The 72,089-nt window shown below is 37.7% G+C and overlaps 3 protein-coding genes across 3 annotated transcripts; all 3 read left to right on the plus strand.

The window, feature by feature from the left end:
* The first annotated feature begins 6,374 nt into the window (after positions 1 to 6,374).
* Positions 6,375 to 9,740, plus strand: LOC135153720 (uncharacterized). The gene has a single exon (XM_064097827.1). It carries the CDS (start codon positions 6,375 to 6,377, stop codon positions 9,738 to 9,740), a length of 3,366 nt encoding a protein of 1,121 aa, XP_063953897.1.
* An 8,361-nt stretch (positions 9,741 to 18,101) lies between these two features.
* On the plus strand, positions 18,102 to 33,647 carry LOC135153716 (uncharacterized). The gene is made up of 7 exons (XM_064097821.1): positions 18,102 to 18,441; positions 26,270 to 26,389; positions 27,269 to 27,492; positions 29,053 to 29,553; positions 30,600 to 30,727; positions 30,967 to 31,459; positions 32,006 to 33,647. Exons 4-6 carry the CDS (start codon positions 29,376 to 29,378, stop codon positions 30,982 to 30,984), a joined length of 324 nt encoding a protein of 107 aa, XP_063953891.1. The 5' UTR covers positions 18,102 to 18,441; positions 26,270 to 26,389; positions 27,269 to 27,492; positions 29,053 to 29,375; the 3' UTR covers positions 30,985 to 31,459; positions 32,006 to 33,647.
* A 36,095-nt stretch (positions 33,648 to 69,742) lies between these two features.
* Positions 69,743 to 71,110, plus strand: LOC135153722 (uncharacterized). The gene has a single exon (XM_064097839.1). The coding sequence runs from the start codon at positions 69,743 to 69,745 to the stop codon at positions 71,108 to 71,110; it is 1,368 nt and encodes a 455-aa protein (XP_063953909.1).
* The last annotated feature ends 979 nt before the right edge of the window (positions 71,111 to 72,089 follow it).

A 72,089-nucleotide genomic window follows, 5' to 3' on the forward strand; every position in this document is an offset into this window, starting at 1 on the left:
TCTTCCTCTCTGTTTGAATCTCTAGCAGGCAAAGGGGGTATAATTTGTTGTTGCTGTGACCTGTCTTTCTTACCATATGCATAGGAACGTTTGGTTATTTCCCCTTTTCTGATAACACAGTCTTCCCCCATATCCTTTCTGTGTTTCAACTCCTTACGCAAATTTTGATAAGCCTCTCTCTCTGCAGGGGTACGGTCTGGGTCAACATATACTGTCATATAGTCTGCATGTCTTCTAAGTTTCCTTGTCTTAGATAGTATTACTGACCTTTGAACATCTAATTCCACAAGCAGCACTCGAGGTTTTGTTTTGTCCTGCTGTTTATATCCAAGTCTTATGGCTCTTTGAACATTCACATTTTCAATCCCGAGTGCCTCAGTGATCACTCGTTGAACAAATTCTCCATCTTCTTTTTGTCGGAGTGCACCGGTTTCCCTTGAGCTTTCTGGGACATTATGTACAATGATGTTGTTTTTTCTCCGTTCTCTGTCCCTGTACTCTTCCAGGATTGCACTGTTATCCATAGTGACTTCTGTAGAGTTGTATCTGTCATCTTGTCTGTGACTTCTTGATCTCTCAGAGGACTGAGAGGGGATTTCGTTATCCATCCCCCTCTGCACAATTTCACTATAACTCACACTTTTTTCACTTGGCCTTATTGGTGTGTATACTGAAGATGATTTATTTGTTATGGAATTTGTAAGTTTCCATTTGATGTCTTCAGTGTCTGCCTTCAATTCTTTCATCTGTTTCTCCAGATCTACTACTAGTGCTGTCAGTCCTTTAATGGTTTTATCAGAGATGTATGAATTTGCTTCACCTCGAGGGTGGGAGCAATTTGGGCATTCTAGAGTATCTTGAAGCTTGGTTTCAATATTACATGATGCACAGAAAAAATGGATAGTACTCCACTTCCCAATGTCCGATACTACCTTTGAGTCAAGGAATGCACATCTCGGACAAAGCCACATGTTACACAGCTCACATTCAATAAGCACATCAGCCTGTCTGTCTTTACACCCATTACAAGTAAGTTTTAATTCCTCATCACCAGAGTGGGTAGAATTTCCATCCATTTTTTTCCTTGTATCATTTCTTTCATCATTATTGTCAGGTATAGTAGATCCTCCATGGTTTTCCTGCTCCCTGTCTTTTCTTAGCCTATCTGATTTACCTGTCTCCTTTGTTTGTTTATTGTCATCCTCATCTTTTTTTGATAGTATTGATGCCTTGGGTTTACTTGGTCTTCCTCTCCTTGCAACTTGACTTCCAGTTGGAGTAGGTTTCTTTCCCGATAATTGAGAGCTACATGTAGTTTGTCCTGGCGTGTGAGCAAGGTTTCCAACTGATTTACGATTTGTTTGATGTTTGGGTTCTTTCTCACATCTTGATCTACATGTTTTCACGCTAGTTGCTAAGGGTTGGTTTGTTCCAGATCGTCTAAGCTTCATGTGAGGAGTGGCAGCAGTAGTAGTGTTTGCCATAGTTTTCTTACACTTCTCTTCTATTCTAGAGCATTCATGAAATGAGTCTCTACCTGAGAGGGTTTCTTTTACAATTCAAAAGTTCAGAGATTCACAACCATCAACACCAGTATGTGGGACCAAACTTAGTAACTGGTACTGAAAGAAAGAACCTTCAGCCTTTACTAGTTTTTGTATCTGAGTAGAGGAGAAGAAGAGGCCTGTACAGAAAGCTAGCATAAGTTGCAATAACAAACTCTCGGACTACTTAGATTTGACTTCAGTTGAGGATGATTCTTTATCCAAAAATGCACCAAACTTTTCATGCAGTCTGGCCTAAAATCTTGCTTGAGGATAGTATGTAGTAGGAAGGGTCATATACTCTATTCTTGGCAAGTATTGATTAAATTATTTGTCAAGAAGCTGAAAGTCTGAGATACTAGCATTCAACATGTACATGTAGGACCAGACTATGGCACAGGCACAGTGACTCAGTCTCATGAGGTCACACCTCACATCCAAAAATTCAAGTTATTTTCAAAAATTGGTTCAGAAATTCATGAAATCTGGCAGTCTGGTGATAAATCTTGCTTGAACAATGTGTATAATTGCTGTTTAATACTTGCTGTATTCTTGGAGAGTTCTCTTCAATGTTGATTATGGCCTGATGTCACATACAAATATTTCAACATATGGGACCAGGTTGACTGCCTCCTGAGATCTGCTGACATCATCCCTCAATTTGAGCAAAGTTTTTACATGGATGAAATTAGGATTACTCCTCAAATTGTAATATGAATGATTTGTACCGATAGTAATCAATTTTATTTACATCACATTCACTGTTAACCTTAAGATGGGCTAGCTTTTGTGGCTACTCCATGGCCAGATGGTTGTATACATGTACCCAACCCTTGCCCCCCCCCCCCAAAAAAAAAAAAAACCTGCAGCTGAACGAGCACAAAATTTCAACAATGGTAATGTGAGATGTATTCTGCAAAGCGATTTTGCTTACTTTTCTAAACTAAGACAAGGCTTAACATAAGCGATTTTGTGTCTCGCCCACTTATGAAAATAACCAGAAATATCATGATTTGCAAGGGCACGCAATTTATATTATTATTATTATAATAATTATTTATAATCATGTATGACATTTTAGTATTTGTTAGATAATAATTTTTATCTATAAAATGTTCTTCAAAATGGCATTTTGTAACATCACTAATCGCAGGTACGTAACGAAGCTCCCTGTTTTCTTCACTTTTCCTCATATTTTCGTTTTCTTTTCACAATTATATGATTTCATTTGTCCATAGCTTTAATTTGCTTTCATTTGGATCCATAAACTTACTCTCTTTGTTGGATACCCACATCACCATTTTCATTCATAAAATTCGCGGGAAGCTCAGTCAGAATCTACACTGTCCCACCTGTGGATATCCATGTCAGCTCTGCTCACATCCTACTGCCGTGCCAGTCCCCAGGCTAGGGCTAGCCTAGGCTAGCAAAGCATCAGCAGTGACACGACATACACTGGGCCTTTTTACAAGCTCAGCTGGAGTGGAGGCAGTATACTACGTCTACGGTCTTCATCCTGAACTGTGATGGTATGGTATATAGACTCTGTGTAATAATTGTGTTATGTTACATCAGTCATCAGTCCTGTGGCAGTGCATGCATGTGTCAGTGAGTCAACTGTATTTTGTACTGGTACTGTCAGTGTCAATGTTCTGACTCTGTAAATTTGTAACTAGTCTAAGTAAGACAGAATTACTGCTGTCCTGTTGCTGAACCCTACCGGCGACCTTGCATGAATTTAGAGCCCGGCTTGATACAGCACAGACTTGACACAGCTGCCCATTTTTCGCTCCAAAATCTGAGGAAAATTTGCATCTTGGAATTTCCTCAATCAACCTATTGATGGGAACCTGCTCTGAGCGAATCTGAGCTGACTCAACCAATGCCGAGTAGTCTACTAACTAGTCAACAGTTGGGCTCTGCACAACTCTTCTCATCCCCTACACTGGGTTATTTTACATCTGCTTATTATTACAACGTAACAGCTCAACAACTCAAGTCCTGGTAATATCTTCGAGTTTTCTATGTGTATTGCATACTGCTACTCACACATACTTGCTCCTGTTATATTTGTGTCTGTAACACTAATAGTATAAAGCTGTACTGCATGCAAAGTGTCACTGTATCGCTGTCTATGCCTATCAGGCTCTCCATCCAGCCTTGCATGTTTCACCCTCCTTCCCTTGCTGCATACCTGTACCTTACATACTTGTTAGCTACATCACCTGCACTGTTCGTATTTATTTATTCCTCCATCTGTATGATTTCTCTCCCTCCATCCTACACGTTCCCTGCATGTTTGTATTATATTCATCCTACATGTACCATGCATGCTTAATCAGTGGCACTGTTTGATTATTATTTCCTCCTCCATCCTACCCTGTGTATGCTACAGTATCTGTGCTTTAAAGCTTGGTAATCTTTGAGCTCTGCCACCTGCAACCCTTGTAAGATATCTCCGTAACCTGTCATTAACTGCTCTATTGCAAACTACTCATCAAACAAGCTTTCAATTTTTGGGCTCAAATTAAATTTGCAAAATACTAACTTGCTGTATGTACGTGTATTATGGCACAACTACACGCCCCATCCTCTGCTCAAAAGATGTCATCAGTAAAAAGCAGTTTTCAGGTCAGTGATATTATAACACTAGGGAATGGAGAAAAGCAAATAGTATCCCGCTTACCGCTAAGGATTTTCCACTCTTTCAAAGATGTTACCATGGTCCTGATTAAATCTCGTAGCTCTCTTCTACTGAAAGAAACCATTCCAACTTGGTCAGTAAAGGGGGATCACTTGGATGTCACCTTCTTTAATAAATTGAAATCAGGGAAAGCAGGTAAGCAGAAACGCCTTGCGATCCACCTGTTCAGCTCTTCCGGCGAAATTCACTACATTGGAAAACACCTCTCACTCCTTGCTACTAATATTCTACCTGCCATCAACTGTATGCTCAGACAGGAACACCCTAACTACTTTCTTTCCAATGAGCTAAGCGACCTCTTTGATGCAGTAATCAGAATTTCAGCTACACGAACAACTGTCCCCAAATCATCTGGAGAATCATGCCTATGTACTCCAGAGGATATGTCTGCTACCTGCCCAATTTGCAACAAACACTCATGCATGGATACTATCCAATGCTCTTTATGCAACGATTGGATTCACTTTGCGTGTACCGCTATCTCCCAACAGGAGCTTGATTGTTATATAGATAATGATAAACAGTTTCTATGTAATCAGTGCACTATCTCCCAGAACTGCCGATTCCCTTACAACTCCATCTACCGAAAGTGAACCCTCCTCAAGTCAGAATATGGACGTGGAACCTGCTGTAACAAACCACCCTCCAGACCGCCATGGCCAGCAATCGCAGCAATCTGGACAACCCAACATCGCACATCCTTCTCAGGAAGATCCCAAATCTGCACAGCCCTTAGCTTGCCCAAAGTGCCCCAAACTTGAAAAGCAGGTTAAGTCGCTGAAAGAAAAACTAGATTTGAAAACCAGGACATGTGAAGTGTCACTTGCTGAACATGAAAAAATTGTCTGCAAACTCCAAGAAGCCCAAAGATATATCTCAAGACTCGAAGCACAACGATGCAGCGATAAATCGGCCCTAGATGTGAAACAAAAGAAGATTGCAGAAATGAAGGCAGATGACATCATAAAAGAGCAAGAAATAACAAACTTGTTATCATCTAACGACCGCCTTATAGCTATCTGCCTGAACAATGGGATAACCATAGATAATCCGCACCCAACGCCAGTCCTAAACATCATCAACAGAGTCTCTGACAAATCCTACTCTCCAAAAGCATCTCACGCTGCAAATAGAGGTCAGCCGAGAAAGGGAAATTACCAACTCCCCCAGATGGCGAATCGATTTGAAGTACTCCAGGACCAAGCAGCATCCCCTCGCATGCACTCAGCATATCATGGCAAGACACGCACCCCCAATACTCACAAACCTAATTCTAGACCTAAGAGAGAGAGCCCAAAATCCAGAGATAGCCAGTCTCAATCTACCAGGCCAAAGGATAATAGCTACCTTGCTACGAACTCTGCGGAACCTCATCCAAGAAATGACAAGACTAGCCCTCCAAAAAAGATTAGCGATACTCACCCTCTCCCTTCTAAACAGCCTGGTCTGCAGCAATATTCAGCTGACTCAGCATCGCTCATCTCCTCCCCGACCAGTGCAAAGGACCCAGCCTCTCAGATGTACAGCCAAGGTCCGCCCCCCTATGATAAGCGTTACCCGAGGGAAACCAACCCTGCCCGTATGAGGAATAGCTTGTTCTACTCTCGCCCTACTGATGAACCAATCCCTGGTACTCCCAGAATATCTAGCCACCATAGTAGGACTAAATCAGGCTATCGCCAGTCGATCAGCTCTCCTCCAAGAGTTCAACGACATTTCCAGCCCTCGATGTCTATGGGAGGTTCTGATCCTGCCCTCTCAGGTGTATCTGCGAAGGGGCACTCTCAGCAGCCAACTCCGGTTTTTCGGCCTGGCAGAGCCTCAGCCCTAATGCACAGAACCCTTCTAGAAGCGGCTTACTACTCTCTAGGCACAGCTCTCCACTTTCTTGCTATCCCAAATGCACTCCAAGAACAATCAGTCTCCCAGGCCCTCCTCACCTTCCATCAACAAGCCATCAGTTGCACCCAATCCAGCCTCAAGCTCCTCTCCAACGCGAATCCAGTCTCGCAACCCTCAGAATAGGTACTTTCAACTCAAGGGGGGTACACAGCAACAAAAAGTACATCTCTAATATTCTCAGTAACCTCGATATCCTATGCCTCCAAGAACACTGGCTAACCCCTATGACCTTAGATCATCTTGAACAGTTTAACAGTGACTTCTCAGTAATTTCCAAAGCCCATCAAGATGATACACCATCCCTAATACCAGGGAGAGGTAGAGGTAAGGGTGGTGTTGCTATCTTCTCACGTAACTCTGTTGCCAGTGTTGCCGAGATCAAATGTAACTCCCCGAGACTGCTTACTGCCCACATCCAGCTCAAATCAAGTGAGGAGAATATTACAGTCATAAACTGCTATTTACCCAGCAATACTTCACCAGGTGACATTGCTGAGTATCAGAACTGTCTCTGTACCATATCTGAAATCTTAGCTTCTCATCCCCATCATGTCAACATAGTAGCGGGGGACTTCAATGCTGACATCATTAGCAGATCCACAAAGAAACCAACAGTAGCAGTGCTCAAGGACTTCATTGCAACAGAAAATCTTATATCTCTCAATGTCGAACACTGCACAGCCAGCGACTACACCTTCATGTCAGATGACAGCTCTAAGTGGTCCAATATAGATGGTTTCCTAATCTCCTCTAATACCTCGTGCCGCTTTCATACTCTCTCCATCCATGATGAACACCCAATGAACACATCCGACCATCGACTAGTGACAGCCACCTTTAGTACAAATTCTGTTCATCCTAAAGGCACTAGTGACAGAGATGAGGCCTCAAGTTCCACGCCGCTGGAGCGTCTAAAGATTGATTGGCCACAAGATCATATTGAGGAAGCCTATACTCTCCCCTTGGATACACTATGTGCAGAACTTTTCCAGTCTCTGCCGTCATTAACTTCATTAACTTCGGATACAGCCTGGATTGACAAAACATTTGAAACTCTCAGTGAGTACATGATAACAGTATCACAATCACTACCCCACAAGCTACAGGTGGGTTTACCAACTGGAAAAAAGGAATGGACGGAAGAGGTCGCCCAATCATACAAACAGGCTCATAGGGCATGGATAGCTTGGAAGGCTGCACACAGACCCATGTACCCAAGACCTGAGTGGATAGCATACATCAGATCTAAGAAGCTTTTCCGCAGGAGCCTAAGGCAGTCCAGGGCTATTCTTCGTCATCGGACACACAAAGCAATAGAATTTGCCAACTCCAACAGCAACCCCTCTCTGTTCTTTAGGCTGGTTAAGGAAAACCGTAGGAAAGGGAAGTCTATGCAGAGCACACAATCATTGGACATTGGAGGCATTACATACAATGGCAAAAACATCATTGCAGGTTTTGAGGAGCACTTTAGGAACCTGGGGGCAGTACCTTTGAAGGATTACAACAACAGCTCTCCAAGGACACGGGATACTCCATTAGATAACTCAAGTACCCTTGTCCAATCAAAGGAAGATGTCTGCCCTATCTTCTTCACGTCCCGTGACCTCGATACTGCCATCTGCTCTCTGAAGAAGGGCAAAGCAAGTGGGGTTGATAACATTATGCCAGAACATGTCATCCATTCCGGCCCAATCTGTCGTAGTCTCCTCCTTCTTCTGTTCAACGCGTGCATGGATTTGACACATATACCCGAGCCTATGAAGCAAGCCCTTGTGTTACCAATACATAAAGGCAAGGGTAAGCCAACCAATGACCCATCAAGCTATCGTGGAATCTCCCTCACTCCAACCTTCTCCAAAGTACTTGAACTGCTTCTGAAACCCCATCTGGAAAGCTCCCTTCGAGACTCGAACATCCCTGATGAACTCCAGTTTGGCTTTCAAAAAGGTAGGTCCTGCATCTTGACCTCAGCATGCCTGCAACTGTCCATCGAGATCAACAGTAGCTACAAGAACTCTACCTACGTTGCTTTCCTAGATGCACAAAAGGCATTTGATTGTGTGTGGCATGATGGCCTCTTCAAGAAGATACGTGACACCACTGTTCATCCTTCAATTGTGGCCCTCCTTGCAGAATCTTACAAAGATGCTAATAGCAAGGTTCTTTGGGAAGGAAGAGCATCTAATTCAATTCTACTGGAAAAAGGTGTGAGACAGGGTGCCATACTCTCACCATCCCTATACACACTCTTTATCGACAACCTGATAAAGACCCTCAAAGAGAAAGGTCTAGGATGCAGTTTTCAGGGGAGGTATACAGGTATAATCGTTCTCGCAGATGATGTAGCCCTACTTGCCTCCTCTGCTGTTGAGCTACAAGAGATGCTATCCGTCACCCATGAGTACACCAAGAGGTGGCAATACTCCATCAACCCCTCTAAAAGTGCTGTTGTTGTTTTCAATGAGAAGTACACCTCTCTTGACAAAAGGCAACAATCTTCATGGATGCTGGCTGAGGGTCAGTCCATCAATAAGGTTTTACAACAGCCCCACCTAGGTATCACCAAGTCTTCAATGCGATCTGACCCTACCATAGACATCATTGCAAGAGGACTTAGGACCTTTTACTCCCTCCATGGTGTCGGAGCGTATACATCGGGCCTATCTCCACACCTCTGTGCGAAGCTGTGGACAGTATTCTGTGTCCCCAGGATGTTATATGGCTCCTCTATCGTCTCCTTAACATCCCACCAGGCTAACCGCATAAACATCGCCCAAAACCAGTTATTTAAGAAGATTTTGGGAATCCCTCAGAGTGCAGCGAATGAATCAGTGTTCCTTCTCACGGGCATTACCCCCCTCATGTCACAAGTAGAACTGGATAGCCTCCTCATCATAGGTCAGCTAACATCATTATCTGAAGACCGCTTTGAGAAGAGGGCATTTGTACATGCTTCTATCCGCGGTGTACCCCTCGTGAAATCCTGGAACCTCCTTCTCTTCAAGTACAACCTACCAACCCTTCTCTGCCTAATTGAACACCCGATCCCATATCACAAGTGGAAAGCCATATGTAGGAAGTCCATCTATTCAAAAGTGCTGCAGGACACTACCAATGCCATTGCATCTAAGTCATCGCTGTCCTTTTGGAAAGATATTGACAGTCTCCCACCATCTTCTCTGCTATTTCCAGAAGGATTAGCCCCTCATCTCCGTAAGGCACAGATTATCAGAGCTCAGCTCCTCACCCAAACATACCCCACCCAGAAGCGTCTCTCAAAAATTGGCAAATCCCAAACTGCCTCCTGCCTGCTATGCAAAGATGGTGATGAAGACACCCTTCACCTTATCTCCTCTTGTAGCCATCTACATTCTCAGCGAGTCGCCTTTATGGCAAATGCCAACAAGATGCTGCCTGAGTTGGGGATGAGTGCCAGTCTCCACATAGATGACCCTCTAGAATTTGCCCTGCTAATTCTCCTCCCAAACCAAGACCTCTCTGCAAACACTGTAAAATCTTTTACGACACTTGCCCTCAATTTCTTGCTGAAAATCCATATGTTTAGATCTTCTACACTTGAATCCTAGTCCTCTCTGCTGAATACATCTACCTTCTCTGACTGACCTCTCTTACAATACATACTAAGCTACATATACCATTTTGTGCAGGATCTCCATGCTGATCTCCGAAGCTAACGGAGGAAGAAGAAGAAGAAGAAGATGGGCAAGACCTATTGTATTTGCTTTGTTGACAAACGGATGAGGGATCTACGAGAGATCGGTCTGGTAAGAAACCTTCCATTTTTCGCCTTTTCATTGACCAATTTTGGAAACTTTCATACCCATTAGGTGTATGAAGGTGTAAAAAAATAAAATCAAAATCATTTACGTGATTTTTTTCTTAAAAGATGGATTTCCTAGGGAAATCCATCTTTGTTTACAAGTGTCTCTTTAAATGGCAGGCGGTTCAAGGCTCCATGATGAAGAAGTATGTCAAAATATTAAAAAAATTATCATCATGGAGTCCTCAAGACTATCGACTAGGACCTACCGGTACATTATCTCACTCACTCAGGCACACATTATCATTAAAATTTACAATATCTCACCTCCATCATCTCTTTGTTTCGCCGGACGGAAACGACAGGCCTGTTGTACACTTCCCCAGTCCTCTACGATTGAGCAAGTTGCCCGTTGACTTGTTGTAGAAACAAAGTGTGGACTCCGAGTTCTTGTCCCTTTACTCGTCGCTTTCGCTCGAACTGCTTGGCTGGCTCTGCTGGGACGGCCGCGCCCGGGAGCGAGTGACCACAGACAGTGAACGAATACGGCACGACCACTACCGGTACCAGCTGAAGAAGATGAAACTCTCGTAGTTTTAACTCGTTATTAAAAATGTCAATAATAACGCGTAAGAGAACTTCAGAAGATAGAAACACTTAAACAGTAAAAACGTGATCCAAAACAAAAACAATGTCGAGAAGAGCTATTTTGGCTTAATCAAGGACAAGGTTATCGAGAGCGGTTTGTAATCAACAGGTGTCATGTTCTGAAAAAACAAGTATGCGTTCGAGGTCCGTGGCAGCGGTGCGCTGCATGCATAGCGCATGTGCAGCGATGTGTGCAGCGTGCGTGACACATCCCCTATTGTTAGCGCGAGCAGGGCTATTATTCTATTGGTCTTTAATCTCCATTCGATTCCTTGACTCTGCTTTTGTTTTGCAATTGCAACGCTACTAGCTAGGGTTACAGCTATTCTACGAACCGAGACCCTAAAATAATTATGTCAAATTATTTCTGATATCGCAAAAAAATATATGGGCCTACGGCATATACATATATCGTTATTGCTTTGCTAATAAGTATCCAATGAGCTAGTATATCAAACTAAATCATAATGTGAAAAATGAATTAATATAATATTAACTATATAGTCTACAAGTTTCTTTAAGAGGGGGTAACAGTTATAGGCTATCGGCCTGCTAGCATGGTGCGCCAGAAGAAATTAATATAAGAAATTTCCCTTTAGAAAATCATGATATACTCATCTAGTACAAGACCTGCATATGGCGTGTTCAAAATTTTGGGGAAAATTTTGCTTTTACCGCTAGGCGCGATCGATCACCTTCTAGTTGTTGCATGTACGGTATAGCATCATAAAGATGATACATACATCTATGATCTGTATACATTCTTTTTATTTGAATGTCCAGCTAACTGGTGGTCATTCTGCCTACTTTTCCCAGTAACATTTTGTTCTACGCATCTCATGTTTTGTGGATGATTTGGAATAATCGCTTGTGCTCGAGTATAAATGCGTCTGTGTATACAGACTATCATACTATTGTCAATGTGCCCCGAATGTGTGCATGATGATAGATAGCATATGACCATGAGCATGGAAGATGAAAAACTGGGCATTATTGACCGTCCTTTCAAAAAAATGGCCCTGGTAAAAAAAGGTTGGTTCAAAAGAGTAAATCCATGGTCTTGTGATGATTAAGGATGATATCTATTTCATCTGACATTAATGAAATGAAATGAAATATCTTGGTATTGTTTTCGCAAATAATGGATCACTTAAAGTGGCCGCAAAGGATTTAGCTGATAAAGCGAGAAGAGCATTGTTCAAATTGTACAAATCTTTTGGTTCCTATACTCCTAGCACTAAAACCTTGTTGCATCTTTTCGATGCAACGATACAACCGATATTACTTTATGGATCTGAAATTTGGGGTACTAATGTTATAGACATGGCAAAAATCTACAATTAATGGATGGGAAAACAGGGCTATATTTTAAACACGAATCTGAAAAGGTGCACATTCAATTTTGTAAATATTTTCTTGGGGTAAACCGCAAATGCAGTAATTTAGCAGCGACAGCTGAAATCGGTAGATATCCAAAAGTCATCCAAATTGCCATAAATATACTGAAATATTGGATTCGAATACGTAATATGGACGAAGATAGTTTGGTTTACAAAGCTTTTGTAGAAAATGTAAGTCTATTGAATAACGGAAACAATTGCTGGCTTCAGGATATTTTTAACATACTAAATATTTGTCGGAAAAATGACACCCCCATACTTGATCCAGAAAATATACCAATTTCCCAAAAAGAATTTATTACAATATGCAAAACATCATTGGAAAGAAGATTTGACGAACAATTTGAATTGGATTTATTTAACGACAGGGACACTAGGGAAGGAAATAAACTAAGAACTTTTAGGCAATTCAAATTTAATATAAGACAAGAAAATTATTTATATTCAATACACAATGTCAATTTGAGAAAAAATATAACCAAGCTCCGACTGAGCGCTCATAATCTACCAATAGAAACAGGAAGGTACAAAAGACCGGAAAAGATACCAACTAACCTGAGATTTTGTGAAGATTGTAATTTGAATTTTGTCGGGGATGAGTTCCACATTATAATGAAATGTAACAGATATAAAGATTTGCGTAAAGATTTTTTTGAAAAGATAATTACCTTCAATATTAGGTTTACTGAAATGGAGTGCCAGGAAAAATTTATCTACATCATGAAATTGGAAACTGAAGCCTTGAATAAATTGTTTTGTTCTTTTATCCAAAACATAATTGCTATTAGGGCTGATTTCTAAGTACTAAAAATATCAACCGGTAAACACTTTGAAGTAATATATTCGCAATATTTTTACACAATGAATTTACATGTAATGCCATTCTTCTCATTCTTCCTCTCTTTCCCGCTCTCTCCATTTTCGAACTTCTTCTCTCTTTATTTCCCTTTCCTCTCTCACTTTCTTTATGTTTTCTTTATCTTTTCTTGGATATCAGTCTCTATATTCATTGTCAAAATATCTATCCGAATGATTCCTATGTTTATTGTGTATATTTGTATATAATTTACAAGTTGTTTCTTTTTTCTTTTTTTTTCTTTTTGACGAAATACTATTTTGTTTTTGTTTATTTGCTTATATTCCTTGCATCGTATATTTGTCTTGTATCATTTTGTACTTCTTGTTATGAACAAAATGCTGGCAATGCCAGTGAAGTTCTAATAAATTCAATTCAATTCAATTCAGACTATCATACTATTGTCAATGTGCCCCGAATGTGTGCATGATATGACCATGAGCATGGAAGATGAAAAACTGGGCATTATTGACCGTCCTTAAAAAAAAATTGCCCTGGTAAAAAAGGTTGGTTCAAAAGAGTAAATCCATGGTCTTGTGATGATTAAGGATGATATCTATTTCATTTGACATTAACGTTTTATCAATTTTGATTGTTATTAAAACAAACCTGTGTCACTTTAGTCATGCAAATTACATGACATTGTCTTCCATATTTTTCCTTTATTCCTTACAATCGAATGGATAAAAACCAGGGAGTTGGGAGTAGATGAACTGCTATAAGCTAGCCTATACTTTAAAATTTAAATTGTTAACTCGTCCTTCTACATTCAGATCTTTGCAAGGGTGTCGATCCCGGGGGAGGGGGTATTATACCCCCCCCCCCGGCCACCGGCGTTGTATATTAAAGCGTATATAGTACTTGTAGTCTTATAAGGATTGCAACCTCTACTGGCGTGCGTGATGTTGGGCTATAGGGACCATGGAAGAAAAGGGGTGAATTTGATAAATATAGGCCCTATATTTGTTTATGTCAAAACTTGTTACAAAATTAAATTCCGATTAAAAAGGTGAAAATGTTTGCTCGCTCGCTTCGCTTTCTCATTGTTTTCTAAAATAGATTTTGCCTACAATGTTATGTCTGGAACGCGCAAAATTTACGCATCCCCACCCCCCCCCCCTCAAACTAACAAAAAATCCCTCACAGAGAACAAAAGTTTGGTCTGTCATCCCATTTCCAGAAGCAGTGGGGGGGGGGGTTACTACCTCCCTAAAAAAATGAATAGGGCCTACCGAAAATGTTTTACTTTGGAAATTGTAACAAAATCAATCATAATAATTGTGCACAAAATCCTTCGATTTCATTTAGACAATGCCAAAGCGCCCCATGGCATGGACCTATCCACGGAGGATTATAGATCTATACTCCCCAGCCTCCCCCCCCCCCCGCTTCCGCGGCCCCTGTTGGTAGCTCTTGCATAGCAGGTCTACTTTACGTTATTCAGATGAGACGTGGAGAAATTATATTGCTTGCAAAAAAACGCTCCTCACAGGTTATTTATCGGCCTTAATCATATTCGAGAAAAGTGAAAAAATATTAGCCATCGAAAAAATTGTGAAAGGCCTCAACTCTAATCACCAAAATACGGGAAGAGATATAGGCCTACCCTGTGTGGTAGGACACGAATATGTGACGATTCAAATTAACAATTGCTATCAGCTTACATGTCATGTTCAGCATGTTCAGTCAAAATTAACACCACATATGGGCTGAGTATTCTTACACGAACCTTTTCTCTGAAAATTAATATGGGTTTTTCTGAACCTTTTTCGTATCAATAGACAAATCATTTTTTAGATTGTTCTTTGGGCCTGATAGCGCCATCATAAAATGATGAAAAGTGTCCCTGACTGACACATACACACCCGATCACGAAAAGAAAACAAAAATAAGTTATAAATGAAAATGAAAGTCATGTATTTTATATCAACTGCGTAGACAGGATTTAATTTTGGAAGGGGGGTAAGTACACGCGAAGCGTGCCAACACTTACAGAGCGCGCGAAGCGCACTCTCGAAGGAAAGGGTGTAGGGAAGTTTTTGATATCTCATTAATTTAATATGAAAAGAAGACGTCTCTTGCATCTCTAGTATCCTTATCAACTCGCCCCACTTGCTGTGATTAAAACAAATGTATTTGAAAGAAATTACGATCAGCGTCCCCAAAATGGGAAAAGATTTTTAAAACTGTTGAATGAAATAATACCGCACGAAGCGCGGAAGCTAAAACGTTTTATAAAATTGAGAACAGAAGTGGCATAAAATGCATACCTTGGTCGCATCATATTTGATGATAAAAACTTTAGCCACAGTAGATATCTTTAGATCACAAAACATAGTAGAAGACGGGTATGCAAGGAGGAAATATTCCTTCCCGCGAATGGTTTTGAAGCTCTGAATTGAAATTTTAACCTGCTCTAATTTTGATATTTCTTAGATTATAAATGGATAACGATGAAAAAGGAAGCTCAAAATGTGAAAGGGCCCAGTGATGCAAGCCAGACTATGAGAGGGACTTTTCATTTCCCTTCCACGTGAAATACGGTAACATCTGTGATTTATTTCGGGAGAAAAAAGTGTAATTTCGCTCATTCTTATTAAGCGCTTTATTAATTATGATTCAGAAAGTTCAGTGATATTCAAAATTTCAAATCAATCGCACAAAACAAGACAGGAGATGGGTGTAACAGCGATACAGAATAAAGTTTCATCGTACATATAGCACGGCACGAATTTATAATGCCTCGAGCCCCTTTTGAGCAGATACTTTGCCACAAATTACTCACTGAAAAGTGGGAAGATATCATAATAATTATGGGAACTCTGGGAGTGGCGGGAGTGTTGACCCGCTCCGAACAGAAGAGCCGAAATTTTGTGTCACTGCAATTTAAAAAAGAATCATCATATTTTTTCTTAAATGTATGTATACTCTATAATTTATGGCAAGAATATACAATTCCCATAGATGGGAAGGGGAAAAACCGTATCATATAGTTTGGATAGAGCTCGAAAGCAAATTTTTAATGAATTATAAGAGAGAGAACTGAACGTCTCATTTAGGTTTTAATTCATTTGACAAAAAAAAACCAAAAGAGAAAACATTAGGGCTGTACCCATCTTCCCTCTCTTCGCTTTTCCTTTTCCTTTCTTCTTCCCTTTTCCCCTCTTTTTCTTTTTAGAGCGTTCTTTTTTTTTTTTTTGGGGGGGGGGGGGCGACCGCCCCCATCGCTTCCCCCTGGCTACGCGCCTGTTTTATTATGGTGCTCCTCGTTTGAGGTAAATCTTTAACGGAATTCCTCAAACCTTCACCAATATTTTTTTTCGACTACTTTTTACAATAAACTTTTATTCAGGGAGAACTTTCCCTTCTTTTAAAAAAGTATACACTTTCCAACACACACCCGCTCCCATCTATTACGGACATGCCCATATACATGTACCTTCTTAAGGGATTTAACATATATTTGGATGTGAATATGAATTGTTCAGAACTAGGTGAGATAGTCGATAGTGATAGAGTATTAGAAGAAGAAATAAAAAAACAAAGTTGAAGATATTTTCAATCGCCAGTTCTTATTGGATTTACGCAATGATCGAGCAAATGATGTTGAACAAAATAAATTGAGAACTTAAGTTTTTAAACAGAATATACAAACAGAGAAATATATATTAACTGTTAAAAATCAGAAAATACGGAAAAACATCTGTCGATTTAGAATAAGTTCCCATAATTTACCCATTGAAACTGGAAGACATAGACGTCCAGATAAAATACCCTCACATTTAAAGGGGAATCCAGCCTTGGCCATAAAATGCTGTGTGGGGAAGGAGAAAAATAAATGAAACAGAATGGTGAAACATTGAAAGAAATCGGACAAGCAATAAGAAAGTTATAGCTGCTTTAAAATTGAGATCACTAATAGTATGTAGATTTCAAATTGGCAACTGGGTAAGTAAATTATGACAAGGGGCAAGGACAACTTTCCCATAGGCCATGTACTTTATTATCAGGGATTTGTGGTTTTCTCCTAAGTACCCATTCCCCTGGGGCAGTAATCTAAATATAATCCAGGTAGTATATTGTTTTATGTCCTCATGAAAGAAAAATATAATTTGAAATAAAACTTTTGGGAAAAATGAAATTTTAGCCATAATATGTACTGGAGTACATGGAAGAGTAGTCCTTGCCTTACATCACTATGACATCCCATATGCGGCCAATTTGAAGTCTCCATGGGTATAGTGATTACCAATATTTACAAGTTTTAAAAATTCATAACTTTATTGTTGTTTGTCCAATATTGTTCAAACTTTCACCTATCAACTTGTCTGATTTTTCTTTTCCTTATAAAAACAAGTTTTTATTCGGGTTGGATTCCTCTTTAAGAACGTGCAATAAATGTAATTCAGGAAGGGTTGGGGATGAGTATCACACGATAATAGAATGTAATGTACACACAACTGAAAGGGTGGTGTTTTTTGACAAAATATTGAAATGTATATACAGTTTAAGAACCTTAGCGATGAAGACAAATTTATATTTGATAATGAAAACATAATTGATAATTTTTGCAAAGCGATTATAAATAAGAGGGGTGAGTTTTAACATCAAGTACATTTTTTCTTTTTAAATTTCATTCAAAATATCTAAAATCCAACAAAGCCACCATTACCAAAGATATATCTCTAACGTTATACATTTATTTACTTCCTGATTTGTATTCGATAATTAGATAACTTATGTATATTGCATTATGCTACACCTTCTTTATGTTGAATTTCAATTCGTCATTTCTCTTTGTAATAATTGGAAATCTATGTATTGATGTATTGCTGATTTATACGACATACATGTACAGTTATGAACGTTTTTGTTTATGTTATCATTGTAGGCCAATATATTTTAAAACAAAATATTCATGCCATATGAATGAAGTTTGTTATTAAATTCAAATTCAAAATTCATGTACGGAACCGTACATCATGTATATAGGTCCATGATCATAATAGGTCCATGATCATACCATGGAGGTAGACCACTAACATAACATTACAAAAGTGTCAAACAATACACTGTAAACGCACCCTCACACACACCGTGGACCTATATGTTCAGCACACACACACACACTGGACGACGGCGCCCCTGTCCAGCCTATGGATACCCAATGCCCACGGCCACACGATAGTACGCGTGCAAGAAGCTTGATTTCGCACGTGTGTTTTGTTTACAAAGCTGACGCTGGGCATGGTGTAATTGTATCACACTGAACTCGAAATCTAAACTGTTCACTCGTAAATCTAAGTACTTTTCATTCAGCACACATTTGCAATGTGGACTAAATTTAAACGAAGAAGAATATACGATGGCGACGAAGCGCGACATCTTTTCGAAGCTCTCTATTTTACAGAAGAGGAAAATGCTGCAACAAGTGAAGAGGCCACCAGTTTACGGGCCGGAGTACGGTTTAGGCGGGGACGACTCCCAGGCCAGGCCCAGTCTGATTATTGAGTCGAGTTTTGGCGATTTGACATCAGCTACAGGTTTGAAGATTGCAACAAGCAACGACGTTGTTCGAGCAGATCCCGTTGGCGAAGAGAGAGGTAAGGCGCGCCTATTAAAGGCTAAGCCTTCGCCTAAGCCTACTTAAGTTACTTAACCTAGCCTAAGCCTTAGCTTAGCCTTTGAATTTAATATAGGCTTTATTTTTAGTTTATTTATTTAGTACTACGGCGCTAGTGTAGTTTCGCACCTCCCCGTTTAATGGTTTTCAAACATGTACAATCTCACCCTAAATAATTCACAACCTAAAATACTTGCATCTGATCCTCCAAAGTTCAGTAGAAGTTGAATATTTGCCGTTTTGACACTTTTTTTTACAAAGTTTTACATCTATTTCGGAATCACTCGGTCGCTTGAAGCTCAGCGCTGCACATAAGCAGTCGGTACGCGTACAGTACATACCACCTAGTGAAGTGCAAGAAGAGCGAGTTTTTCTATGGTATCTTCAAAAAGATTTTTTCCCCTCTTTCAGCTTGCACCAAGTATTACGGTAGTGGTTGTGCAGAGTGGTTGATGTTTGTTGTGTGAAGGTGTGTGTGGGGTGTGCGTGTGTGTGCTTGTTTGAATGAAATAAGAAATGTGAAAAATGTGAATACACGTAGATTTAGCGATGTAATAAGAAATAATAATGTAGAGCCTTGTTTTGAACTCTAGGTCAGAGAACTTTCCTTCAGTTTACAATTGTATGCTATGTTGATTTCATGCTAGTAGATTACATTTTTCAATTTTTCACATGCCGTACCATCTCCATCCATACCACCTGGGACATGCAATGTACATTTCATCCTTTTGTTTGCATGCGCATACACTCATGGGCGGAAATCCCAGGGGGAACAGGGGGGACGTGTCTCCCCTACTCAAAAAAGTAGAGGGGACACAATATCAAATGTCCCCCTACTATTTTTGGTCTTTTATGATGGTAAGAAATACATCATTATAAATCGAAATAAAACATGTATTTTGGGACGAGATGACCTTACTTTGGCGATGATAACCTTTTTTTTTGCTTGTCAAATTTTGGTTTTTAAAAAGTGCTCTGTAAAAATGTAAGTTTTATGGTCTGAACTTGCGCTGCGCTCGCAAATTTTGATTTATCAGGTACCTATTATTTTCGTGTATTCCATAAAGTTTTCAAAATATCCCTTTTCAGGTCTGATTGCCAAGACGTATCAGCTAGCGGGCTGCACGCTCGCATTTCGATTGGCGAGTTATATAAATGTTTCAATATAGATTATACAACAAACTACTTAAAATCCCCTTTTCATGACAGTTTATCAAAAATTTTAGCTCGCGATTTGCGCTCGCATTAATGGTTAAAAATATATTAACTGACGCATCCTATTCATAATCACAAAAGTGAAATGTCCAGTTTTTATGCCATTATATCATCAGATTTCGCGCGCTCGCATTTTTTGATCGTTGAAATATGTAACGCCTTCATGGCTAAGTGCAAGCAATCCTTAACAGGTACCTTTTCAACAGGTACCAGTTCAAAACGTATATAAAAATTTTCTGCTCGCGCTTTGCGCTCGCATTATTAATACTCACCCTTTTCAGGATTTACAAAACATGAATTGAGGTCTCTTTCAGTAAATATTATAGGACTAAATCTCGAAATTTCCCGCTCGCGCTTCGCGCTCGCATTAATTGTTTACTTCATATTCTGCTTGAGTTACAAAAAGTGCTTAGAATTTCCTTAATTGTTTACTTATATACATATTCTGCTTGAGTTACAAAAAGTGCTTAGAATTTCCATTCTTTAGGTGAACATGTCCAAAAAAATTCAGATCGCGCTTCGCGCTCGCATTATTAATACTCACCCTTTTCAGGATATACAAAACATGAATAGAGTGTCTCGTTTAGTAAATATTATAGGACTAAATCTCGAAATTTTCCGCTCGCGCTACGCGCTCGCATTAATTGATTACTTATATACCTATTCTGCTTGAGTTACAAAAAGTGCTTAGAATTTCCATTCTTTAGGTGAACAAGTAAAAAAAAAATCAGTTCGCGCTTTGCGCTCGCATTATTTGATTGTTAAATGCTACTTTAACAGGTATCTTTTCCATCAGTTCATTTCTGCTCGCGCTTTGCGTTTGTAGTAATTATTCAGTTGCATACACATCCTTTTAGGAAAACAAACATTGCCCAGAATCAGTTCAAATTTTAGGAAAAAAAATACATAACATTTCCAAAAAAAATTAGCTCGCGGTTCGCGCTCGCATCATATAAATAAGGATTATGATATTATATATTCATTTATAAGAATAAAGCTAAGAAGTGACTAATGAGGACTACCCCTTCAAAGAAACAAACAAAAATCATCTTCGAGCTGCCAATCGGGGAAAATATGGCTGAAACAAATTACCGCCCCCCCCCCCCCTATTGGCGAAGGCTGGATCCGCCCCTGTGTCCCCCCTACCTTTTGGGAGAGATTTCCGCCCCTGAAGGTGGATATGGATCGAACTTAAAAAAAAGAGCTAAAATTTTCATTATTATTACTTTGAGTTTTGACATAGGACCGGGACATCCTTACGACATGTCATGAAAATAATGACTATCTTCCTATTCCTCTTGCTAAGCGCGAGATGAAACAAAAGTGACAATTCAATTATTAAATTAATATCATATTTATTAATGCCTAATGAGAGCGCGAAATCTGATGATATTATGGCATAAAAGCTGAACATTTCACCTTTGTAATCATGAATAGGATGCATCAGTTAATATATTTTAAACCATTAATGCGAGCGCAAATCACGAGCTAAAATTTTTGATAAACTGTCATGAAAAGGGGATTTTAAGTAGTTTGTTGTATAATCTATATTGAAACATTTATATAACTCGCCAATCGAAATGCGAGCGTGCAGCCCGCTAGCTGATACGTCTTGGCAATCAGACCTGAAAAGGGATATTTTGAAAACTTTATGGAATACACGAAAATAATAGGTACCTGATAAATCAAAATTTGCGAGCACGCAGCGCAAGCAGCAAATGTTGATAAAATTATTCAGACCATATAACTGACATTTTTACAGAGCACTTTTTAAAAATAAATTTGTAAATCACACAAAATAATGAAAGTTCGATTTCCGAAGTGAAATATGTTTTGTATATTGACTTCCAAACTTGATATTTGAGCTCCATATTGAACAAGATATGTAAATCACCTAACAGGCAATGCGAGCGCGAAGCGCGAGCGAAAATTTTATATAGTGGCACGAAAGATTCTTTTTATTTTCCAAGTCTTCCCCTCATCTTATTTTATGCATTCGTCGTCCTTCTCTTCCTTTTCTCCTCTCTTTTCCCTCCTTTTTTCCTTTTTTCTTTCCCTTTTTTTTCTTGTTTTGCTCCGCCTATAGGGGGGGGGGGGGGCTCGGCCCCCCTGGATCCGCCTATGGGGACAAGGGGTGGGAAAATTTGACAAGCAAAAAAAAAAGGTTATCATCCCAAAAGTACGGTCATCTCGTCTAAACTCGTCCCAAAATACATGTTTTATTTCGATTTAGAATGATGTATTTCTTACCATCATAAAAGACAAAAAATAGTAGGGGGGACATTTGATATTGTGTCCCCCCCCCCCTGTCCCCCCTGGGATTTCCGCCCATGCATATACTCACTACATGCAGGGAGGTGGTCATATTACGTGTATGTCATTACTCTCAGTCTCGCACACTAACTGCACCTGATATCCATTTAGGTTTACCCTTCGTATAACTTTGATGATTTATGATTGGTTCCTTATACTCATCCATGATTATGCTCATCTATGATTGGTTGATTATATACAAATGAATATTTATGTTTGTGCAGTCGGATGGAAAAACAATAAAAAGTGGCAAAGAGAGCCAAGGCCCTGGGAACAATTTTTTTTCACCGGGGTGCTGAGATTTATATACATGTATATCAAGGGCGGATCCAGGATTTGTGAAGGGGGGGGGGGGGAGGTGGCGGAGACCAGCTTCCCTACCTGTTGAGAAACGTGGGCATGAATCAGTACTTGAGCGTAAAGAGGTCACAAACAGCCGCTCAAGAGCTGATGAGCGGGTGGGGGGGGGGGCGTGGTAAGCATAAAAAAAAAATTTAACCGTCAGTTCGTAATGTTTTCTGCAAAAGTGACCAATTTGAAATTCTGTGGGGGAGGGCAGGGTGGGAAAACAATTTTTTTTAAATTGGTAATGATTTTTTTTTAAGGGGGTCCAGCGGGTTTTTAAGGTCTAAAAAAGGGACTTGGGCGCAGCCGCGGCCGATTCGGCCCCCCTCTAAACAGCCTGAACCCCTCAAATCAGCCTGAAAGGGGGAGGGGGCGAATCGCGGCCGATTCGCCCCCCCCCCCCCGATCCGCCCCTGTATATATATATATATATATATATATATATATATATATATATATATGTAATTACATATATATATATATATTTATATATATATAGGCAGAGTGGCCGACTGACAAGAAAAGTGGATATTTCAAAGATTATTACTTGGAGTTCAGGAATGGGATATAAATCTCTCTAATCAAATAATGGGAGCTCGTAGCGCAAGCTAAACATTTTTTCCATATTCAGTACTTTTGTAATCATGAAAAGAATGCGTAATCGCGTATCTCGCTGAAAGCTACAAAAATCGAATCGTGAGCACAATAATCTGTTTAAATTGACTAGAAATTGGCCATCATGAAATTTCAAAAAAAAAAGAAAAAAAAAAGAAGCTCGCTCCTCATCAGTTTTTTATTTGGTATAAGGTATTCGTCCAGTTCTTTGTAACAAAACATGCATAGAATGTCCACTTTTAAGGTTGGAATATCACACATTTTTGGTTCGCGTTTTGCGCTCGCACTAATTATTGCTCATTAAGGTAGTCATTCTGATCCTGGTGAAATAAAATTCCTAGAATGTCCAGTTTCATGGATAGAATATCACAAATTTTCAGCTCGAGCTTCGCGCTTGCATTAATCGATTGGTGAGATATGTAGGCCTAGCACATATCCCATTCATGAGTCACCAAATGCAAAAGGTTCCTCTCCTGGTCAGTATATGAAAAATGTCAGCTCGCGTTTCGCGCTCGCGTTTGATTCTTTAGTTAAATTCACATCCTTTTTTCATGTTTACGAAATAAAATCGGAACGTTTACTTTTCATGTGGGGCGTTTTGGCCCAGTGGATAAGTCTTCTGACTTTAAGGCAGAGGGTCGTAGGTTCGAATCCAAGTCATGGCATTATTTCCTTCAGCAAGAAATTATTCACACTGTGCTGCACTCAACCCAGGTGAGGTGAATGGGTACCCGGTAGAAATTCGTTAATGCCTTCCTTTGGGCGCCTAGGCAGCCCAGCTAAAGCCGGGATAATAATAATAGCTGGGAGAACAGTTTTCAGAACTGAAGTGGCTTCCCTGGATATCCATATCATTATTATCATTATTATCATTTTAGGCCTACATGAAATTTCCAAAAGTTTGAGCACGTTTTAACAGTAATTGACCTAAAAGGTGAATTTTACATCTTCAGATTTGATTTTTTTCCCCAAACCGCTTGCTCGCTACGCTCGCAGAAATGAAACGTAAATATATAACTTATCAATCAGAGATCACTTAAAAAATTTTGCTCAACTTAATTACTATAAAACACACAACCTCTTTACTCAGATGATAATCTTATGGCGAAAATATCCGTTTGCACCAAAATGCCTCTATTGGCCCCTTTTTTGGCTATGCCCCCCCCCCCCCAAAAGGAAAATACGTTCCGCCGCCACTGGTTTAAAAACACGCATCGTCTTCATGGCTAACTGCAAAAAGTTCTTAAAATGTCCCCTTTAGATCAGGTCAGAGCTTATATTTTAAATTTCTGCGCTTCTTGCTAGCAGTTATTATCTAGTTACATAGGCATCTCGTTTTGAAGATCACAAACATATTGCCCATCATATTAAAAAAAAAATATAGCTCGCGCTCGCATTATTTAAAAAGGGTTTATCATATTATTACATATTTACTTTATTTTATAAGTATAAAGCTAATTATTGACTGTTAGGACTACCCTTTCAAAGAAACAAACAAAAATCAACTTTAAGCTGCCGATCGAGGAAAATATGGCTGAAAAAAAAAATTGCCCCCCCCCCCCATTTGACAAAAGTTGGATCCGCTGGGAGGGAGGCAGGGGGCACTTGCACCCCAAAAATGAAATAAAAAACAGGGAAATGCATATTTTTCCAAAATGGGAAAGTTCCTTTTTCAAAAATAAATATGCTGTTTTTCATGTTTTTCGAAATAAAATACTCTTTTTAAAGTATACAAGTTAAATTTTCAGGCTGGATTATTGCAAATTTTCAGCTTGCGCTTCTCACTCTCAATTATTCGATTGGAGAAATATGTATCCTAAAGAGGTCAATAAATGCTTTCTTTAACAGGATTCTTTTCTGGTCAGTATGTTTAAGCTCGCGTTTTGCGCTCGTGTTAATTCTTTAGTTAGATGCACTTCTTTTTAATGACAGCAGAAATCTGCTCGGATTTTTAAAAACTTATTTTCATTTTTTATTGAAATACCCTTAAGTTTTAGCTTGTGATTTACGCTCGCAACACCTCGTAATAATGGCATTTTAAGAATAATTGACCCCTAAACGAGTTTTACAACTTCACCTTTAAATTCTTTTTTACCAAGCCGCTCGCTCATTATACTCTCTCCCGAAAAATAAAGCCTAAATATACATTTTGCCATAATAAGAAGTCACTTCAAAAAAGTTTTTCTCTACTTAATCACTATCAAACACACAATGACTTCAAACAGATGATAATCTTAAGGTGATTATATCACCAAAGTGCCCATTTTGACCTATGAGTTTCATTTTTTTGCTTTACCCCCCGGCCGCCCTTGCGTTCCCATCCTCATAACAATTGAACAGCAACAGTGTCCCCGCCCCCCCCCCCCCCTTGCCTCTGCCTCTGCAATCCCGGTTATTTTGTTTTCGGATTAACGAACCTTATTTCGTTTTCGGATTAACGAACCTTATTTCGTTTTCGGATTAACGAACCTTCGGAAAAACGAACCTTATTTTGTTTTCGGATTAACGAACCTTATTTCGTTTTCGGATTAACGAACCTTCGGAAAAACGAACCTTATTTCGTTTTCGGATTAACGAACCTTCGAAACAACGAACCTTATTTCGTTTTCGGATTAACGAACCTTCGGAACAACGAACCTTATTTCGTTTTCGGATTATCGAACCTTCGGAACAACGAACCTTATTTCGTTTTCGGATTATCGAACCTTCGGAATAACGAACCGTCGGAATAATGCCACAAATGTTCGGATTAATGAACCCTTTTTCGTTTTCGGATTAACGAACATCGAGGTATAGGCAATTTACGTGTTTCTGAATTACGAACCTTCGGAATAAAGAACCTTCGGAATTACGAAGCTTCAGAATTACGAAGTGTAACCCTTATTTGTATGATTAAGTTACATTTCTCCATTTTATAGCACCTTCCAGAATACCAGGGGTGCTGCCTATGGAGAATAATAAATGAATCACCCCAAGGCAAATCTAGCACCTCTGCTTCCCAGGTCCATGGCATCACCTAATGTTTTGTTGTTCAGTAGAAAAAATGCTCTTTGAGAGGTTTGAAGGCAAGCGGGTTAAGATCAGTGCAAATACAAATGGAAATCTATCCTGAAACTGTTTAAGGCAAGTTTTTAGAATGCTTAGTTAATAGGTTACCAAAACCTTGTTGATATCATGGATTTCTGAATGAATGATTAAGCCCACCAAACCATACAGTAGATCTGAAACTTAGGCAATAATTTTGTTAGACTTCTTGCAACAGTTCTGAGATCTACTGAAGTATTAATAAGTCATTTTAATTTGTATTTTATCTATTCAAGATCAACCCTCCCGAGGAAGAAAACGTCTGATGGTTTATTTTGCTGACAGACAGACAGAGTCTGACTCCTCTCATTGCTCTGAAGCTGTATCACGTACGTGTAGAAGGAACTTCAGCAAAAGTAAGCTATTTTTAAGTTAAAATTTTACATAATGATAATTTTATGTTACATTTTGCACTTTGTTTTACCTGTACAAACCACAATGTAACTTGTAAGATAATGATGATAATAGCAGGGCCCGCTGGGAGATCAGGTTTTGGAACTGCATGAGTGGCTACCCTAGTTATTAAATGAGCTACTATGGGCTAAGGAACGAATGAGAGCATTTGTCGTTTGATAAATCAATTGGAATCTTAATTTGTAACTGTCAATCTAGATCTAACTGATTATACTGACAAGAGTAATCTTGATTTGGTAGTCATTACATTTTCATATGTCTGTTGTCACAACATTTGGGAAATTAATTTGAAACTATTTCCATGTCACAATATCACAATTAAAGGTCATTTCAGGTTAACTCGCATTTAACGGGGGGGAGGCTGGGAGGGGGTCCCCAACAATTTTTTTCACTATGCAGCTGCGCGAATATTTTTTTTTCCGCGCTGCTCCCTGACTTTTACTTTTAAATATTGCACATCTTTTGAAACCAAATTTGTGATGCCTGGGTATGCGGTTGAGAAATAACACAACATTTTTTAAAGCACATGTACATGTACATGTAAGACCTGCAATTGCTCCAAAATGTGATTCTGTATACAATGCAAACTCTGTTTCTCAACCAAAAATCATAAATGTATGCACATTTTATTTGTGTTTATGTGTTGTGCTATTATTGATTGCGAAAGGGTCAGGGTTGGCTGATTTAAATCACGTTGATTTAAATCATGATTTAAATCACTTCCATTGAAACGTGTACAAATGATTGAAATATTTTTTTTGTGGCTAATTTATTTTTAATCAAAATTGAAAGATTTTATCAACTTTATATCATCAAATTAGCGGCAATACTGAGGATGAAATGCTGCAGAAGTTATTGTCTTCATAAGATATCAAGAATAGATGCAAGCAAGGCCCGCAGAAGATTTCAGAACAATACTCTAGCAGATTAGAGGCTATGGATTTTTCGGTACCTTATTGAACATCACAACTTTGTAAACATGGGTGGAGACTCATCCTTGGGATTACTAGGACCCGCTTATGGAAGATGGAGTCAGGATTAGCAGGTAAATGGTTCAAGAGGTATCCTTTAACATGACTAGTACCATTCTCCTTACAATGAAAGGTGCGTTAATATCAATTTTTTTCGACGAATACTGGTCTAAAAAATGGACTTAAAACTAAAAGCATTAAAATTGGACATAAGACCTTGGATATCAAAATTTAGTACACCCAAAATTTCACCAGCAGAAATGTGGTTGTCACCTATCTCTTCACTCAGTCTTTCCATTGCTTGGCTTGGAATTTAGAACGTAGATAATTCACCCAAATAGAATTTCAAAAGGTAAAAAATTACCAAGTACATGTACAAGGGTTACCAAGTTCAAATACTTGGAGGCAGGATATGATTTAAGGATCAAAGGTAATCAAAGGTAATCACTCATAACTAACATGAATTCTATTGCTTTTAATCAGTAAAAATAAAAATCATGATACATTTATGAATTTTAGCTGCATGCAGAATTTGCATTTGATTTGTACATGAAATCACATTTTAAAGCAAATGTTGTTCTTACATGCACTTAATGTTTACGTAACATCGGAATTTGGTCTTAAAAGTTGTATGAGGCTTAACCCTCAATCTCCCGGGGTATTTTGATTCTTGTCATTCCCGGGGGGGGGGGGCCATTGTGGCCCCCCCTTAAGATCTCAGCCGTGGATTGCGCGATCACAACGAAAATTTGCATGATGGTAGAGAATGACGTAATCTACGCAGTTGCATTGGTAAATTTCACTGAATTCATATATTTTTATTTTATATTAATTAATTATGCTAATTTATTCATGAAATCATACTTTTTGCTCTGATTCACTAAATAAAGCTCCTAGAATGCTATTTTTTGGTGAAAATCTTCTTTATAGCATTCCTAACAATTGTGAATAAAAAAGATTCTGGTACCAAGACCGATTTCTTATGTATTTTATTGTTTTTTAAATTTCTTATGTATTTCTTTGTTTTTTTACTTTTTGTTTTTATTGTTTTTTCGATGGAAATCGTTCCAGACTTAATTCTGATCATAAACAAGGCAAACTTAATTAAGTTTAATCATTAAAAGTAGAAATAATGATACATTTATGAATTTTGGCCAAATACACAATTTGCATTGGATTTGTACATGAAATCACGTTTATGAGCAATTTTGGGTCTGACATGCACTTACATAATGTCGTAACCGCGTACCCGGGCGTCACAAATTTGGTCTCAAAATTTGCGCGAGACTTGAAAGTAAAAAGTCAGTGAGCGGCGAGGTCAAAGAATTTCGCGCAGCAGATATATCGCGAAAATTGTCGAGATGGGGCCATAATGCCCCCCCCCCCCCCAAGAGAATTAGGGTTAATAAAGGAAATAAGTCATGAAACATGGCAGCACAATATTTTCTTGTTACAGATTTATCATGAAAGATGTTCAGAGGGCAAAAACAGCCCCCCTGTCTGGTTAGGGTTAAGCTCTGAACAGATATTTAATTTATCATTTCGCAGACCAATGTGTATCCCGGGAAAGTGTTTTAAAATAATCTACCATAATTTAATTTGTTATATTCTTTTTCTTATCATTTTCAATGCAGGTAAAGGTAGGATTTTTAATGAAGGGCCACGCACACGAGGACATTGACCAGCTATTCACCCGGGTTTCAACATTCATAACACGGCAAAACATACCAACACTTTCATCTCTGCTTCATCATATCCCACTCTCTTATCGAAAACCAAATACCACATGGGAAAGACTCAACGCAGTCTACAATGTGAGAGACTGGCTCAAACCTTGCCTGAACAAGATGTCACTGCACAGCTTTCCACATCAATTTAGAATCACAAAACACAATGGAAAAGCTGTGAACATTACACACCAAGAAGTGGAGCAACAGCAGCGAATGGCAGGCTACAAATGGATGGGATAACATCATCACACATCACCCTCCAGGCCAACCATCCATTGTCCCTAAAGTACATGATGCTATTACACTTACCAACCTCCAACGGGACATTGCCAAAGTATGCCCCCTACTTTAGTATTGAAGAAAGTCAGGAATGGGAGAATCTGCTAGCTAGCATGGAGGAAGGTGGTAAGTACAGTAGATCATCTTCATGTCTTTGTATTGGCTTTGTTTGTAAGAGGGAGGGCAAGGTTGCTGAAATGGCCGATAATTTTTTTTAATTTGATGTGGCTTCCATTATGTACTTCAATAGTCCTAGGTATATGAGGAAGTAATTTTCCGCATTAATTTTGTTGACAGGTGTTGCAAAAGCTTTTTAAAAAGTATTGGAAAAATTTACAAAGAAGAAGAATTTCCTGTGGAAATAATAAAAAGTTTGTCACTCAATACTGGCATCTCCTTTATACGTACACCCTTAAAATTAAAAGTATTAAAAGAATGAAAGCATTTATTTATTCACATGTCTAAACAGGTTCATAGGATCAGAGATATAATGACTGTTTTGCATCTTAGTCCTGTTGTATGAAAATAGTAATTATTATATCCTACATAAATTAAATCCTGTATGCTGATTGGTTTAAATAGCATCATGTGACCAAACATATTCTCATTATTTTGCGGTGATGTCGAAAATGAAAGCCTACGGAAGAAAATGTGCTATTCCGTTATCACTGACGTCACTCGCAAGCACTAATACGCGCACTGAGCGCGTAGCGAAGCACTTCAGGAAAAGCAGGTCAGTCACTGAGTCAGCGGGGCTGGTTTGGTTCAGATTTAAAAAAAAAAAGGATGTACAAGAACTAGCTTATCAAGATCTATTGCTCTAACTTATTAAAGTAGGATATAAAACAAATATATCAGGCCATTATTTGGAAAACTATGGAGGGAATTATTCATCCTCGGTTGTACTGGCAAAATCATTATTTTTCCCTCAGCGCTTCGCCCCTCGGGGAAAAATAGTAATGCCAGTCCAACCTCGTATGAATAATTCCCGCTATACTCACTCAAAGCCTGGTATATTTTTATACTATAATAAGGTATAATTAATATCAATAGGGGATAATGGTTGGAACTTCCAATCATTTATGCAAGCACTTATAGTTTGAAATTTGGGTCGGATTTATCTTACCACTTGTGCATATACTTCTTTTCATTCTATCGGGGATTTTTGTCAGGAATAGAAGACTCTGGTAAATGGCCACTGGTGGATATATTGATGGATAAAGAGTCTCAGAATACACCACAAAGACATCTTGATCCAACTTCGGAATTCTCAAATGATGAACAGCAACCTATTCAAGCGGTAAGTAAATGTGTAAAAGTAGCCAAATTAATCCTGCCAGTACCCGCTTTCCTCACTTGGGTTGATTGCAGCACAATGTGGTTCAATTTATTGCTGAAGAAAGTTAACCCATAGCTGGGATTCCAAACACTCAGAATTAATCACTTGTGCCCCATAATATGTTCATGTGCACTATAACACTGTTAACTTGTATTGCCTTTATAATAAATATTTAGATTTTTCTCATTGCAATATTTCAGGTCCATCTAAGGTACTAAGCAGAAAAGGCCTCAACAGCTAGTATTAAAACTGGGAGATATGGTTGCAGTCTACTTAGAAGAGTTCAGTAATGAGTGGCCGCGAGTGAGCAAAGTGTTGGAAATGACTTGAGACAGTGTGAAGCTGCATTGGTACTCAGGATCAGAAACGTCCATGTGGATATCACCTACCACATCAGTTCAAGGACAGAAGGGTCAGCCGTACACAGGAGAAGTCTCTCTTCAAAAAGTCATTTCTTTCCCCTACAGTCTCACTAAAACAAACAAATTACCATAGGATATCCAGTGTCACTTGAAGGAAAAACGTGAAGAATACTTTGCATATTAGGTCTGTATGAACATACACTGTATTCATACCAATTTGGAATGAGTTTGTTTGTCCAGGACTCAAAAGCTGTATGTCTATATGGAAGCCACTTGAATTATGTATTTTTGTGATATTACAATGTACCTATATGTTTCCACATTGGATATGGTGCCCGGGGGGGGGGGGGGCCACTTACATTGACGAGTGGATACCATGCGCGACCAAAAAATATGTAAAAAGGATGTCTTATTCAAGATTGGGCACGTTACGTACGTAACAAGGGTGTCAAAAACACAAAAATAATGGAAAAAGGGTATCTATTTCGCTAGGAAAGTTACGTGTTTAGCGTCAAATTTGCGGGAATGATGAAACAAAATTAAAATGTTTTATAAAGGATGTCCTCTTTGCCCCAACACTACGTGTTTAGAGTCCGATTTGCGCGAGGTGTGGAAGGTGGGGCCGTGCACCAAATGGTGTGTAAAGGTAAAACCGACGACCGACGGACCCGTGACATAACATATCGTTGTACTTGTTTAGGGGTTCATTTCAGGGAATACTTGCCAAGAGTGTTGATTTGTTACCAATACTTGTTAAGGGTAGGGTTTCAGACGCCAATACTTGTTAAGGGGTGCATTTTCAGAATATGGAAAATACTTGTTTAGGGTGCTTTTTGAGACCCCATGGTCGCGCATGGTATCCACTCGTCAATGGAAGTGGCCCCCCCTGGGATATGGTGATAATTTCCAGGGTTTATCTTCACATAATTTTGATCACCTACATTTAGAAGAGATAAATGCACAATGATTGATAGAGAGTTGGTACCTGAAGTAGGTAATGAATTGAGTTCCACTGCCAATGGAAAGTTTACCCTCTCAGTGCTCAAGAGGTAAGCTCCTTACCATGGAACTCATTATGCAACATTTGCATATACTGAACAGGCACAAATAACGATTTTCGTTAATGGCACATGTCAGTTATCTCTCAAACAAAAATTTTAAGTCAGACTATGTGAGAAAGAAATTATACACCAACTGGAACCATCTGAAGACCTTTCATTGATTGCATAGTGCAATATAGTTGAATGAGTTTTATTGTCTTGCCTGCCTAGCTGAGTGAGACAATAGGGGTCACTTTTCCGACAGCGGCAGTGTCGTCAACATTGAAATCTTAACCAAGTGGTAATTCCATACGTCCGACCCCCTATATGTGGGACTTTCATGAAATTTTCTGTCTCTGATTTCTGGTTCTCTTGACAGTCTGTAATGTTCTATAACGTCCATGATTCGGTCAGTTTATGAAGTGAAGTAAGAATTTAGAAAAATGGGGGTCGGATGTACAAAAAGGCTTATCATTTTATGGAATTTCCCCAAGGTTAAGTTTTTGTCTCGCCTGCATAGCAGAGTGAGACTATAGGCGCCGCTTTTTCGATGGCGGCGGCGTCGTCAACATTGAAATCTTAACCAAGGTTAAGTTTTTGAAATGTCATCATAACTTAGAAAGTATATGGGCCTAGTTCATGAAACTTGAACAAGGGTAATCAAGTATGACTAAACATCCTGCTTGAGTTTCAGGTCACATGACCAAGGTCAAAGGTCATTTAGGGTCAATGAACTTATACCATGTTGGGGGAATCAATATCCAAATTTTAACCAAGGTCCAGTTTTTGAAATGTTGTCATAACTTTGAAAGTATATGAGCCTAGTTCATAAAACTTAGACATAAGGGTAATAGTGTATCACTTAAGATCCTGCTTGAGTTTCAGGTCACATGATTAAGGTCAAAGGTCACTTAGGGTCAAACTATGGCCATGTTGGGGTTATTTGAGGAATTATCATCATAACTTTAAAACTTTATGGATCTAGTTCATGAAACTTAGACATAAGAGCAACCATATATCCCTGAATATCATGTGTGAGTTTCAGGTCACATGACTAAGGTCAAAGGTCACTTAGGGTCAACGAACTTTGGCCATATTGGGGGTATAGGAGGAATTGTCATCATCCTAAGGATACTGGGGGGCTGAATTGATTCAGCCCCCCCTCAACATTTTTCGCGATAAATCCGCCTCTCGAAATTTTTTGACCGCGTCGTTCACCGACTTTTTACTTTCAAGTCTCGCGCAACTTTTGGGACCAAAATTGTGACCCCCGGGTACGCAGTTCCGAAATTACGCAACATTTCGTAAGTGCATGCAGACCCAAAATTACTCAAAACGTGAATTTGTGTGCAAATCCAATGCAAATAATGTTTTTAGCCAAAATTCATATATTGTATCATTATTTTTCCTTTTACTGCTTAAAATCAATTAATTTTATCTTGCTGATGGTAAAAAAAAAGTCCCCGACAATTTCCATTGAAAAAACAATAAAAAACAAAAAGTAAAAAAACAAAGAAATACATAAGAAATTTAGAAAACAATAAAATACATAAGAAAATAAATGTGATGTTGAAATTTTTGAATAATAAATTTGATCAGATGCCTATCTTGAGTCTGTGAAACAAAAATTAGAATTTTAAGGGCATTATTTTATTAATTAGAGCAAACTCATGATTTTACGCATAAATTAGCATAATTAATGAGCAATGAGATTTTTCGCAAAATTTGATATTATACTTTTGTAGATAATGCCATGGGTAAGGGGCGTGCCAATTTTCGTCGTGATCGCGCGATCGACGGCCAAGATCATAAGGAGGGGCTGAATCAGCCCCCCCCCCCCCCCGAGTCTTGTTAGGCGTCGAAATAGCCCAGTCTATTTAGGGTTAAAAGTCTATGGATCTAGTTCATGAAACTTTGACATAAGAGCAGCAATGTATCCCTGAATACCCTGTGTGCGTTTTAGGAACATGGCCAAGATCAAAGGTCATTTAAAGGTCAATGAACTCTGGCCATGTTGGGAGTATGTGTTGAATTGGCATCATAACTTAGGAAGTTTATGGATCTAGCTCATGAAACATCGACAGAAGAGTAATCAAATATGAATGATTGTTTTGCACATGTTTTAGGTCACATGACCAGGGTCAAAGGTCATTTAGGGTCAATGAACTTAGACCATGTTGGGGGAATGAATATCGAAATCTTAACCTCGAGTATATATATTTGTTTATTTCTTCTGTTTTTCATTGTTGTTGATGTAGTTGATGTAATGGTGTAGCTTTGAAATTAAGATAAATTTATCCTCGTGTAGCCTTGAAATTAGGATAAATTTATCCTCGTGTAGCTTTGAAATTAGTATAAATTTATCCTCATGTAGTCTTGAAGTTAGGATAAATTTATCCTCATGCAGCCTTGAAATAAAGACAAATTTATCCTCGTGTAGCCTTAAAATTAAGATGAATTTATCCTCGTGTAGCCTTGAAATTAGGATAAATTTATCCTCATGTAGCCTTGAAATTAGGATAAATTTATCCTCGTGTAGCCTTGAAATTAGGATAAATTTATTCTCGTGTAGCTTTGAAATTAAGATAAATTTATCCTCATGTAGCTTTGAAATTAAGATAAATTTATCCTTGCGAAGCCTTGAAATTAGGATAAATTTATCCTCATGTAGCCTTGAAATTAGGATAAATTTATCCTCGTGTAGCCTTGAAATTAGGATAAATTTGTCCTCATGAAGCCTAGAAATTAAGATAAATTTATCCTCGTGTAGCCATGAAATTAGGATAAATTTATCCTCATGTAGCTTTGAAATTAAGATAAATTTATCCTCGTGTAGCCATGAAATTAAGATAGATTTATCCTCATGTAGTCTTGAAATTAAGATAAATTTATCCTCGTGTAGCTTTGAAATTAGGATAAATTTATCCTCGTGTAGCTTTGAAATTAAGATAAATTTATCCTCATGTAGCTTTGAAATTAAGATAAATTTATCCTCAAGTAGCCTTGAAATAAGGATAAATTTATTCTCATGTAGCCTTGAAATTAGGATAAATTTATCCTCATGTAGTCTTGAAATAAGGATGAATTTATCCTCATGTAGCCTTGAAATTAAGATAAATTTATCCTCGTGTAGCCTTGAAATTAGGATAAATTTATCCTCGTGTAGCTTTGAAAATAAGATAAATTTATCATCGTGTAGCCTTGAAATTAAGATAAATTTATCCTTGTGTAGCCATGAAATTAGGATAAATTTATTTTCATGTAGCCTTGAAGTTAGGATAAATTTATCCTTATGTAGTCTTGAAATTAAGATAAATTTATCCTCGTGTAGCTTTGAAATTAGGATAAATTTATCCTTATGTAGTCTTGAAATTAAGATAAATTTATCCTCGTGTAGCCTTGAAATTAGGATAAATTTATCCTCATGAAGCCTTGAAATTAAGATAAATTTATCCTCGTGTAGCCATGAAATTAGGTTAAATTTATCCTCATGTAGCCTTGAAATTAAGATAAATTTATCCTCGTGTAGCCATGAAATTAAGATAAATTTATCCTTATGTAGCTTTGAAACTAGGATAAATTTATCCTCATTTAGCCTTGAAATTGAGATAAATTTATCCTCTTGTAGCCTTGAAATTAGGAAAAATTTATCCTCGTGTAGCTTTGAAATTAAGATAAATTTATCCTCATGTAGCTTTGAAATTAAGATAAATTTATCCTCATGTAGCTTTGAAATTAAGATAAATTTATCCTCATGTAGCCTTGAAATTAGGATAAATTTATCCTCATGTAGCCTTAAAATTTAGATGAATTTATCCTCGTGTAGCCTTGAAATTAGGATAAATTTATCCTCATGTAGCCTTGAAATTAGGATAAATTTATCCTCGTGTAGCCTTGAAATTAGGATAAATTTATCCTCGTGTAGCTTTGAAATTAAGATGAATTTATCCTCATGTAGCTTTGAAATTAAGATAAATTCATCCTTGCGTAGCCTTGAAATTAGGATAAATTTATCCTCATGTAGCCTTGAAATTAGGATATTTATATCCTCGTGTAGCCTTGAAATTAGGATAAATTTATCCTCATGAAGCCTAGAAATTAAGATAAATTTATCCTCGTGTAGCCATGAAATTAAGATAGATTTATCCTCATGTAGCCTTGAAATTAGGATAAATTTATTTTCATGTAGCTTTGAAATTAAGATAAATTTATCCTCGTGTAGCCTTGAAATAAAGATAAATTTATCCTCATGTAGCCTTGAAATTAGGATGAATTTATCCTCATGTAGTCTTGAAATAAGGATAAATTTATCCTTGTGTAGCCTTGAAATTAGGATAAATTTATCCTCATGTAGTCTTGAAATTAAGATAAATTTATCCTTGTGTAGCCTTGAAATTAGGATAAATTTATCCTCGTGTAGCTTTGAAATTAAGATAAATTTATCCTCATGTAGCCATGAAATTAAGATAAATTTATCCTCGTGTAGCCATGAAATTAGGATAAATTTATCTTCGTGTAGCTTTGAAATTAAGATAAATTTATCCTCGTGTAGCCTTGAAATTAAGATAAATTTATCCTCGTGTAGCTTTGAAATTAAGATACATTTATCCTCATGTAGCCTTGAAATTAGGATAAATTTATCCTCTTGTAGCCTTGAAATGAGGATAAATTTATCCTCGTGTAGCTTTGAAATTAAGATAAATTTATCCTCATGCAGCTTTGAAATTAGGATAAATTTATTCTCATGTAGTCTTGAAATTAGGATACATTTATCCTCGTGTAGCCTTGAAATTATGATAAATTTATCCTCGTGCAGCTTTGAAATTGAGATAAATTTATCCTCATGTAGCCTTGAAATTAAGATAAATTTATCCTCGTGTAGCCTTGAAATAAGGATAAATTTATCCTCGTGTAGCTTTGAAAATAAGATAAATTTATCATCGTGTAGCCTTGAAATTAAGATAAATTTATCCTTGTGTAGCTATGAAATTAGGATAAATTTATCCTCATGTACCCTTGAAGTTAGGATAAATTAATCCTCATGTAGTCTTGAAATTAAGATAAATTTATCCTTGTGTAGCTTTGAAATTAGGTAAATTTATCCTCATGTAGCCTTGAAATTAGGATAAATTTATTCTCATGTAGCTTTGAAATTAGGATAAATTTATTCTCATGTAGTCTTGAAATTAGGATACATTTATCCTCGTGTAGCCTTGAAATTAGGATAAATTTATCCTCGTGCAGCTTCGAAATTTAGATAAATTTATCCCCATGTAGCCTTGAAATTAAGATAAATTTATCCTCGTGTAGCCTTGAAATTAGGATAAATTTATCCTCGTGTAGCTTTGAAAATAAAATAAATTTATCCTCGTGTAGCCTTGAAATTAAGATAAATTTATCCTTGTGTAGCCATGAAATTAGGATAAATTTATCATCATGTAGCCTTGAAGTTAGGATAAATTTATCCTCATGTTGTCTTGAAATTAAAGGACAAGTCCACCCCAACAAATAGTTGATTTGAAAAAAAGGAGAAAAATCCAACAAGCAAAACACTGAAAATTTCATCAAAATCGGATGTAAAATAAGAAAGTTATGACATTTTAAAGTTTCGCCTAATTTCACAAAACAGTTATATGCACATCCTGGTTGGTATGCAAATTGGCAGACTGATGACGTCACCCACTCACTATTTCTTTTGTATTTTATTATATGAAATATTAAATATTCTAATTTTCTCCCCCTTGTCAAGTGAAACAAAGTTTTATTTCTCCCTGAACATGTGGAATTACCATTATTTTAACAGTTTATGGTTAAGTTAAGTTGGTCCTTGTTGTCAAATCTGTAAAAAATGAAATATTGTATTATTCAAACAATAAAAAACAAAAGAAATAGTGAGTGATGGACATCATCGACTCTCTCATTTGCATATCACTGAGTTGTGCATTTAACTGTTTTGTGAAAAATAAGCGAAACTTAAAAATGTCATAACTTTCTTATTTTACATCCGATTTCGATGAAATTTGCAGCGTTATGTTTGTTTGATTTTTCTCTATTGATTCAAATCAACAATTTACTGGGGTGGACTTGACCTTTAAGATAAATTTATCCTCGTGTAGCTTTGAAATTAGGATAAATTTATCCTCATGTAGCCTTGAAATTGGGATAAATTTATCCTCGTGTAGCCTTGAAATTAGGATAAATTTATCCTCATGAAGCCTTGAAATTAAGATAAATTTATCCTCGTGTAGCCATGAAACTAGGATAAATTTATCCTCATGTAGCCTTGAAATTAAGATAAATTTATCCTCGTGTAGCCATGAAATTAAGATAAATTTATCCTCATGTAGCTTTGAAATTAAGATAAATTTATCCTCATGTAGCCTTGAAATTAGGATAAATATATCCTCGTGTAGCCTTGAAATAAGGATAAATTTATCCTCATGTAGCCTTGAAATTAGGATAAATTTATCCTCATGTAGTCTTGAAATAAGGATAAATTTATCCTTGTGTAGCCTTGAAATTAGGATAAATTTATCCTCATGTAGTCTTGAAATTAAGATAAATTTATCCTTGTGTAGCCTTGAAATTAGGATAAATTTATCCTCGTGTAGCTTTGAAATTAAGATAAATTTATCCTCATGTAGCCATGAAATTAAGATAAATTTATCCTCGTGTAGCCATGAAATTAGGATAAATTTATCTTCGTGTAGCTTTGAAATTAAGATAAATTTATCCTCGTGTAGCCTTGAAATTAGGATAAATTTATCCTCATGTAGTCTTGAAATAAGGATGAATTTATCCTCATGTAGCCTTGAAATTAAGATAAATTTATCCTCGTGTAGCCTTGAAATTAGGATAAATTTATCCTCGTGTAGCTTTGAAAATAAGATAAATTTATCATCGTGTAGCCTTGAAATTAAGATAAATTTATCCTTGTGTAGCCATGAAATTAGGATAAATTTATTTTCATGTAGCCTTGAAGTTAGGATAAATTTATCCTTATGTAGTCTTGAAATTAAGATAAATTTATCCTCGTGTAGCTTTGAAATTAGGATAAATTTATCCTTATGTAGTCTTGAAATTAAGATAAATTTATCCTCGTGTAGCCTTGAAATTAGGATAAATTTATCCTCATGAAGCCTTGAAATTAAGATAAATTTATCCTCGTGTAGCCATGAAATTAGGTTAAATTTATCCTCATGTAGCCTTGAAATTAAGATAAATTTATCCTCGTGTAGCCATGAAATTAAGATAAATTTATCCTTATGTAGCTTTGAAACTAGGATAAATTTATCCTCATTTAGCCTTGAAATTGAGATAAATTTATCCTCTTGTAGCCTTGAAATTAGGAAAAATTTATCCTCGTGTAGCTTTGAAATTAAGATAAATTTATCCTCATGTAGCTTTGAAATTAAGATAAATTTATCCTCATGTAGCTTTGAAATTAAGATAAATTTATCCTCATGTAGCCTTGAAATTAGGATAAATTTATCCTCATGTAGCCTTAAAATTTAGATGAATTTATCCTCGTGTAGCCTTGAAATTAGGATAAATTTATCCTCATGTAGCCTTGAAATTAGGATAAATTTATCCTCGTGTAGCCTTGAAATTAGGATAAATTTATCCTCGTGTAGCTTTGAAATTAAGATGAATTTATCCTCATGTAGCTTTGAAATTAGGATATTTATATCCTCGTGTAGCCTTGAAATTAGGATAAATTTATCCTCATGAAGCCTAGAAATTAAGATAAATTTATCCTCGTGTAGCCATGAAATTAAGATAGATTTATCCTCATGTAGCCTTGAAATTAGGATAAATTTATTTTCATGTAGCTTTGAAATTAAGATAAATTTATCCTTGTGTAGCCTTGAAATTAGGATAAATTTATCCTCGTGTAGCTTTGAAATTAAGATAAATTTATCCTCATGTAGCCATGAAATTAAGATAAATTTATCCTCGTGTAGCCATGAAATTAGGATAAATTTATCCTCGTGTAGCCTTGAAATAAAGATAAATTTATCCTCATGTAGCCTTGAAATTAGGATGAATTTATCCTCATGTAGTCTTGAAATAAGGATAAATTTATCCTTGTGTAGCCTTGAAATTAGGATAAATTTATCCTCATGTAGTCTTGAAATTAAGATAAATTTATCCTCGTGTAGCCTTGAAATAAGGATAAATTTATCCTCGTGTAGCTTTGAAAATAAGATAAATTTATCATCGTGTAGCCTTGAAATTAAGATAAATTTATCCTTGTGTAGCTATGAAATTAGGATAAATTTATCCTCATGTACCCTTGAAGTTAGGATAAATTAATCCTCATGTAGTCTTGAAATTAAGATAAATTTATCCTCGTGTAGCTTTGAAATTAGGTAAATTTATCCTCATGTAGCCTTGAAATTAGGATAAATTTATCATCATGTAGCCTTGAAGTTAGGATAAATTTATCCTCATGTTGTCTTGAAATTAAAGGACAAGTCCACCCCAACAAATAGTTGATTTGAAAAAAAGGAGAAAAATCCAACAAGCAAAACACTGAAAATTTCATCAAAATCGGATGTAAAATAAGAAAGTTATGACATTTTAAAGTTTCGCCTAATTTCACAAAACAGTTATATGCACATCCTGGTTGGTATGCAAATTGGCAGACTGATGACGTCACCCACTCACTATTTCTTTTGTATTTTATTATATGAAATATTAAATATTCTAATTTTCTCCCCCTTGTCAAGTGAAACAAAGTTTTATTTCTCCCTGAACATGTGGAATTACCATTATTTTAACAGTTTATGGTTAAGTTAAGTTGGTCCTTGTTGTCAAATCTGTAAAAATTGAAATATTGTATTATTCAAACAATAAAAAACAAAAGAAATAGTGAGTGATGGACATCATCGACTCTCTCATTTGCATATCACTGAGTTGTGCATTTAACTGTTTTGTGAAAAATAAGCGAAACTTAAAAATGTCATAACTTTCTTATTTTACATCCGATTTCGATGAAATTTGCAGCGTTATGTTTGTTTGATTTTTCTCTATTGATTCAAATCAACAATTTACTGGGGTGGACTTGACCTTTAAGATAAATTTATCCTCGTGTAGCTTTGAAATTAGGATAAATTTATCCTCATGTAGCCTTGAAATTGGGATAAATTTATCCTCGTGTAGCTTTGAAATTAGGATAAATTTATCCTCGTGTAGCCTTGAAATTAGGATAAATTTATCCTCATGAAGCCTTGAAATTAAGATAAATTTATCCTCGTGTAGCCATGAAACTAGGATAAATTTATCCTCATGTAGCCTTGAAATTAAGATAAATTTATCCTCGTGTAGCCATGAAATTAAGATAAATTTATCCTCATGTAGCTTTGAAATTAAGATAAATTTATCCTCATGTAGCTTTGAAAATAAGATAAAATTATCCTCGTGTAGCCATGAAATTAAGATAGATTTATCCTCATGTAGTCTTGAAATTAAGATAAATTTATCCTCGTGTAGCTTTGAAATTAGGATAAATTTATCCTCGTGTAGCTTTGAAATTAAGATAAATTTATCCTCATGTAGCTTTGAAATTAAGATAAATTTATCCTCATGTAGCCTTGAAATAAGGATAAATTTATCCTCATGTAGCCTTGAAATTAGGATAAATTTACCCTCATGTAGTCTTGAAATTAAGATAAATTTATCCTTGTGTAGCCTTGAAATTCGGATAAATTTATCCTCGTGTAGCTTTGAAATTAAGATAAATTTATCCTCATGTAGCCTTGAAATTAAGATAAATTTATCCTCGTGTAGCCATGAAATTAGGAAAAATTTATCCTCATGTAGCTTTGAAATTAAGATAAATTTATCCTCGTGTAGCCTTGAAATTAAGATAAATTTATCCTCGTGTAGCTTTGAAATTAAGATAAATTTATCCTCATGTAGCCTTGAAATTAGGATAAATTTATCCTCTTGTAGCCTTGAAATGAGGATAAATTTATCCTCATGTAGCCTTGAAATTAGGATAAATTTATCCTCATGTAGCCTTGAAATTAGTTTAAATTTATCCTCATGTAGTCTTGAAATTAAGATAAATTTATCCTTGTGTAGCCTTGAAATTCGGATAAATTTATCCTCGTGTAGCTTTGAAATTAAGATAAATTTATCCTCATGTAGCCTTGAAATTAAGATAAATTTATCCTCGTGTAGCCATGAAATTAGGAAAAATTTATCCTCATGTAGCTTTGAAATTAAGATAAATTTATCCTCGTGTAGCCTTGAAATTAAGATAAATTTATTTTCATGTAGCTTTGAAATTAAGATAAATTTATCCTCGTGTAGCCTTGAAATAAGGATAAATTTATCCTCATGTAGCCTTGAAATTAGGATAAATTTATCCTCATGTAGTCTTGAAATAAGGATAAATTTATCCTTGTGTAGCCTTGAAATTAGGATAAATTTATCCTCATGTAGTCTTGAAATTAAGATAAATTTATCCTTGTGTAGCCTTGAAATTAGGATAAATTTATCCTCGTGTAGCTTTGAAATTAAGATAAATTTATCCTCATGTAGCCATGAAATTAAGATAAATTTATCCTCGTGTAGCCATGAAATTAGGATAAATTTATCTTCGTGTAGCTTTGAAATTAAGATAAATTTATCCTCGTGTAGCCTTGAAATTAAGATAAATTTATCCTCGTGTAGCTTTGAAATTAAGATACATTTATCCTCATGTAGCCTTGAAATTAGGATAAATTTATCCTCTTGTAGCCTTGAAATGAGGATAAATTTATCCTCGTGTAGCTTTGAAATTAAGATAAATTTATCCTCATGCAGCTTTGAAATTAGGATAAATTTATTCTCATGTAGTCTTGAAATTAGGATACATTTATCCTCGTGTAGCCTTGAAATTAGGATAAATTTATCCTCGTGCAGCTTCGAAATTGAGATAAATTTATCCCCATGTAGCCTTGAAATTAAGATAAATTTATCCTCGTGTAGCCTTGAAATTAGGATAAATTTATCCTCGTGTAGCTTTGAAAATAAAATAAATTTATCCTCGTGTAGCCTTGAAATTAAGATAAATTTATCCTTGTGTAGCCATGAAATTAGGATAAATTTATCATCATGTAGCCTTGAAGTTAGGATAAATTTATCCTCATGTTGTCTTGAAATTAAAGGACAAGTCCACCCCAACAAATAGTTGATTTGAAAAAAAGGAGAAAAATCCAACAAGCAAAACACTGAAAATTTCATCAAAATCGGATGTAAAATAAGAAAGTTATGACATTTTAAAGTTTCGCCTAATTTCACAAAACAGTTATATGCACATCATGGTTGGTATGCAAATTGGCAGACTGATGACGTCACCCACTCACTATTTCTTTTGTATTTTATTATATGAAATATTAAATATTCTAATTTTCTCCCCCTTGTCAAGTGAAACAAAGTTTTATTTCTCCCTGAACATGTGGAATTACCATTATTTTAACAGTTTATGGTTAAGTTAAGTTGGTCCTTGTTGTCAAATCTGTAAAAATTGAAATATTGTATTATTCAAACAATAAAAAACAAAAGAAATAGTGAGTGATGGACATCATCGACTCTCTCATTTGCATATCACTGAGTTGTGCATTTAACTGTTTTGTGAAAAATAAGCGAAACTTAAAAATGTCATAACTTTCTTATTTTACATCCGATTTCGATGAAATTTGCAGCGTTATGTTTGTTTGATTTTTCTCTATTGATTCAAATCAACAATTTACTGGGGTGGACTTGACCTTTAAGATAAATTTATCCTCGTGTAGCTTTGAAATTAGGATAAATTTATCCTCATGTAGCCTTGAAATTGGGATAAATTTATCCTCGTGTAGCTTTGAAATTAGGATAAATTTATCCTCGTGTAGCCTTGAAATTAGGATAAATTTATCCTCATGAAGCCTTGAAATTAAGATAAATTTATCCTCGTGTAGCCATGAAACTAGGATAAATTTATCCTCATGTAGCCTTGAAATTAAGATAAATTTATCCTCGTGTAGCCATGAAATTAAGATAAATTTATCCTCATGTAGCTTTGAAATTAAGATAAATTTATCCTCATGTAGCTTTGAAAATAAGATAAAATTATCCTCGTGTAGCCATGAAATTAAGATAGATTTATCCTCATGTAGTCTTGAAATTAAGATAAATTTATCCTCGTGTAGCTTTGAAATTAGGATAAATTTATCCTCGTGTAGCTTTGAAATTAAGATAAATTTATCCTCATGTAGCTTTGAAATTAAGATAAATTTATCCTCATGTAGCCTTGAAATAAGGATAAATTTATCCTCATGTAGCCTTGAAATTAGGATAAATTTATCCTCATGTAGTCTTGAAATTAAGATAAATTTATCCTTGTGTAGCCTTGAAATTCGGATAAATTTATCCTCGTGTAGCTTTGAAATTAAGATAAATTTATCCTCATGTAGCCTTGAAATTAAGATAAATTTATCCTCGTGTAGCCATGAAATTAGGAAAAATTTATCCTCATGTAGCTTTGAAATTAAGATAAATTTATCCTCGTGTAGCCTTGAAATTAAGATAAATTTATCCTCGTGTAGCTTTGAAATTAAGATAAATTTATCCTCATGTAGCCTTGAAATTAGGATAAATTTATCCTCTTGTAGCCTTGAAATGAGGATAAATTTATCCTCATGTAGCCTTGAAATTAGGATAAATTTATCCTCATGTAGCTTTGAAATAAGGATAAATTTATTCTCATGTAGTCTTGAAATTAGGATACATTTATCCTCGTGTAGCCTTGAAATTAGGATAAATTTATCCTCGTGCAGCTTTGAAATTGAGATAAATTTATCCTCATGTAGCCTTGAAATTAAGATAAATTTATCCTCGTGTAGCCTTGAAATTAGGATTAATTTATCCTCGTGTAGCTTTGAAAATAAGATAAATTTATCCTCGTGTAGCCTTGAAATTAAGATAAATTTATCCTTGTGTAGCCATGAAATTAGGATAAATTTATCCTCATGTAGCCTTGAAGTTAGGATAAATTTATCCTCATGTAGTCTTGAAATTAAGATAAATTTATCCTCGTGTAGCTTTGAAATTAGGATAAATTTATCCTCATGTAGCCTTGAAATCAGGATAAATTTATCCTCGTGTAGCTTTGAAATTAGGATAAATTTATCCTCGTGTAGCCTTGAAATTAGGATAAATTTATCCTCATGAAGCCTTGAAATTAAGATAAATTTATCCTCGTGTAGCCATTAAACTAGGATAAATTTATCCTCATGTAGCCTTGAAATTCAGATAAATTTATCCTTGTAGCCATGAAATTAAGATAAATATATCCTCATGTAGCGTTGAAACTAGGATAAATTTATCCTCATGTAGCCTTGAAATTAGGATAAATTTATCCTCTTGTAGCCTTGAAATTAGGAAAAATTTATCCTCATGTAGCTTTGAAATTAAGATAAATTTATCCTCATGTAGCCTTGAAATTAGGATGAATTTATCCTCATGTAGCCCTGAAGTTAGGATAAATTTATCCTCATGTAGTCTTGAAATTAGGATAAATTTATCCTCGTGTAGCTCTGAAATTAAGATAAGTTTATCCTCATGTAGCTTTGAAAATAAGATAAATTTATCCTCGTGTAGCCTTGAAATTAAAATAAATTTATCCTCGTATAGCCTTGAAATTAGGATAAATTTATCCTCATGAAGCCTTGAAACTAAGATAAATTTATCCTCATGTAGCCTTGAAATTAGGATAAATTTATCCTCTTGTAGCCTTGAAATTAGGAAAAATTTATCCTCGTGTAGCTTTGAAATTAAGATAAATTTATCCTCATGTAGCTTTGAAATTAAGATAAATTTATCCTCATGTAGCCTTGAAATTAGGATAAATTTATCCTCATGTAGCCTTGAAATTAGGATAAATTTATCCTCATGTAGTCTTGAAATTAAGATAAATTTATCCTCTTGTAGCCTTGAAATGAGGATAAATTTATCCTCGTGTAGCTTTGAAATTAAGATAAATTTATCCTCATGTAGCTTTGAAATTAAGATAAATTTATCCTCATGTAGCCTTGAAATTAGGATAAATTTATCCTCATGTAGCTTTGAAATTAGGATAAATTTATTCTCATGTAGTCTTGAAATTAGGATACATTTATCCTCGTGTAGCCTTGAAATTAGGATACATTTATCCTCGTGCAGCTTTGAAATTGAGATAAATTTATCCTCATGTAGCTTTGAAATTAAGATAAATTTATCCTCGTGTAGCCTTGAAATTAGGATAAATTTATCCTCGTGTAGCTTTGAAAATAAGATAAATTTATCCTCGTGTAGCCTTGAAATTAAGATAAATTTATCCTTGTGTAGCCATGAAATTAGGATAAATTTATCCTCATGTAGCCTTGAAGTTAGGATAAATTTATCCTCATGTAGCCTTGAAATTAGGATAAATTTATCCTCGTGTAGCTTTGAAATTAGGATAAATTTATCCTCGTGTAGCTTTGAAATTAAGATAAGTTTATCCTCATGTAGCTTTGAAAATAAGATAAATTTATCCTCGTGTAGCCTTGAAATTAAGATAAATTTATCCTCGTGTAGCTTTGAAATTAACCCTTTGCGTGCGACGGGCTTCCACAGAAGCCCAGCGAGTGGTTCACTTAGTGTTGTATTCGTAGACCGCAGTTTGGGCTAGTCTACGATAAGTGTTTATATTTTACAAAAAGAATAGAAAAGGTATCATAAGCATACATCTTCAAAGTTTAACTAAGACTTTATGTGTGAGCAGAGTGCATAAAGAAGTTCTCTATCTGAGAAAATGGGTGCCATCAAGGTAAATGAGTCTTACCTGGATGTTGGGGAGAAAAGGCTTCGAGCAAGTCCACTGGCTGACAGAGTTGTTAAGTCCCGACTTGCTCTAGGCTTACTCGGGGAAAGGATGGATCGACGTGATGGGAGGCACGCCGACGGGACCGGGGTGCGCAAAGTGGAGGCTCCGTAGCGAAGTCCGAGGCAAAACTTGAGGGCTCAGCTCCGTACAGTCGATCCAGGGTGGGAGCGTTGCGGCCAACCGACTGCGCAGTGGCTCAGCTCCGCGGACGTACGTACGCGAAAGTCCCTATATAACATACACGCTACGAAGTACGAGTCTGTCCGGTGATTACGTACGCGTGAAAGTCAATGTCCATGGCTATAACACAGCCATGGACGAGTCATGGGCCCATGTATTATGTAATGCACTACCGCGAAATATGAAAGTGCACGATGAACAGGTATGATGAAAATATGGTTCTTCTGAAGCTCCAAACTCCCCAAAACGTGCCAAAGGTTGACCAGGTGGTGATAACTCAAACACACGCTGCCCAAATATCTATTTAAAACGTCCGGATTACTCAACGGGGTCGAGGATTTACGACGATTCCAGAGGTACGTCTGCTTGATCCGAAGCCATGAGAAAAAACTACTCTTTTCGTTCCACTGCCGTAGCTGGCGCTCTTTCCGATGGCACTATCGTGATCACTTTTTATAGTGATCCATGCATTGTCTGCTACTTGCTCACAATGTAGCTTAGAGTTGCACAGACGTCTCGGTGTCTTTGATTTGCTCTGCTAATGACACTGTGTGACACGCCCATCATTCTGTCTTTAGTCTGTACAATCAACAACTTGCCTACAACAGCAATGCCAAGACACCACCTAAGTGAAACAGATGTAGCCAGAGCCCTAGGGATGCTGGAAGCTGGCCTCAGTCAGCGAAGAGTAGCCAGAATGATGGGCGTGTCACACAGTGTCATTAGCAGAGCAAATCAAAGACACCGAGAGACAGGGCTATACTCCGAGAGACCCCGCAGTGGCCGACCAGTTTCGACAACCCCTAGAGATGATCGCTACTTGACGAATCTCAGCCTCCGCAACCGCTTTCACAGTGCACGCCGCCTCAACAATGACTTCGCTGCAGCAACTGGAGTGATTGTTTCCACTCAAACAATCCTTAACCGACTTCACAGAGCCAATATGCATGCCAGACGGCCAGCTCAGTGTGTCCCACTCACCCCTGCTCACAGAAGAATTCGTCTCAACTGGGCCCGGGAGCATGTCAGATGGACCAGACAGCAATGGCGTAGAGTTCTGTTCACAGATGAGAGCAGATTTTCCCTTGACCACAATGATGGACGTTCGAGAGTCTGGAGGCGACCAGGAGAGAGATTTGCAGACCCCTGTATTGCAGAACATGACCGTTATGGGGGAGGCAGCGTCATGGTGTGGGGAGGCATCACCTACGCCAACCGTACTCGTCTCTACGTGGTCCCAGGGGGAGCAATGACAGGAGTGAGGTACAGGGATGAGGTCCTTGAACCTATAGTGGTGCCATTTGCAGAAAATGTGGGACAAAACATCATTTTCATGGATGACAATGCCCGTGCCCACCGAGCTAGGGTGGTGACCGAGTTCCTTGAGGGCCAGGGGATTGAGCGTATGGAGTGGCCAGCGAGGTCCCCGGACTTAAACCCGATAGAGCACGTCTGGGACATGATGGGGAGGAGTCTCGAGCAGCTCGAAGCCCATCCACTTGGACTGCAGCAGCTGGGTGTGGCTCTGGAGGCTGCATGGGATGCACTGGACGTCAGAGACATCAATCGCCTCATCAGCTCCATGAGACAGCGCTGTGAAGCCGTTATTGCTGCAGGAGGTGGTCACACTCGTTACTGAACTGCCTGAAAGACACTCAGACATTCGTTTTTACCACTTCATGTCGGTAGCTGATACCCCTCGGGGCCCACTTTTCAGGATGTGCAGTGATGCGAGAGACATTGTGCAACAACTGAAACCACCCATGCGTGAAATTGATTACAGCGTGTTTAAGGACATTTAGGACAGTTGTACTGAGGTATTTCCAGAAATAAAACACCTTGTATAAAATCTTTATGTACGTTTTAAAAAGTGGTCCTTAACTTTTTTTGAGTAGTGTAGTATAAACAAACTCTTTAAGAGCTTCCTGGCTGACAGTAATCTTGAAATAATGAACTTGTATTCTATTTGTTTTAGGACATTAGAATATCTAAAAACGATTCTAAATTTAGATGAAGATCGAAATGAAATTTTGAACGATGCAAAATGATCCACAATTGCCGAAATAACAATAAGGAAAAAAAAAAAAACCTCCAATTAACTCCTCTCTCTCTCTCTCTCTCTGCCAGGCCGTATGACAGTCGCTTTTCCTTGGGGGGGGGGGGAGGTGGATTATCTGGGAGAGTGTGTGATTGTTTACTTAACGATTACCATTCCTGCAAAGACTTTGCTGATATCGGGGATGGGGGGGAGGGCGAGTGAAAGTAGCTTGGAATTTGAAATTGGGGTGCCGATGAGATCCATTTTTTAACACAAAGTTTCGTAATGTTGATTTCTCTTAGGGCTGGCTTCTTATTGTAAATTTTAGTGAGTGGAATTGTTTTGCACAAGACAAGTCCGGCTGCGCTGCACACGCGTTTACTGTGTGATGTACCGGTAGATACACGGCCACCCTCGTCTCCTCTCGAGTTTACTGGAGTCCACTAGGCCAGTGTCTAGCCACTTGTACAAGAACAAGTTTTGCATTTGCCTGTTTTTGAAAGAGCCTCTATTTCGAGGCTCGGGTTGTGGAGTAGGGATTTTCGTTTATTTGGTTCTCTGGTTATATCATTGTTATTCTTTTAGGGCCATTAGAAAAAAAAACAACTTTTGAAATGGCTGCCAAGTACAAAAATATATCATTTTGGGGGGAAAGACTTAGATATTATGGAAGCCGATAAAGTCAACCTTAAAATGACACCAAAAAGTTGGAAAACTATTCATGCTTGAGCGAGCACTGTCCACTGAAACAAAGGGTATGAAAATTAGGCTAGGCTGGAATTAGCCTTCCATTTTCTGCCAGTTTTTGAGTGGCAAATCAGTTGGCTTTGGAACTTGGAAAGTCAAGGGCATTGTGATAAATCATTGATCAACCGTGACCAGTTTTGGTTGTTTAAGCAAGTTTCATAAATTATTGAATTGAACTTTAATGCATGAGTGAATTACATAAATTCCACATTTCTTGGACAGCATTTCAACATTATCATGTGGCTCTCAGCAATGTGTTCATGGGAGTCGGGAGGAGAATAGGGGGTGAGAAAGAAGTGGGAGAAGTAGGTTGATGGAATAAGGGTCAACAGAACATTTTAGCCCCTCCCTCTCTCCCCTTCTGTTGAGTATTATTGTCACGTACGCGTGAAGTCCAGAGCAGAATGTTGATCTAATGATAAATTCTGAATTAGGGCATCAACCTTTTCCTATCAACAATTTATCAGTAAATCAACTATTTCAATGTGCAATGTGATCATTCAAACATTCAGTTTTTCAATAAATTATTTCATAAATCATCATCAGTCAATTTCTTGGTAATCATTCAATGAACAAAAAATGACTATCAGCCACCGGTCACTTCAGTGGCAGTTAAGTTTTGAATAGGCTACCATCCAGGAAGTGAGAGAGATGGGGGGTGGGGCTTGGATCATCGAGGTGGAGATACAATTGTGACAAAGAGGAATGCCCTTTTAACCGAGTCTTACCATATCTCGCCCTCTTGCTGTAACAGTACCATCACATTACTCTGACTCTCACAAACACACTCCTGAGGTCCACAAGATGATAGGCTCCACTAAATTTCCTGTTCACTCAACCATCATTCTTACAAGTTTCAAAAATCATATTTGTTGGGGAAAATCCAGCGTAAGTGTTACCTTCCCCTTAAAGGGATGGTACGGGCTGGAAGTATTTATAGCTTAATAAATAGAGTAGAATTCACTGAGCAAAATGCCGAAAATTTCATCCAAATCGGATAACAAATAACAAAGTTATTGAATTTTAAAGTTTAGCAATATTTTGTGAAAACAGTCGTCATGAATATTCATTAGGTGGGCTGATGATGTCACATCCCCACTTGTTCTTTTGTATTTTATTATATGAAATTAGGTTTATTCAATTTTTTTCCCCCAAGAACTAGAAAAATTGGATTGACAACTGATTTGTGCATTAGATATTTAAACCAATTACTGAAGACTGAGAGTTGCAGCTCTGTGATTAGCTTGAAGTAGAAGTTTGCCTTGGTGAGAAACACTCGGTTAAACTGTTCAGTATAGGACCTACCTTTAGTTTTCAAATGGAATTCAATCTCAACAAAACAATACATTCACGCCCCTTCCCCACTGCCATGTCATCACCATCGCCATATAATCATAATCATTGTAATCATCAAAACTAGGATTATTATCATAATTATTCTCAGCACTTTCATCACTCTCATTAAAACCGTTATCATCATAAAACATTCCCGACCTTTCGTTGGAAGAACACGAACGCCTTTTTACGACGTTAGTTGATTTTAGAAGAGTTTTTGGGCCCGTCGTCATGGTCTTAAAACTCTGTCCTGCAATGCAAATTGTGTGACATGAGATTTTTTTTTCGTTTTGCATCTGGAACGGAAACATTCAATTGCGTTTCGTGTGCAAAATTCTGGTTGCTACTATGGTAACAGCGATATATCCGATTTAGGACGACTTTCCAAATCCACATTTGGTTCCTCCCAGAGCTCGAGAGGCCGCCCGGGGGCCCACTTTCATTGAAGAGTGGATACCAGGCGCAACAACGCGTAAAAAGGGAAAGAGTGGGTAAGTACGTTACGTATATGCCTATGTAACGTTATAAAGGTGTCAAAAACGATGATTAAAATACTGAAACATATATTTCCAATACTTGTAGGGTTTCACAAGCTAAATAATTGTTGAAAGATGCATTTTCATAATCTGGAAAAGACTTGCTTCCCTTGTTTAGGGTACTTTTCGAAACCCCATGGTCGTGCCTGGTATCCACTCATCAATGGAAGTGGTCCCCCTGAATTTGAATCTAACCCCCCCCCCCCATTTCTGGGGAAAGTAAAACATAATACCCTTTACATCGTGTGCTAGAGGCGTATCGTTTGTGTAGAAGGAGTGAACAAAAGAAACAAAAGAAACCCGCATGCAAACGTATTGCATACGCTGTGTACATATGCGAAATGGGTTCGGCTAGAGAGTTGATCTGACCTATGGAACCAATTGCCAGTCATCCACCAATAATCCACATAAAATGCAATATCGATCCGATGGACTGTAATGATCTATATCTAAGCCTTAATTTAGTAAGTTTTTCCTCACTCAATATGTACTCGATTTGTTAAAAAAATAACACTTTCTTATCCATGTCATATTCTATTTTAGGTCCTGCATTTCGAATATCTCCAGCCATCAGTCGTAATACATGCATGTATGGCGCGCGGGTGTCGCGGGAAAGAATTCGCATCTGTAGGGCATGTAACCCCCCTGTAACACAAATCTTAGCATTGATTGTAGAGCAGTTTTCTACGTTTGATTCTATTGACTATAATGTACAATCAATCTTAAAAATCAAGTGTATGATTGAGCGTCAACTTTTGTGTTAGGGGACCCTAATATTAGCGTCCGTGATGATTGCGAAAGGTGGCAATTAATTAATCATCACCGCGGGCGGCGGAGCAGAGGATATATCCTTTGTTCATAGGGTGCATCAATAATTGTCCCCCACCGCAAAATATTATCCTCTGATCCGCCGCCCATGATCATCACTATTATTGCTACCATAATCATTAATTTTGTCGTAATAAAATATTCTGTTGATCAATAATCACGATTATTATTACCATTATTATCTCAACATTATAATTATTATCATCACCATCCTTGTCATTGCCATCATCGTTGGGATTAAAATAATTATAATCATCACCATCATTACCTTTATTTTCGATATCATCATCACGATCATGTCTTATTTTTTTATTCACACACCATTATGTTTATAAATTTAAAAAACAATGCTATCGTCATCATCATTACCACCACTTTCATCCTCATTCTCCTTATCTCGCTTCATTATCACACCATCATTATTACCATCACCATTAAAATCATCCTCGATCATCATTCCATTTTCACAAACGCTGACAAATTGTAGTAGTTCCGTGATTGGACAATGTGGTTTGGGAGGATTCATTGGGGTCAAGAAAGCACAATTAGAGATCATCAGAGATCATTGCGTAACTTCAGTTGAAACGGATTCTTCCTATTGTTAGTTGTTAATTGTAATTTTCACACCTTCTTTGTTCGCAAAACGTGCGAGACGGTGTAATTAATCGAACCCATTAAAGTCGCTCCAGGGCGTTCACGTCAAAGCTTCAAAGGGATATTAAGAGTTATCTTTCCAAAAACGAAGTAGCTCAAGTGCATTGGGGTCTTAAAAACAATAAAACAAAGTCTTGACCTATACAAACTAGAACCAGCTCATGTCATCATGGAGGCTGATGTATGCCTCTCCCAAGTAATTAAAGTATCTAAATGGTGTATATCTATCTTGGATACCACTTACATGGCGCAGTCACATTTCCCTTATGGCGACCGTACGGCGAGTCGAAAACAGCCGTTTAAACGTTTTTGTACCAGCTACGCATAGTTTGTTTGAACATAAATGAATAAAACGGCTGTTTTAGACTCTCCGTACGAAGATGAAAGGACAGAAAGCGCAATGTGAGGAAGAACCACCGGAGAAAGATGCAACATTCAAAATTAGGTATGCCATTACTTGCATTGATATTGTCATAGATCTCGCCCATGAGTCCACTCCGCAGAGAACGAATAGCTAAGGAGATTGAGAACTAAACATGACTGGGAATGGATGAGGATTTTAACAAGTTGTATGCATAAATACGAATGCTAGTACCCATGAGCACTGGCGGATCAAGGGGGTGAATTATCGGATAGTCTAATAGTACTTGGTCTACTTATTAGTTCGTCCAACTTCACGTGGTCTAAACCCATTTCGTCTACAACCAGTTCGTCTAATATCCAATTCGTCTAATTCCCACTTGGTCTAATTTTCATTTCGTGCCTATTTAATGCCTATGTAACGTTATAAAGGTGTCAAAAACGATAATTAAAATACTGAAACATATATTTCCAATACTTGTAGGGTTTCACAAACTAAATAATTGTTGAAAGATGCATTTTCATAATCTGGAAAAGACTTGCTTCCCTTGTTTAGGGTACTTTTCGAAACCCCATGGTCGTGCCTGGTATCCACTCATCAATGGAAGTGGTCCCCCTTAATTTGAATCTAACCCCCCCCCCCCATTTCTGGGGAAAGTAAAACATAATACCCTTTACATCGTGTGCTAGAGTCGTATCGTTTGTGTAGAAGGAGTGAACAAAAGAAACAAAAGACAAAAGAAACCCGCATGCAAACGTATTGCATACGCTGTGTACATATGCGAAATGGGTTCGGCTAGAGAGTTGATCTGACCTATGGAACAAATTGCCAGTCATCCATTAATAATCCACATTAAATGCAATATCGTTTCGATGGACTGTAATGATCTATATCTAAGCCTTAATTTAGTAAGTTTTTCCTCACTCAATATGTACTCGATTTGTTTGAAAAACCACTTTCTTATCCATGTCATATTCTATTTTAGGTCCTGCATTTCGAATATCTCCAGCCATCAGTCGTAATACATGCATGTATGGCGCGCGGGTGTCGCGGGAAAGAATTCGCATCTGTAGGGCATGTAACCCCCCTGTAACACAAATCTTAGCATTGATTGTAGAGCAGTTTTCTACGTTTGATTCTATTGACTATAATGTACAATCAATCTTAAAAATCAAGTGTATGATTGAGCGTCAACTTTTGTGTTAGGGGACCCTAATATTAGCGTCCGTGATGATTGCGAAAGGTGGCAATTAATTAATCATCACCGCGGGCGGCGGAGCAGAGGATATATCCTTTGTTCATAGGGTGCATCAATAATTGTCCCCCACCGCAAAATATTATCCTCTGATCCGCCGCCCATGATCATCACTATTATTGCTACCATAATCATCAATTTTGTCGTAATAAAATATTCTGTTGATCAATAATCACGATTATTATTACCATCATTATCTCAACATTATAATTATTATCATCACCATCCTTGTCATTGCCATCATCGTTGGGATTACAATAATTATAATCATCACCATCATTACCTTTATTTTCGATATCATCATCACGATCATGTCTTATTTTTTTTATTCACACACCATTATGTTTATAAATTTAGAAAACAATGCTATCGTCATCATCATTACCACCACTTTCATCCTCATTCTCCTTATCTTGCTTCATTATCACACCATCATTATTACCATCACCATTAAAATCATCCTCGATCATCATTCCATTTTCACAAACGCTGACAAATTGTAGTAGTTCCGTGATTGGACAATGTGGTTTGGGAGGATTCATTGGGGTCAAGAAAGCACAATTAGAGATCATCAGAGATCATTGCGTAACTTCAGTTGAAACGGATTCTTCCTATTGTTAGTTGTTAATTGTAATTTTCACACCTTCTTTGTTCGCAAAACGTGCGAGACGGTGTAATTAATCGAACCCATTCAAGTCGCTCCAGGGCGTTCACGTCAAAGCTTCAAAGGGATATTAAGAGTTATCTTTCCAAAAACGAAGTAGCTCAAGTGCATTGGGGTCTTAAAAACAATAAAACAAAGTCTTGACCTATACAAACTAGAACCAGCTCATGTCATCATGGAGGCTGATGTATGCCTCTCCCAAGTAATTAAAGTATCTAAATGGTGTATATCTATCTTGGATACCACTAACATGGCGCAGTCACATTTCCCTTATGGCGACCGTACGGCGAGTCGAAAACAGCCGTTTAAACTTTTTTGTACCAGCTACGCATAGTTTGTTTGAACATAAATGAATAAAACGGCTGTTTTAGACTCTCCGTACGTAGATGAAAGGACAGAAAGCGCAATATGAATAAGAACCACCGGAGAAAGATGCAACATTCAAAATTAGGTATGCCATTACTTGCATTGATATTGTCATAGATCTCGCCCATGAGTCCACTCCGCAGAGAACGAATAGCTAAGGAGATTGAGAACTAAACATGACTGGGAATGGATGAGGATTTTAACAAGTTGTATGCATAAATACGAATGCTAGTACCCATGAGCACTGGCGGATCAAGGGGGTGAATTATCGGATAGTCTAATAGCACTTGGTCTACTTATTAGTTCGTCCAACTTCACGTGGTCTAAACCCATTTCGTCTACAACCAGTTCGTCTAATTTCCAATTCGTCTAATTCCCACTTGGTCTAAGTTTCATTTCGTCTAATTTTCATATGGTCTAATGACCGTATGGTCTAATTTCCACTTGGTCTAATATCCACTTGGTCTAATGACCACTTGGTCTAATAGCCCAATGGTCTAATGACCACTTGGGCTAATCGTCACTTGGTCTAATTTTCATTTGGTCTAATTCACACTTGGTCTATTAAATGTCCATTTATTCTTATATAACACCATTCATTATTATTTATTTGATCTAGAATTAACAAATATGGTAATGGATAAATAAATAAAAATCACCGTATTTTCAAGATTTGGTGATGTAAATATACGTCACTCTACGTATTCCAATATCGAGGGGCGCACGTGTGAAAAAATTCACCAGAAAATTGAAAACAATTAAGTCACCAAACTATACAAATTAGACCAAGTGGCATGTAGACGAAATTAATTTTGAGACTATCTGGAAATTAAACAAACTGGAAATAAGACCAAGTGGCATGTAGACGAAATGAATGTTGAGACTATCTGGAAATTAAACAAACTGGAAATTAGACAAACTGGAAATTAGCAGAAGTGGAAATTTAACCAACTGAATAATGGACCAAGTGAGGATTAGACCAACTGCACATTAGACCAACTGCAATATAGACCAAATGAATAATGGACCAAGTGACGATTAGCCATACTGGGCATTAGACCAATTGGCTATTAGACCAAGTGGTCATTAGACCAAGTGGTCATTAGAGCAAAAGAGAATTGGACTAAGTGGGTTTAGCCTGAATGTTGTTAGCCCATCTGATGATTAGACCAAGTGATAACAGAATAAATAGACCAACCGTCAGTAAACTATCCAGGGGGGGTGCACAGCCGGCCCGTGCCCCCCCCCCCCTTCTGAGAAGCAAAATAAAAATTGTAATGTAAAAATGCAAGTCAATGTTCATATTTCATCACTAATTTCAGATCATTACTTTTGATCAAGTCATTTCATGATATTAAGAAAAGTTATTACAAATATTGAATAATGAACATGGCTTATCCAAGTTTCCATCATTCTCATAATTTTGCGTTCCTAATACCCCAGTCGTATTTGCTCTACGGCGGGCGTACGGACAGTCGAAAACAGCTGTTTTATCAATTTTTATTCAGACCACGTATTTGTAGCTATTACAAAAAAAATGTTAAAATGGCTGTTTTCGACTCACCGTACGGCCGCAGTAGAGCAAATATGACCGAGGTAAGCTAGGGGACGTTACAGGGGTTCACCCCACTGCTTTGATTAAATCTTTTGCTGGTATTTTTTTTTGGGGTTATGAAAAGACCTAATTTGTGGGTGAAAACCTCTGTCAATTTTTTATTCAACTCGAACTCCACCTTTCAAAAATCCTGCGTACGCTACTGCAAAAGGTAGAGCTATTGGTAGGTAGAGTAAAGAGAATTTTGTTTCGTGGTAAAGCTCTGCCTCAAAACTACCATGTATTGTGTATGCTTGCGCGCACATGGTATTCGATTGATATTGTTTCAGTGGGCGGGTATACAGCAAGAACGATACGGAGTTGTTACTAAACTTTTCTGAGGACTAATTCGGAGGAATCACGTACCAGTGACAATGCGGCCGTATTTGTCAGCGCTTTTTTGAATTATTATTAGGCGTGGCTTTAATCATATATGAGCGAACAGAGCTCTGCAAGCTGATTCAGTGGGTCCAGCGCAAAGGTCCAGCGCCTGTAGACGTTGTGCGCGGTCGCCGCGGCTGATCGAATGCTTCGAGGGATTGCATTTTACTTCCAGGCGCGGCGCTAGTACCCGAAACAAAAACTATTTCCCTTTCCATCTTTGTCAGGAATTTACGGGAATTATATACATATTTTGGAAGCTCTCATCATCAGGTACTAAGCATGAATTAGCGATTTGCCAGAGCAAAATTTTTGCGTCCAGGTTCTTGTCCCTTTTAATATTTGTCACGCCTTCCAACCAATTCATTAGGCTGGGTTCACATAGAAGTATACTATTCGGGTATACGGTGCACGTTTTCGAGGGCACGCCAATAGCTTGAATCGAACAATAGGATTTCCTAATACCGGGTCACATGAGAGGGCACTATACGAAAATGCCGTATAGCTGCGTATAGTATAGTATAGTGGGAATCGTACTTGTTCGATTTTCGTGCAGCGTATACAGACGTGGCAGGTGGTGTTCTGAATTTCCCTATAATAATCACTGTGTGCGTTGGTTAACCCTTTGCGTGCGACGGGCTTCCACAGAAGCCCAGCGAGTTGTTCACTTAGCTACGACGGGCTTCTACAGAAGCCGAGATTTTTTTGGTCTAATTCGATGAAGTTTTTCAGCTTTTTCGTAATTGTTATGTACTAAAACCTCTGCCATTATTTCCTTTATAAACCTATTTCGATAACAGAATGAAAAAAATATACAGCTACGTGGGGAAAAATCCCGAAAATAGGAAATCATTTCAACTTTACCCGATTTTTTCGTTGGATTCAGACGGGGACGAATAAATTTGGTGACGAGCACGTACGCGCGCGCAAAAGGCCTGGTCACGTGACATGTTCGGATCACGTGATTTGATCCATATCGTACACCAACATCTTTTCTGCAAGATCGTCACGTAATAAGCTACGCGTTTATTCACCATTTCCGTCTTATTATTTGTTTCATCAAGGAGATTTCACTCTAGAATGATATCTCCTCGGTTTCATCGATCGATTGTATTTTCAGAAAAACAGAAAAGCTTGTACGAGAGTAATGTCTTAGTACTTTGAGCTGATCTCGGTACACTTTTGAACTTTTTCACTCCCCATAATATAATCATCTCTCTTCTTCTCATTATTTTTGTCTACTATTCTGTAAAAAAAAAGAGAAAATAAAGCAGTTTAGCGCACCATTCATCTTATGCTGTTTTCAAAAGGAAAACGTCCATGTTTTTCATGATATCCGCACTACCCGAACAAAAGAAGGTCAGGGCGGCCACTCAAACAAAATCCTTCCGAAAAGAGCAGGATACAGATGGTCAACGCCCCGAACAAAAGGAAGATTAGTGTTTATCGAGAGGATGACTTATTGAATGCTTTTCGTACTTAGCAATACAAAAAGCTTTTATGAATACTTTTTTTTATTTCGACCAACATACCGGAACTAAAAACAACAAACTTTGTCTCATTTACCAACAACTCGTAGGTGCTTATGACATCCGTCAGTGATTCAAAGCGCTTCCCCTTGGTGATGTTGCATATAAGGATGAAAGAAGAACCATTTAGGGAAATTGTAGAAAAAAAATGTTCAGATGTCACGGAGAACGAGAGAGAATGAGAGACAGAGAATAAAAGGGTTAATAGACAAGTGCGCTTTGCTAAAATCCATGAATATCCACTTAAACGAATAACAACATGACTTTATTTTTGGTTATAGATTACTAAAAAAAAATCCCACAACGTTTGTTTGTCGCAACCCGGTCTTCAGAACCTCAGAACCTTGTCAAACTGATGACTTTTTTTGTTATTATTCTTGTTTGACATACCCCTTCCCCCTCCAGATAGAAATGTTCTGACCTGCACTCTAATATTGCTTGTTTGTCTCCTCTCTCCGATTTTCTGGGGTTTTTTTTCGCCAATTTCTTAATTTTTTTTTAACCGGCGAAAAGCGTGGTAGAAAAGAATCATTTAGAAAAAATCCGACCCACCCGTTTTTGTTCCCGTTACTGCAAACAAACATTTGGGTCGCTTACCCTGGTTAGCATCAAAACCGAAATATCTTATTTCTTACATAAAAAAACAGGGGCCGCTGAGCGTTTTTGATAATGGAGGGGTTGAGCCGATAGTTGGAGGGAGTGCACCGGCTAAAAGAAAAATTACAAATTTATATAGACTTCGGATTTTTTGTACATGTTTGCTGAAGGGGAGAGGACTGAAACTTCCTACCAACTCCGCCGCTTCTGTACTATTAGATTGAACGATTAAAACGATAGAGGCAAAAGTGAATTATATTATAATAATAATAATAATAGTATGCAACATTTATATAGCAATTATAATACAAATGTTTCTAAGCGCTGCATACTATTACTATTATGATTTGTTTTAATGATTTATTTATTACCATGATTATTTCATGTGTTTTTGGTTGTGAAATCAAGGAGACACATAAAAAATAGGACAAAACGAAAGAACAAATAAAAAACACTTTTAATTGCAGATGTTATAATTTATTCAAGAAAAAATCATTTCTCTTACTGTTAGTAGTTGCTAGCATGCATGGCTCTTTTTGAGGGAAAAGTAAAATAAAGAAAGAAACGTAGAAAGTGACAAGGAGAGAGTCGGGAGGTATGATTTCAGACTTACAATTTTAGTCACTCGTACTCGTGTAACTTTGAAATAATTTCAGGATATTACAAATCGAATACTGGTGCGCAAACTTCAGGAAGAAAATTATTTTACTATTACAATAGCTGCGTGGCAAATTGAATTAATTGAGACATATAATTTACGAAAAAAAATCTTTAAAAAAATGACTTTTAGTGAAAGATGGAGGCCTCTGTCTTGCCATATCCTTAAGCCCCAAGTTCACAAAAAATAGATTAGTCGTGCATTTTCTTTTGCGATAGATATCTACCCACGTTATTGGAAATTGAAGATGATATAAAATTTATTGTGAAATGAGAGTTACAATACTGTAGTAGTTTTAAAAGATTTTTCGGGACTTTTTTTGAGAACCTGGGAGAAAACCCCCCTAAATTTTCGACATGATGGCCACGATGCAATAGGATGAGAGGCTCACAAATGCAACAATCTCTGATCAATACAAGTTGGCAAAATCGAGGCATACTCTCGGAACGATTTCCGATGAAGAGAGAGAAAGAGAGAGAGAGAGGGGGGGGGGGGAGTTAGAAGTAATGTAAAATGACAGGTACTGAGAAGAAATAAATCAGAGAGAATGGATAGAGGGGGATGGGGCGGGTATATACCTCGTAATCCAAATCGGGGAGAAGGAAGACGATACATATATCATTTAAATGAGAAGAACTAAGAGGGGAGGGGATATAGAAATACATTAGATATAGGAAAGGGAATGAAAGCGGTAGATAATACATTCAGTTACAGGTTAGAAACCAGGGAAAGGGAAAACGAAAAAACAATCCCTTGGTACCGTTTAAAAATACATGTATTTAAATACATGTAGACTACTACACTTTATATTGACAAATGCGCAATAACCCCCCCCCCCAAAAAAAAAAAAAAAAAAAAAATCATCTGCCAGTCACATATAATGATTTCAGTAGCTTTCCAGTGCCCCTGGTGCACTTTGAATCCCACCCCCCCCCCTGCGTTCTTTCATTCTCTCATCTTATTGCTATTATTTTTGTCTTCTTTATATTTCAAAGGAAATAAATAGAGAATAAAGCAATTTAGAACACCGTTTATCCTCTACTCTTTCGAAAATGAAAACGTCATTGTAGTTCTTGATCTCGGCACTCCCCAAACAAAAGAAAGTCATGGCGGACGCTAAAACAAATCCCTTATAAAAAGAGCAGGGAACAAATAGCCAACGCCCTGAATAAAATGAAGATTAGTGATTTCGTCAGGATGACCTACTGCTTTTCGTATTTAGCAGTACAAAAAGCTCTTAGGAATACTGCTTTTCATATTACGACAGTAACATTTAAACAATGTAAATGTCTACTTGTTTATTGACAAACCATGCAGGCGCTTAAGAAATGGCAAGAACGTTTTCTTCTTGAGCATGACAGCACTTTATAAAAAAAAGGAATACTTCCCCTTTTTGTATACGTTTCCTGAAGGGGAGGGGGTGGACTCCCGCCTCCTACCAACTCCAACACCCCTGTACTGTTTTAATTGAACGATTAAAAAGAAAGAGACAAAAAATGATACAAATTTGTCATGATTTATTTATTAATTTTGTTTTCGATTGTGAAAAAAACCAGAGCGGTTAAAAAATGAATAAAATGGAGGAACATAATAAAACACTTTTAATTTAGATGTTACAATTTCATTAGATGAAAATAATTTACTTTCTCTCATTGTGACGAACAGTAGTCGGTAGCATGGTTATTTTGGAGGGAAAAAGAAGATAAGAAAAATGAAACGTAGAACGAGACGAGGAGAGCGTTGGGAGGTATGATTCCAGATCCTCTATATAATTTGAAACTTATTTACACCCGTCACTCTTTGAAATTGCAACGGAAAACATATCGAATACTGGTATGTAATCTTCAGGAACAAAATTGTTTTTTTTTAATACAAACCCTAATTTATGAAAAGATACCAAAGACGATATTTAGTGAAACGTTGAGGCCACCGTCTTGAAGCCCCCAAAAAATCACAAAATAGTTTCGGACTTTCGTTGCGCGGCATCATCATCGCACTTGCAAGGGAAAATTCGCGCTTTTTTGTTCATTCTGGAAAATAAAGGTATATGGTATGCTGTGATTTCACCCAAAACGGATTATCGTTGTAATTATACACTTTGCAAATGATCTCTCTACAAGGAGGTAAAGAGACAATTCATGAGTAGCGGGACAATAGGCAATGAAAAAAGCACTAGAGCAGACAACAAAGCGGTATCGATCGAACCCGACCTGTCCGCGCGTGCTGATTGCCCTTACGCATTTTTGTACACAGTGCCTATTGACTTGGGGGAAAAGCGAAGCTTTTACAAAATAACACGACTTTTTCCTCATAAATTTCTTAACTATTCTGTTGATTTGAGAAGCGAAACCTGTATTTCTAGAAAGAAAAATGTCTGATCTTTCATCTTTACATTTACTAAAAATCCTGAAAATACATCAGTTTGGCGCAATTAGCAATTGATTGGGAAAACACCGCCACAGATCCAAATACCAGCAATGTACCAAAACGGCTCCGCCGCAGGGAGAGGTATCGGGATTCGCGGGTCCGCACGCAAAGGGTTAAATGAGGTAAGTTCAAATGAAATGATTTCTTGGTACTCATTTTATTGAAATTTCTTAGCACATGCCGTCATATTTAAGTTATCCAGCACTTCAGAGTTTATCTCATGCACATGCTTTATGATTTATGTGGGCTCTGCATTTTACGTTCTGTCTTTTTTGACCTTGAAATGACTGAAGATACAAGGTCAAAAAGGTCCGCAGCGAATGCTACTTGAGCTATGTTGTTGTGTATCACTGAGTCATGTTTAATTAATTACTTAATTATTCTTATAATAAGTCGATAATAATGTGGAAATAGATTTCATTCAATAAAATATTGTTTATAAAATGATTTATTTATTATTTCACTTTTGCTATGATTTCACAGAGCTGGGATGGGGGAGTAGAATCAAGCTCCCCCTAAAAATAACGTCATCAAAGCAAAAATATGAATTATTGATAAAATAAATTAGGCTGATACAGGTTTGAAATCTTAAAATATAAATTTGGAAACATAACTACAGTATTTCCAATAACATTCCTCAACCCCCCCCCCCCCTCCCCCATAAATAAAATTTTAGTTTTTAGTGTGTAAAATCATATGGCTCAAATAACCCCATCTCGACGGACTGGCTGAACTAACCCCATTAAAAAAAATCATTAAAAGTTGTATTAAATAGAAGTTTAATAATTTGCAGAGGTGACTTCTCTGCTTGAAGTTAGTCCAAAACAAGCTTATTTTCGAATCTTAGTAAGTTATGTAGAAAAAATATGATTTTTTTTTCAGAAATTAACTTCAGCTAGGAAAAAAATGTGTTTTGTCATACTTATAAGTCCTGGGCCCCGTTGCATAAAACTTTTGCCAGATTTTTTAAATAGCAAAAATCAGGGAATTATTTTGGACTCAATTAGAAACTCTGTATTTTATTTCGCAAGAGTTTTTCTGTGGCCAAAAAAAAAGTAGGACACGCGTGCTACTATTATGTGATTCGCCATGCCCGTATAGCGTATAGCGAATAGAGAATACCGTATACTTCTATGTGAACCCAGCCTTACGGCACACTTCGTCATTCATTATACTAGTAGTTGCACCCTCAAGTTCTCACGGCAAACAATAGAGGTAAGGAACTCCTCTACACGCGCCAATAAATTCCTCTTGGCTTGCCAGCCCAATGCCCGCGAACAATAGAGGTGCCAAAACGCGGCTGCACGGGCTCGTTATGTCACTCCGCGATGGTCAGAGGAGTGCGATATTGATATGCAAATTCAACCTCATTAACTTCATGGCGTGCAAGCCCGTGCGTGAAAAGTAATGAGAGCGTGCACACGCGTTTGCACACCCCTCCCGGATATTGACGTCTCGCCTAAATAAAAGAAGACAAAAAAATCTATATATAGATAATGACCAATTAAAAAAAAAAGGATTAGGTGGACACTTGCAACTATTAGTTTTCAAGTCTTGTGAAATTTTTAAAACCAAATTTGTGATGACTAGGTACCTGGTTTGGGAGTGGAGCATAATTTTGTACCCTTGCATCTAGCCAGAACACCACAGCTCCCCCGAGGAAGCCTTCACTAGGCCGAGCACCACAAGCCTTCACTAGACAGACCACCACAGCTCCCCCGAGGAAGCCTTCACTAGGCCGAGCACCACAAGCCTTCACTAGACAGACCACCACAACTCCCCGAGAAAGCCTTCACTAGGCAGACCACCACAACTCCCCCGAGGAAGCATTCACTAGGCAGAGCACCACTTCTTCATCGAGGAAGTCTTCACTAGGCAGAACACCACAAGCCTTCGCTAGGCAGAGTACCACTACTCCCCCGAAGCAGCCTTCACTAGGAAGAGAACCACAACTACCCCGTGGAAACCTTCACTAATCACTAGGCAGAAAACCACAACTCATCTGAGGAAACCCTCGCTAGGCAGAGAACCACAACTCCTCTGAGGAAACCCTCGCTAGGCAGAGAACCACAACTACCCCGTGAAAACCCTCGCTAGGTAGAGAACCACAACTCCGAGGAGGAAACCCACGCTAGGCAGAGAACCACGACTCCTCGGAGGCAGCCTTCACTAGGCAGAGCATCGACACCCCCCCCCCCCCCCCCCGAGGTAGCAAATCATACCTGGCTGATATTGCCATCGTCCTTGTTCACTACCGCTGCCACAGATCACGGCGCCCTATTGGGTGCTCTCCGTTCTGGCCATACTCTAACCCATGCCGTCGCACCCACTGAGTTCAGCATTCTCTAGCACATGAGCACTGCCAATTCATCCACTGTTCCTCCACTGAGAGTAGCCAGGGATATGCTGAGGTTGTCTCTCAGCTCTCTGAGGGAGCCATCACACCTCTTGCCTCCCTAAAATTACAGACTGAGATGTTGGGCCAAGCCTGGGCATCTTTTTCGGGGCTAGGGTTTGGGCTAAAGCTGCCTCATATCCTGCCTGGTACTTCTGTTCATCACAAGCCGAGCCTCCCAAATTTTTGGGGCTTAACTTACGACTTGCACTCTATTTTATGGGCCCTTACCTGAAGTTTTGGCTAGTTCTGTTGGAAGGTATTGGACTTTCATCTCCCAAGGTTTCAACCTGTGGTACCTGGACCTGCTTATGGCCCCCATCCAACTACCAGGCTTTAACTCACATGATTTGGGCCTTCCTGCATTTCTGAGAAATAACAGCCACCAACTGGACTCTCGGGCACAGATCAGAGCCGGCTTTTAACTCCCAAGCGTTCCTACCTCCCTACTTTGTTCTATAGTTGGGTTTTGTGTAGCCAACAGAAAAATCAAAAACTTCTCTCTCTGCTTGGCTAGGGAGTTATACCTCAGTCACATTTTCCCAACGGCGGCCATACTGCCAGTCAAATAAAGAGGTTTTATTCATTTTTGTCTCACCTGCATAGCAGAATAAGACTATAGGCGCCGCTTTTCCGACGGCGGCGGCGGCGTAAACACCAAATCTTAACCGAAGGATAAGTTTTTGAAATGACAGCATAACTTAGAAAGTATATAAACTTAGTTCATGAAACTTGGCCATAAGGTTAATCAAGTATTACTAAAGATCCTGCCTGAGTTTCATGTCACATGACTAAGGTCAAAGGTCATTTAGGGTCAATGAACTTAGACCATGTTGGGGGAATCAACATCAAAATCTTAACCTAAGGTTAAAGTTTTGAAATGTCATCACAACTTAGAAAATATATAAACCTAATTCATGAAACTTGAACATAAGGTTAATCAAGTATTACTGAATATCCTGCATGAGTTTTACGTCACATGATCAAGGTCAAAGGTCATTTAGGGTCAATGAACTTTGGCCAAATTGGGGGTATCTGTGAATTACCATCATAAACTTGAAAGTATATTGGTCTAGTTCATAAAACTTGGACATAAGAGTAATCAGGTATCACTAAACATCCTGTGCGCATTTCAGGTCACATGACCAAGGTCAAAGGTCCATGGACATTGACCATGTTGGGGGTATTTCTTGAATTACCATTATATCTCTGTAAGTGTATTGGTCTAGTTTATAAGACGTGGACATAAGAGTCGTCAAGTATCACTGAACATCTCATGCGAGTTTCAGGTCACATGACCAAAGTCAAGATCATTTAAGGTCTTTGAACTTTGGCCATTTTAGAGGTAATTATTAGATTGCTGTCATAACTTTCAAAGTTTATAGATATAGTGTATAAAATGTGGATATAGGAGTTATCAAGTATCACTGACAAGTTTTAGGTCACATGATCAAGGATGAATATCAATTAACGTAGTATTGTATCATTATATGAATGGTGTTTTTAGTGAATAATTATTCTATTGTAGTTTTCAAAGTCAGCACTGCTGCTATATTGAATCGCGTGATGCAGGTGAGACCGCCAGAGGCATTCCACTTGTTATTCAATCCACCTATATGTAGCTGGTACATAAAATGTTAAAATGGCTGTTCTTGACTCACCGTACGGCCACTGTAGGGGAAGTATAACCTTATATAATGTACCAAAATAAAAACTAATTACTATTTCTTGTTAACATACAATACATGCTTATTATGCAGCTTCATGTAAAACTGAGGTCTTATCAACTAAAATTGTCACACAGAATTTTACGATTTTGTGTGTGTAATTTAGTGAATTTTTAATCATTATTTTGCATTCTGTTAACCTTTTTTCTAAGCCCATTATTGTGGTAAGGAGACTAATTAACGTACAACTCCATGTTATATTTTTATTTTAAAAAATGGCTACCATATAAATCTCAACCACAGGCTTCAATGGACTACATGTATGTTGTCTTATTATTTTTATTAATTTCTTGATTTTATATTCATTTTAGTAAATCCATTATTAGGTGGTTTTTCAGGCATGACAGATCACCAATTCATTTTATCAGAATTTTCTGTATTTATTATTTGATCTATTTTTATATTTCCAAACCGGCCATGTTATTTCCTTGACTTTCATGTCATGTCAATTTCGGGTCTGACTTCCACTTACAAAATGCTTCTTGGAACCGAGCCCTGCATTTTTGGTGCGCAAGACTCGTCAGTGAGCGGCGGGTTCAAATACTTTTGTGCGGTGGCAGTCACAAAATTTGTCAAGGGGGAGGGGTCGAATCGAAACCACTCTTCCAGTTTAATAAGGATTGTGTCGATTATTATGCCTTATTTGTAATAATTTAGATTTCAGTTACGGTTTTAACATTGTCACATGTATTATTTTTCTGTATTAATAAAGGCAATTTGCATGAAATATGTATATTTCTTTCCAAGGTTTCGTCTAGCAGCAAGAAGCCTTGCAGTATTTATCATGGCACAACTTCCATAGGAAGGTATCTGCATGGTTGTCAATGCTCCAGGAGCAGTGGTGTACCCCAGCACATCTCGTACTTCACGTGGCTCTAGTGGGACTATTCATCAGGCCTTGAAGCTTCTTGATAGTACACTTGAAAACAGGAGCTACGTACATGTAGATCTAAAGACAATCACAGAGTATGTACGAAACTTCATTATAGATGACCATCATTGTTTGCCCGATGGTGTATACTTTACTTCTTATCTAGCATCTAATCTATTTCCTGAGAGAGCCTGTCTTAATGTTATATGTCAAAGAAACACAGTGCCACATACTAATACAGGAACTATCCATTATAGGCTATAAATGTGGCTATTTTGTTAGAATTAACACAGTTATTGTAAGATTTTTTTATTTATCGTTATACACTTTTTTATTGGTGTCTACAAAGTTTGTAAGTAAAAGAATATTGAATCAATTTTTTTTTTAAGTGAGATGTAGTTGCTTTCATTTTCATGTTAATTGTCACACCGCCCCCAAAGAGTGCAATGTATTTGTTTTTATTAATGTCTATATTGGTATAGTTAAGGTCTTCAAACCAATTTCATGCAAAAGTCAATAGTTTTCAGTGTTACTTCTTTTTGTATCATAATCAAATAATTGCCATCATTGTCAAAAACATATACGAAAACATATAATTATGTGTATTTATATATTGTACAGATATATGTATATCTAGGTGTCGTGTACAGGATGAAGGTTTTAATTTTTCAATTTATTTTTGATACTGTTTTTGTTTCATCTTGTAAATCGATTTGTATTTAGATTTGAATTTACCGATTGAGGGCGTATTGTTTTTGTACAGTCATGGAAAGCGTGTCGCTTGTCCGTATAGTTGTTGAATTTATCTAATTTCGTGATACGAGCCCAATGACGTAAGTATTAATTTGTTTATTTCGAAGTTCTTTAGTTATATTATCAGATAAGCCGAGTGGCGTGCTGAAATATTGTTCTTAAGTAATGAAATTAGTGTATCAAAGTAATGTAGGCCGAGTGAATTTGTTCAAATGAAAACGCCGTATATACGTGTACATGCATGCATTACGTAATAGAAAGCGTACGTGGCGGTAGTTGTGTATGAAAGGCAAGCAACTTAAATTTGGCGCCTTCGGGCACGTGGTGTATGCATTGTCATAGCCATGTAAACATAAAGAAGTAAACAGAAATGCATTTAAAGTCGTAGTTGATTTCTTTTATTATGAAAACTGTTTTACAAAAGGGTGAATTTAGGGTGCATTAATCAATACATGACATTTACAGTATGCTAAAACTTGATATGACCTTGAAACATGTCAAGGTCATTCTTGGTTATTGAATAATTTAAGTTGTAATGCAAGTCAACGTTATTTGCCTGTTTGGAAATCTGTAGACATTATTTATGTGTCATGACATGTTGTCAATTCAGCTTATACAAGTATTGTTTATTCTGTTATTAAATTGCAGATTGAACCAGTCCCATTGTGCACACATCAACACACTATAGACTCGGTCTGATTCTTGGGTTTGTTTGGTTTCGACGTATCACACGCCACATCTACAGTTCAATGTCAGCTTAAGTGTCTTGAGTATCATCCTCCTTTAAGTACGTCACTGCAATGGAAGGCAGCATAGATGAAGAAGTCACCTTTAAGGTCAATAGTAAGCCGGATGATTGTGTAAAGATGGACAGTGTCAACATGCACAGTAACTTTATGAACAGAGATGACATCAGGCCCGAAGACTCTGTGAGTCAGAGGGGTAGTAGCAGTACCACGTCAGCTAGTTGGAGGCTTCGAGGTAGGGCTAGGAGAGCTGCCTTACAAGCGGAAGTTATGGCTCTGCAAGAGCAACAAGAGCTTGAGCTTGAGGAAATCAAGTTAAAACAAAGGAAAGCTGAACTTCTTCTTAAAATGAAATTGAAGGTAGCAGAGGCAGAAGAAGCTGTTTATAAAGGTACAGAGTCAGATGTCAAGGTCAAAGGAAAGACTGATCCTTTAGAACAGGACAAGACTGAAGAATCTTGTAAGCTTGAACCTTCCAGGGACAATTCGACGATGCCGGCCAAGACAAAACTGACACCAACTTGTGACAATTCTTCAACCAGTGAAAGTGATAAGATGATGGGTAAGATGCATTCTGACATTTTCCATCACTTACAGCAAGGACAGAAACAACATCAGAAGCTGTTGGAAGCTATCACCATTTCCACTGCCAACATTGTGTCCTTTGATGGTAACACTTTGAATTTTTATGAATTCATGCGGTCGTTTGACAGCGTCATTGGTAGTTCTTCATTGGACAATAACACCAAGCTACTTAAGTTATATCATCTTTGTAGTGGAGCTGCCAAAGACATCATCCATTGTTGTCTAATGATGCATCCAGATGATGGATACTTACATGCAAGGACGCTACTGACTGATCGATTTGGAAATGCCTTCAAGATCTGTGATGCCTGGATCAAGAAGATCACAGAAGGACCTGTCATACAAAATGATCCAAAACAGCTGAGCGATTTCGCTGATCAGCTTAAGACCTGCGGTGAAACCTTGATGGCAATAGGAATGCTCCGAGAATTAAGCTGTAGGAGTGAATTGGTAAAGATCATTGAACGTTTGCCATTTCACCTGAAGAGCCGCTGGGTACGTCATGTGAAATCAATCAGAGATGTTGGAAGACAGCCTACTATCCAAGATGCAGTTGACTTTATTACTGATGCAGCGGATGAGCTCAATGATCCTGTATTTGGTGCCCTTCTTACTGGAGGACAAAAGAGCGGAAGTACTGACAAAGTAAGAACCATGTCAGGTAGAGGTCAGGTGAGCGTATTTACCACTTCGGCCAATTCATCAACTCAGAACTGCATCATGTGTAATGCAAGCCATGATCTTTTTGGCTGCCAGGAGTTCAAAAACATGAATCCAGGGGAGCGTTTCATCAATATTTTCATCCGACAAGTTGTCAGATCTGACATCTTTCCATGATTTTGATTGGCTGAGAGGCACTGTTCCTATGGTAACTGTCGGATAAAATGGGACTTGTCGGATAAAACGTCCGACAAGTCCTTTCATGAAACGCCCCCTGATGACCGCTTTGATTTTGCCTTCAAGAACAGATTATGTTTCAATTGCCTCTTACCTGGCCATATTTCGTCTAGATGCAACATCAACAGAACCTGCACTGTTAGAGGATGCGATCAAAGACATACAAAGTTTCTCCATACTGGGAGAAGGATGACATCTCCACAGCGCCCTACACTTCTCAGTGCAAGTGACGCGTCTACTCAAACTGACAGCGATGTATCATCCCATGCCAGCTGTAGCGCCATGGGGGCCGGAGTTAGCAGAATCGCTCTTCCGATAGTACCGGTCACTGTTAGTGTCCCAGGTGAAGTAGCAGGAACTATTGAGACCTTTGCTTTGCTGGATTCTGGTTCCACAAACTCATTTTGTCTACAGTAAATAGCAGAGAAGATCCAGACAAAGGGACGAAAGAAGATCGTATCAGTATCTACACTAGAAGCTCCTAACCACACCATGGAATGCAAAGAAGTGAAGCTGAGTGTAAAAGGGTCTTCTGGTACATCAAGCAAGAAGATAGAAGCCGAGTTCCTTGCACGTCCAAGCCTGAATATCAGTGCAGTGAACATGGCAACTGAAGAAGATATATCCAGATATCAACATCATTTTGGTATTGATCTCCAAGTGACAACAGGAAAGGATGTATCTTTACTTATCGGACAGGATATGCCCGAAGCTCTGATGCCACTGGATATCAGAACAGGTGCTCCAGGTGAAGTCTATGCCATCAGGACAGCACTTGGGTGGACGTTAAATGGACCACTAGGAAATGAAAGAAATCTACTGATTTATCAAGCTTCATCTAACTTCGTTTTTGCTGCAGGAAACATACCGCTGGGAGTCGAACCACGTCAAACTTGTAAGCTAGAAAGAGTTGACAGAG

This window comes from Lytechinus pictus, chromosome 3 (genome assembly GCF_037042905.1).
Source record: "Lytechinus pictus isolate F3 Inbred chromosome 3, Lp3.0, whole genome shotgun sequence".
In the NCBI taxonomy this organism is placed as follows: domain Eukaryota; kingdom Metazoa; phylum Echinodermata; class Echinoidea; order Temnopleuroida; family Toxopneustidae; genus Lytechinus; species Lytechinus pictus.

Excerpts from the sequence above, each read along its gene's own strand:
- LOC135153720 (XM_064097827.1), top strand. The coding sequence starts at position 6,375 with ATGACCTTAGATCATCTTGAACAGTTTAACAGTGACTTCTCAGTAATT.
- LOC135153716 (XM_064097821.1), top strand. The coding sequence starts at position 29,376 with ATGGATGGGATAACATCATCACACATCACCCTCCAGGCCAACCATCCA. Across the intron at positions 29,554-30,599 it reads AGCTAGCATGGAGGAAGGTG|GAATAGAAGACTCTGGTAAA; the intron begins GTAAGTACAGTA and ends GATTTTTGTCAG.
- LOC135153722 (XM_064097839.1), top strand. The coding sequence starts at position 69,743 with ATGGAAGGCAGCATAGATGAAGAAGTCACCTTTAAGGTCAATAGTAAG.